The sequence below is a fragment of the Arvicola amphibius genome, chromosome 13, assembly GCF_903992535.2.
Source record: "Arvicola amphibius chromosome 13, mArvAmp1.2, whole genome shotgun sequence".
Lineage (NCBI taxonomy): Eukaryota > Metazoa > Chordata > Mammalia > Rodentia > Cricetidae > Arvicola > Arvicola amphibius.
The window spans coordinates 36,756,383-36,828,471 of NC_052059.1; the positions used below are offsets into that span (position 1 = coordinate 36,756,383).

At 44.7% G+C, this 72,089-nt stretch overlaps 1 protein-coding gene across 1 annotated transcript; it reads left to right on the forward strand.

Moving 5' to 3' along the window:
* The first annotated feature begins 16,819 nt into the window (after window positions 1-16,819).
* On the forward strand, window positions 16,820-47,790 carry Tnfsf11 (TNF superfamily member 11). Its single transcript, XM_038310675.1, has 5 exons — window positions 16,820-17,041; window positions 24,263-24,430; window positions 41,855-41,900; window positions 41,980-42,078; window positions 47,369-47,790. Exons 1-5 carry the CDS (start codon window positions 16,820-16,822, stop codon window positions 47,788-47,790), a joined length of 957 nt encoding a protein of 318 aa, XP_038166603.1.
* The last annotated feature ends 24,299 nt before the right edge of the window (window positions 47,791-72,089 follow it).

Below are 72,089 nucleotides of genomic sequence, written 5' to 3' on the forward strand. Positions count from 1 at the left end.
TCATGTTTATTTGTTCAAACTCTTCTTGGTGTTACGGAAACACTTCCCTCCCCAGGATATTAAACACAGAAATGTGGATGTTCTTGCACTATACTCATCTTACCATCGCTGTGGCTACAGGTCTATGGTGGGGACACACAGCCAGACAAACAGGAAGGCAGAGGGAGACGTGTATGGCTCAGCTAGGTCCCACAGAGAGTGACGTTTCTGACACAGCTATGGGGTAAGTTGGTCCCCAGAACCGACCGGCATCTCTTTTATGATCAGTCCCAGATGTTTTCCGGGTTAAACTGATGGATCGGGGAGAAAGAGATGGATGCTAAAGAGGCAGATAAACCTTCAGCTCTGTCCTAAGTGTCTTTTGTTCCTGACCCAGACTGTGGTGAACTAGAGCAGGGACCAGCTTGTTTGTTTAAGATGTTGACTAACCTCTGAGTTCATGTGCTGAGCCAGTTCACAAAGTTCTTAAACTTGTGTTATCCTAGTGTTTCTGGCCCAGTGGAAATGGACTAAGAAGCCCCGAGTGTTTTTTAAAGGAAGTGTACGGGATTACTTCTCAACTTTGTTGAGAATTCTACACTCTCCTCTTTACCTCCACAGTCACTGGGTCATGCTGAGCCTTGGCCATTTTAAATATAGTGTTTTGCATGCCAAATGTTAGTGAACAGTGATAAACCTGACATTTTTAAAGACTTATTTTTATTTGAAATTTTGCGTGTGTGTGTCTCTGTGTGCATATGTACATTGTGAGTAACTGTGTAGGTACCTGTGGGGTCCAGAAGAGGGCATCAGATCCCTTGGACCTGGAGCTCGAGGAGGTTGTGAACTGCCTGACGTGGGTGTTGGGAATCAAAGTTACATCCTCAGCAAATGAAAGAACTGAAGAAAGCGAGATTAGGTCTACGTGCTCCATGTGGTCAGCGAAAGTTCAGCTGCTAATAAGAGCCTGATGAAATTCAGTACTTTGGTTCTAAGAGGGAAGGTACAATGTTCCTTAATCACAATGTTCCTAAATAACTCTGTCTAATGACTATCACGTTGATTGGGACAGGTTCGTCGCATCTTGTGGCTGTAGAATGTGCCATTGGAAATATAAACAACCAAGCATGGACATTTTTAGAACATTTTCCACTTCAGACAGGAGCTGTGGAGATACCTTGCTTGGTAAAGTGCCTGTCGTGTAGCATGAGGACCTGGGGCCAGGTCCCAAAGACTCAATGTCCTGGGTGCAGTAGTTGCATTTCTAGGACCCCTGGGCTGAAGGGTGTGGCAGACAGGTGGGTTCTGGAGCTCCTTGGCTAATCAGCCTCGCTGGGCTGATGAGCTCCAGGTTCAGTGATAGACCTTGCCCCCCCACCCAATAAGGTGGAGAGATGTTGAGAAAAACACCCAACATTCATTTCAGGTTTCTACATGCATTTATATAAGTGCACATATGCATATGCACCTCTACCTGAATGCACATGTGGACTTACACATGTAAACACTAACATGCAACACACACACACACACACACACACACACACACACACACACACACACACATCTTTTAAAAATAGTTTTTGGTCTAACACCAAAATGTCAACAAGGTTGCTAGTTTATATAGCAAGACTGGACACAAGATCTTAGATTTCACAAACGAACTACCCATCTGAGGTTTAATTTATTCTATAATGTAATCTCCCTAGCGTCTGTGGGTGGTGAGTTCCACAAGTCTAACAAGGAAAATTACCTTCTGTGCAGGGGTTTTTATCAAGCAACTTCCTGTGGTCCAAAATGGCTGGCATAATTCAGTATGTGGACCTTAGAAATGCTAATTTTACTTTCAAAACATGAAAAAAATTCTATATTCATACAAATGCCTTTATAGATGAGTCACACAGTTTCCATCAAAATGGTGACTAGGAAGAATAAATGGCAAATGTGAATGCAAATGTCAGGAGGTGAGGTTAGCCTACGGTCTGCCCGCTGGTCCCACAGTTTCCTTGTGTGTGCTAGCGGTAATGAAAACGTTTGGATCTGGTCACACAGCCAGCCAGACAGCTTCTTGCTAATGAGTCTTACAGATTTCTCAATGACTTTTTTTCTCTCTCTCAAAAATACTTTAAAATTGAAGGACCCAACAAGATGGTTGCAAGGATAAGGGCACTTGCCACCAACCTGATGACCTATTTTGATCTCTGAAACCCACACGATAGAAGAAAACCAAAGCTCACATTGTCTTTGACCTCTTGACTTCCACAGTCAAGCGGTGGTGCTTACACTTCCCTCTCTCCTCCACCTTCTCTCCTCCCTTTCCCCCTTCCCCTCCCTGTCTTTTTCCCCTCCCCTTCCCCCTCTTCTCCCCTTCTCCCACCCTTTATCTTTCTCTGGGTGTCTCATTCTCTCTCTCTCTCTCTCTCTCTCTCTCTCTCTCTCTCTCTCTCTCACACACACACACACACACACAGTCTCATTATTTTTAAGTTGTACAATAGAAAAGTGAATGGATTTTCCAGATAAGAACTTAAAGACGCCTTTAGTAATTTCTGCAGCTGATGAGAGAAATATTCCCACAGAACGTCTGCTTGAGTAAGGCCTGTCACGGTCCTCCCCGTGGACTGGTCTGAACATGGTAGTGTTACGCTGTGCTGGCTTGTCAGCTCAGATGGCCTCCATTTGCTCCGTGTTTCCTTCTTGACTGGCCACGTTTTGCCCACCTTGGCCAGCCCTGTCATTTCTAGCTGTGGTTGGCAGACCCTTGTCATAGAAGAGCGTTATTCACAGACTTAACTCTCCGCTCTTTTTGTGCACACTGAGTTTATTTTTGAAGACAAGAATTCAAATAAGTGATCATTGTACTAAGATTTGAAATACTTTCACTAAATAAAGTACCCTGACTTTCACTTGTACTTTAAAAGATTTTGTTGAGAAGAGGGGGGTCTCACTGTGTAGGCCAGGCTGGCCTGAAACTTTCCAACTTGGGATACTCCTGCTTCAGCCTTCCCAAGGAAGGGTTTTCAGCTCTTCTGTTACAGGTTAGCAGAGCACTTAGATTTGGTGACACTCTTTTCTGGTCTGTTCCTCACTTCCGGTGCTGATGGGAGTGGAAGCTGCACATGGTGCCCAAAACCTGAGCATGGTTACAAGCCCCTGTGGCCCCACCACTCAGGAGGCAGAGACAGGAGGATTCCTTGAGTTCAGTAATTCCAGGGCATGCTAAGAAGCAGGAAGAGATTCAGTTTCAGGAATGATTTCTGAGAGGTAGGCTAACAATGCTGGGAAGTAGTTGTAGTAACAATAATGACAACGTGAAGAAAGGCTGGAGCAGTAGCACACATATGTTAAGCTCTGTTAACTTGGATTTCATATATGTAGACTCGTATTGACCTCAGAACAGTTCATGAGTATTAAACTAGACCTCTCACTGTTGAGGTATGGCTGCAGAGTGACCCTGCAGCCACCTTAGAGTGTATTTTCTTAGCCTTTTAAATGACGAAACTCAGACCCAGGAATAGAGGTCACCTCACCTGTGAGTGGCACAGCTGGATTTAATGACAGGATGTGAGGCCCCAGAGTCCCCATTTTCGGGCTGGGTTCTAACAGTGTCACTCTGCCACAGGGCATGAATATATTCATGGTTACACCAGTCCCTTCCTTTCCTAAAACCTGCGTCTTGTTTGATGGCTGAGAGTTGTAACTATGGGAAGAATTGAAGGTCTATATCCAGAAAGCCTCAATGAGACTTTTGTTTAGACGTTTGATATACTCTATCTTGAGCTGAGTCCTATTAGAATAACCTAGTTCTCTGTCTTCCCCAGGCGGGTAGAGTCTTGTCTGCGATGGGGTAGTGATTTGAGTTTGCTGCTGGGATGAAGACATGACAGCAGTTGCCACACCTGTTACTTCTGAGACATGCTTGCTCAGAAGCACCTCATCATGGACATTTCCCTGTGTGTCACTGTTTTAAAATCCAGGTGGACTCACTCTTCCAAAGCCCCCATCTGTTGGGTGTCAGGAATTTGGCTCCTTGATGGTGGGAACACACATAGTAAGCAACACCGAAGCCATATCGTCATGGCTTCAAGCTCTTGGCTACTGTGAAGATGACACCCACATGACTAGAGTCCCTGTGATGAGGACAGTGACAAGCTGGGGGGAGGGGACAGAAGTGCAAGAGCTGCTGAGTTCAATCTAAGTGTGCGGGAAGAGGGGGAAGGGGTTGTGGGCTAGGCTGGGATCTGAAGGCTGGACAGGGGTCACTCCAGCAATGGAAACCAGAAAGATGTGACAGGCTCCTCCAATCTGCAGGTGGGGACCTGACCACCTCCTCCTGGGTGTTCATCTCAGTGAAGGAAGTGACTTGGGTGACATCTAGATTCTTTTGTCTTCCTCATCTTCCCACCGCCATTCCCGATGATCCTTTGCCTAAATGGCTCCGAGACTCCACGTACTGGTGGAGGAGGGTCATCTGTCTATGTGTTACTTTCATTGGTTAATACAGAAACTGCCTTGGCCCTTTGATAGGACAGAAAATTAGGTAGGCGGAGTAAACGGAACAGAATGCTGGGAAGAAGGGAGTGAGGCAGACGCTTCAGGCAGTTGCCATAGGCAGTCGCCATGCCTCTCCTCTCTGAGTCGGACGCAGGTTAAGATCTCTCCTGGTAAGCCACCCCTCGTGGTGCTACACAGATTACTAAATATGGGTTAAAGCAAGATGTGAGAATTAGCCAATAAGAGGCTGAAACTAATGGGCCAGGCAGTGTTTAAAAGAATACAGTTTCTGTGTAATTATTTTGGGTAAAGCTAGCCGGGTGGCAGGACGCAGCCCCACCGCTCCATCTACAACGTACTTTTCCACCCCTTCTGCCCCCCTCTCTGCTCATTGCCTGGATTTGGCAGCGGCCATCCATCTGGCTTCTGCTCCAGGCTTATTCTGCCCATCACTTGTGATATCCCTCCCCACGCCTATCCTCCACACTGCAGCCTGAATGCCTTCTGAACCGTGCAATGAAACATGAAAAGGGAACATTTGCTGACTCTCCATTGCCTCAGAAGGAAATTCAATGTTTTATCGGCAAAGACAAAGGCTCATTTTTCCAGTGGTCCTCTTCCCTCAACCCATCCTCATGCTCAGCTCCAGCAACACTAAACCTTTCAATTCCTTGAATGCATCCTGTTTTGTTTCTTGGCCCCCTCTATTTTTCCACTTTGCTTAAATAACTATTACTCATCCCACAAGTCTTGTTTAAATATGGCTTCCTCCAACAAGTCTTTCAGGGCCAAGGTTAGAAACTTCTCTTATGTGCTCCCAAGACAGTTCACTAATTATACTATATGGTGAGTGGTTGCTTTGCTTGTGTGTGTGACAGTATGTTAAAGAAGGAGAGATAGAGAGAGAGGAGAGAGAGAGAGAGAAAGAAAGAGAGAGAGAGAGAGAGAAAGAGAGAGAGAGAGAGAGAGAGAATTTCAAAGAATTCTATTAGCTAAAAAGGGCTGCAGGTAAGCAAAGCGAGCCCGCTATAAGCAGGGAACAGCTTGAGAGGTGTTTCCAGAGAACTGGTGAGGGAGTGTGAGATCTGCTGTGGTGACTGACAGGGTGACAGGCTGGAATGCTGTGGCAGTGGCCGTCTATCCAGCGGCAGAGTGCAGACAAAGTGGCACCCTGTGAAAACATCATTTGTTTTCACTGACAACAGGACCCAGTGGATCCTGAGGACAAGATGTGGGTGACCAGAGAGGAGACAGTCTGAGGACAAACGTCAAAAGGACTTGGTCCAAGAAGGCGCCTCATCGGGCAGGCTGGCCGGAAGAAAGAAAATGGGAGGGGCCAGGAGTGGCAGAAACTGATGGCTGGGGAGAGCATTTCTGCTCCCGGCTTATTCTGCCCATCACTTGTGACCTCCCTCCCCACGCCTATCCTCCACACTGCGCTCGGCTGGGGAAAACATTGGAAGTTTCTAGACAGGAGCCATCAAAATACCCCACGAAGGCATTAGCGCTGAACATTCTTACTAACCCGGGAGAGCATCCACTCAGATCTTAACTTCAGCAGTAGAATGCCCCTCCTGTCGTTCAATACTCCTTATTTAACTCATTCCTCTATTACGTTCTTTCATCGCTAGCCCTCATCACATACCATTTCTAGACTGGATAAGGAAGAAAAAATTAAATTAAAAAATATTTAAATGAAGTCTATATTTGTATTTTATTTGCTTGTTTATTTTTGAAATGGGGGCATATACTATATATGTAGGTTAACCTTGAACTCATGATTTTCCCTCAGCTTCCCCAGTCCTGAGCCCATGGGGTGTGCCACTATACTCTAATTATTATTATTATTATTATTATTATTATTATTATATGTGATTTCTTCTTTTAAGTATTGAACTGTATGTATTCTCGGTACTAAAGTGACCTTATCACCTAAATTGTCAGCAAAGAAATTAGAAAAGAGACCTGCCTGAAACTTCGAGCAACGTAGAGAAAAAAAAAGCTGGATAGTCACCCAGTGGTTTCAAGATCTTTCTTTTTGTACTTTGGCAACTGAATTATGGTGTGTATAAAGGTAGAATCTGTTGGAAATTTTCTGACCTTTGACTCTCTAAGTCGAAGTCTTTATTTGGTTTGGACATTTCCCTTGGTGATTTCAGATGGTTCTTCTCAAGCCCCCCTCTTTCTGGAGCTCCAATTATACATGCATTAGACCATTTGGTTGTGTTACACACATTCCTCATGTCCTATTTTTATTTCATCTGTTCCAGTCCTATTGTCAAATTTCCCGTATGTATATTTCCCGTATGTTTCCCACTCCTGACGTTTTCTATTGAACTGGCTTTAGGGTAACAGTACCAGAACTTGTAGTTGGTGCTCAGTAAAAGCCTGTTGAATGAACAAAGGTCGGAAGAACAAAGACACGGAGGCTTGACAAAAATAGCATCGAGTATGAGGACTTCATAAATTATTCTTTATGTTCTCAAACCTGAATTTTAAGTGCAAGGTATGCGGTGATAGAAGATGAGACTAAAGATACACATCAGCTAATGAAAGGGCAAGGAGCTCAGGTTTAAATATTAGGAAGGCAACGCAGCCAGTTGCACACGATCAAGAGACAAACCCGGAAGATGGGTTCAGTGGGGAAAACCGACAGAAACAGATCAACAAGGAAATTAGTTTTCCACTACAGAGAGGAAAGCGCAAGCGGATTTAGGAAGAGAGAGGGAAATCAGAGTTCTGGGAAAGCGTCAGCGCAGGTCATTTCTTTTCCTATCTTCTCACTTCGCTCTTAAGTAACACAGAAAATATGTGGTTATGGGAAGGTTACCTACAGCGTCAGCATCTGATAAGACAGCGTGGAAGAGTGCAGACTAACTCCTAGACAAAATAGCCTGCCACCATGAGGGGTCCTATCTATTATTAGACCATGTAGGACCAGGAAGATGGCTTGGACGGTAAAGGCACGTGCCACCCAGCCTGACAAGGTGACTGATGTCCAAAACTCATGCAGTGAAGATAGAGAACTGATTCCTGCACACCAGTTCTCTATGTCATGTGTGTGCCTACATACAATGCACATATAAGGTTAAAAATAGACTGTATGAAGTCTGAGAAGAGAAGCAATCCCCTATTTTACCAAGAGTTGGACCCATGTATCTTGACAGATGTAAGGAATCCACTGGAATCTCTCAGCACGGACAGAACCTCATCGGCTTACCCTTAGTTACTCTCCTGTTGAAGAAGCACTTTTCTGACCTTGTTCTTAAGTGCCCACCATTGCCCAAGAGGCTTCTAGTCTCCTGACATCATCAGAGCCATGGGCATTCACACTAGTGAACACTGGTAGAGAACTAAAAGGTCAGTGCCCTTTAGCTGCTCCCAGGAGGTGAACACCCCCCCACGCCGTACGCTTTTACCACTGTGGTTCTGAAAGCACAGATTCGCACAAACATTCCTTTTCAGTTGTTTTTCTCAGAAAATTGGTTCTGAGACATAGAGGCATGGCTGTGACTAACCTGGACCATGTAGTTCAGAGTCTTCAAAACTGATATTTGAGAGAATTTGGGACAATTTGGAGATTGTGATTGTGAGGCTTTGAATAAAAACGAAGATGCTGTTGTGCGTTGGACTGATAGATATTCGTGTTATTTTGTGACAAAGATCTTGTCTCTCTTGTGTCTGTTCTCTGAGACCCCATGGTAGAATAAGTTTCAAGAGGCTGGACTAGCTACTTAAAAATTCCAAGGCAGCCCAAGATGGAGCGCTGGGGTATTGTTGGCTTCTTTTCACCATGCTTACAGTGAAAACTGGGAACAAAGAGTCCAAACCCACTGTCAAGATTGGTAGGGAAAGAAGCATGTGAAAGTTGTAGACAAGGATAGTGTTAGCCATTAAGGAGATAAACTCGATTAAAAAGAAATGAAATACAATTCACTGGGGCAACAGGAAAGAAACCTCAGAAATGTCAAAGACCCTACCCATCCAGATGGTAAAATAGTAAACTCATTTGGAAGTTTTTCTTCCTTGAGAAGCGGGGGGCTTGGAGGGGGGCTTGGAGAAACCAGTGTTCTATAGGTCCAACTAGCAAGTTGTTTTCAGGGATTTGTTTCACCTGGCTCAGCTACTGCCCCTGTAGAACCAGGGACCCGTGGCACCTCTGACGGCAGCAGACCTTTGCGTCATCATGGGGCAGGCATGAGGGATGTAATAAGTTACAGGGTCACAGAGACATAAAGAACTGGGGTTAGGCTCTATGTAACGGGACCTAATTCCTTGTAAGAAGACCCAGGGGGCAATGCATAAAGCTGTAAGAGTGAAGTCAAAGAGGCAGTGTAGGTGTGGATATCAGAGGTACTCGAAATGGGAAATGGGCCAAGTGAAGCCACAGGAGGTGCATACAGCAAGACTCAGGAGAGAGGCCATGTGGGTTAAGTCCAGAGGGCAGTGGATTCAGAGTTAAATGGGTCCTTTGAAGCTTATAGCATACCACCATGAGCCCTAGATGCCAGACGTGACCTGCAGGGGGTTATGTTTGCCCTTCTGGGGTTTGGTCTTGCTGTGTTCCATGCCTTTTTTTCTATGTCCTCATCCTCCCCACCCCTGAGAATGATAGTGTGTGCCACATCTCACTACGGTATGCTGGAAGTATGTGTTTCATTTTTGCTTTTATAAAGGCTCATAGCCAAGAGTTTTGCCTGAGTCTCAGAGGACCTTTGAACTTGAAATTTTGAGAAACACCAGAACTATTGACCCTTGGGGGATTCTTAGATAGGGGCTAAATACAATTTACCTTGTGGATAAACATGAACCTAGAGAGCTGTACTGGGCTTCTCTAGAGGAGCAGAACTGACAGAACGAGTGTGTAGCAAATGGGGATTTATGAGGATGATGTGCATGGTAAACTTTGGGTAATCCCACAATGGCTGTATTTACACCGGAGAAGCCCAGAGCCCTGTAGCTCTTAGAGGCACACAGCTGGATGCCCTAGGAATCTGAAGGAAGCTCTGAAGGCCTGGAGGGTTCCTAGAGAGCCCCTAGCCTCCAGTCTACTGAAGAAACTGGGTTCTGCTCTCAGTGAAGAAATGAAGCAGCAACATGATCAATGAACCCTGCAGTGGAAGGTGACGGCAATGTGGATGGATCTTCCCACACCAAATAACCTGATCAAACCTCCCCCCTTACTTCAGCCTATTTCTGTTTCTTTCAATCCGGTCAAGCTGACAGTTAGGATCAGCTGTCACTGGAGCCAAAGGCTTCAATGTCTGGCTGACTCTGATGTGCCCTCCCAAATGTCCTGTGTGCAAGCCTCAACTGTCAGCTGATAGGACCTTGAGAAATCAACTGGATCATGAAAGCTCTGACTCCATTGCTGGATCTAGCCACTGACAGAATTATAATTTGAGAGCACTGTGGGGTTGAGACTTAGGGTGTTGTGCCGAACAGGAGGAGGTGGGTCACCTGGGAGGTACATTTGAAGGTCACAAGCTGGTTTTCCTTAAGCAAAACTGAGCTGCACATAGGTTCAGAAACAACCAGGGAATAAATACAATGAGATACTTCAATATCATTTGATTATTTTCAGAAACAACAATAATCTTCCTGATTTCAATAGTTCTCAAAAGTTTGTTTCAAAGGCCCAATACTTAAGATAGTATTTTTCTTTCCACATAAAATAGAATTCATAGTAATTTAAAAAGTTTCATACAAGACTACTTGCCGGAGACCTAGTGGTAATATTACTCCCAAGATTTTCATTACTGCGTATGGAAGAGACACAGAACTACAGACAGGCAGGTTTCTTTCTTGCACACCTAAGAAACACCTGCCTCTTCTAGTTCCTCTTCTGTTTTCTCTGGTATGATGATTAATCACAATTATCTAACTGGTGAAATTTAGACTCAGTAGAAGATGAACCTCTGTGTATGTGAGGGCGTTTCCAGAGAGCTCTAGCAGAGTTGAAAAGACATACGTGGGCTGTGGGGGGCGTTGCTCCAGAAACTCAGGTCCGAGTTGAATAAAAATAGGGAAAGTAAGTAAACGCGCCAGCTTTCATCTCTCTCTGCTTCTTGGCTGCAGGTGCAGTGTGGCCAGTCACCTCACATTTCCATGGCCACCACTTCCTGTCAGGATGAATGGGACTCTCAAACTGTGAGCCAATAAACCCCTTTTGTGTCAGGGATCTCATCACAGTGTGAGCAAAATAACCAGTGCACCCTGTATCTGATCATTGGCCATTACAAGCACATTCTTTCGTGGTGAAGGAAATATGTTTTAAAACCGTCAACCTAAAAAACATTGATTTACCATTGACATAAGTTAGCGTTAACATGTCGTATCGTTAGTTGGTTGAAGGAAATGTGATAAGAACACGTTGTTTGGAAGGAGCAATGGGAATGCTGGATAGACTGTTTGGGAGAGATTTCGGGATGGAGAGATGGCTCAGAGGTTAAGAGAGTCAACTGCTCTTCTGGACGGCCTGTGTTCAATTCTCAGCAACCACATGGTGGCTCACAATCATCTGTAATGAGATCTGGTCCCCTCTTCTAACTTCCAGACCGACATGCAGACAGAACACTATACATAATAAACAAATAAATAAAAATAAATGGAAGATTTCATGGTGGTCTTCAGTGAGCACAACCAGCTTGGGTCTGAGAATAGAAGGGGCAGAAATTCTCAGAGAAGAAATAAAGTGGCCAGAGTGTGAAGAGCAAAGGAAAGCAAGGATTTAAGTTTGTGTGGGCTGACCCGGCCTCTAGGGTAAGATATTTATTACTTACTTAGCATAATGTTTTAAAAAGTTATTATTAGCAATATATATGTATATATATATATATATATATATACTAGTATGTGTGTTAGAATACTCAAGCTCATAAACCAGATGTAATTTTTGTTTCTAATTTAGCAAGTACAGTCAGTGCTTACTCCGTAAACTTGCTCGGGACCCTTATATTGGATGGAACAATGGAATGTACGTTCCATGTGCACCTTCCTGTAGCCTTTAATCACCTCTAGAATACATATGGTGGCACTTACATTACAATGCTCACGCATGCATCTCTTCCATAACTTTGCATACATCATCAGAGTACTTAGTGTGGCAAATTCAAGCTTTTCTGTTGGAACTTTCTAGGTTCTTTTTTTTTTTCTTGCACACTTTCCATTCACGATTGGTTGAAGGTCATGGTGTGACACCCATGGACACAGAAGGCCAACTACATATCACACTAAGCCCTAGCAAGGAAAGGGTGGTGAACCTGAGAGCCATAACTGAAGAAACTGTGAAGGGCTTTGGCCAGGGTTAAGAAAAGCAAAAAGAAATAATGATGAACCCAGGAACAAACAAAAATGAATATTTCTTAAACTTCAGGGACAAATTAATGCTTTCCATGAAATGGCCATTCCTTAAATCCTAAATTAACTAGTGAAGACCCTACTCTATAAAGCAAAGAGGAATAATATTCTAAGAAATATATATATATATATATATACTTCCACATATACATTTATTTATATATATATATATATATATATATATATATATATATATATATATATGTACACACAGACACACGCACACACACACACACACATATACTTGAGATCAGGGTATGAAGCCATATTGTCTGAGTGCGTGCAGTGTTAGCAAAGAGCTCTCTATAAGAGGGAGACTGGTGAGTGGAAGCCAGAGAGACTATGTCAGGACAAAAACAGAGGTCAGAGACTGGATTGATGAACTTCAAAGATGAAGAAGGGACCATGTGCTGAGAATGTAGGTGGAGGTTAGAAGCTGGAAAAAGCAAGAGAAAGGGCTCTCTTCTTAAAACTTTAGGAAAACAAAAACAAGCAACCACCCCCAAACCCCTGCAGAGACATTTCAGTCTTTTGGCCCCCAAAGATTCATGATAATACATTTCTCCATTATTTTAAGTCACTAAATTGGTTGTATCTGAAATAAGAGATGAATAATTGTTCCCTGGCCCAAAAGGTTACAGAGAGACAGAGATATTGCCAGAGTCCAGAAAGAACCAGAGCAGTGCAGGAGGAAAGGCTGGATGTGAGCCAGTCAGCCATGACTTGAATCTCAGGAAGCTCGGGAATTAGGGTGAGAGAGAATCCAGGCCTTACTTTCCTCCTCTCTTTTCTTCTAGACCACTGCCTCCCACTGGGAGATGTGGGCCAGCAGAGGCACATGTGGTATCACAGACAATGGGGGTAGCACAGACAATGGGGGTAGCACAGACAATGGGGGTAGCACAGGCAATGGGGGTAGCACAGGCAATGGGGGTAGCAGAGGCAATGGTGGTAGCACAGGCAATGGGGACGCAGAGGCAATGGGGGTAGCACAGGCAATGGGGGTAGCAGAGGCAATGGGGACAGCACAGGCAATGGGGACAGCACAGGCAATGGGGACAGCACAGGCAGGTAGCATAGACAATGGGGATCAGCCTCCTTGGTACAGAGAAGAGGAGAGAGGGAAGAGAAAACACCTGCTGAAGAGAGAAGCTCTGAACAAATGAAAGACAAAGGAAAGAACAATAGTATTGAATTATTATTATAACTGTCCATCGTAGACACAATTTTATACAGAAAAGGGCTGTGTTATAATAAATCTTAACCCCTTTAACTAGAGTTTAGGGAATTCCCATTTTCTTAAATTTTTCTTTTTCAGTTGGAATTTACCATTTTGTCATGAAAAAATAAACAGATAAATACATACATAGGCCATTATGAAATAAGTTTTATAGTGTGATCTCATTATTATTTGTAGAGTAACAAACATACCACACAGTCTGTCTGTCATCTGGAGCCATCCAGCGTGTTCTTAGATGTCAACAGAATTCTAAGTCTCATTCTTCCTAATAATGATGTAAGTAACCTGCAAATTCGATGCACTGGCTGTAATTTCTTACTGACTTTGTCAAATGTGAAGATGTAACATCATCTTTGAAAGCATCTAATAAAAGCCTTCTCTGGAGAAACCTGCCTCACAGGGATGTTCACTATTAGTGACGCTCACATTCAGAGTTTGGAAAAGGAGTCAAGAGAATATCGGTATTGCAGTGAGGATCAGATGAAAAATTCCAGCCCCCCCGCCTTATGTATTTGGTGTTGCTGAAATTAGTATACATATTTGAATACGTACAGACCTTGCTCACAGAAACTTTTCTTTAGACAAAAACCGAATCGGGAGTGCAGGATATAAAAGGTGGACCCTGGCTGTCTCGGACTGCAGCGGGTCTGTGAAAAATCGCAGTATTCTGACGGTTCAAGAAGAGGCGCTGATGAAGTCTGTCGTGTAGATTTGAAAGCAGTGTAGAAAATGCTTACGAAAGCCGGGTCCCTCTACCAGTTAACTAGGAGCACAGTCGCCAGGGCCTAAGGGGAATGACAACCCCAGTTGGTCAAGAATGTGGAGGTGGGCTAGAGAGGGATTCCCAACAGCGGCCCGTGGCTTAGTGTTTCTCAACTCTAACCTCCCCACTTGCTGTGACTCACTTCCCTTTCCTGGATGACAGGTCTGTCTCCCTTGCTTTATAACCCTCAAGTTTTACTACCTTCAAAACCTTCTTTTAACTAAGTGTTTGCCATGTCTACTAAAACCAGCTGCCCTGTGCACGGCTTTCCCAAAAGAAGTTTTCTTCAAAGAGAGCAATGTTTCTCTAAGGGTAGTCCTCACACTTTGACAGGATCACACCTATCTGTATGGTTATGCCACGACCACGGTTTTTAATGATTTAAATATTTGTTCAGTTTTTCCTGTGTAGACATTAACACCGATGGACAAAATGATCCAGTGCTGCCGGGCAGTGGTGGCACATGCCTATAATCCCAGCACTCGGGAGGCAGAGGCAGGCAGATCTCTGTGAGTTAGAGACCAGCCTGGTCTACAAGAGCTAGTTTCAGGATAGGCTCCAAAGCTATAGAGAAACCCTGTCTCAAAAAACCAAAAAAAAAAAAAAAAAAAAAAAAAAAAAAAAAAAAAAAAAAAAGATCCAGTGCTATCTCAAAGCTAGGAAAGCCAGCACAAACCTGTAAAGAAAAACAGAAACCATTTTTACTTAACAATGTCCTTGACAGAGGCTGCAGGGATGGCTCACTAGATTTGAACACGTTGCTCTTGCAGAGGACCTGGGTTCGGTTCCCAGGTCCCATGTAGAGGTTCACAAGCATTGGCTACTCCATTTCCAGGAGATCTGATGCCCTCTTCTGACCCAAAAGGCACCAGGCATGCACATGGTGCACATACATACATGCAGGTGAAAACCCATACACACAAAATAAAATGAATAAATCTAAACTCAGAAGAATGTCTTTGGTAAGTCAGTAAAAACTGTGGTTGTTATAGCCTGACACTTCGGACGTAGAGTTTTAAAAACTGTATCCTGTAGGCAAAATGGGAAGTATGCACTGGAGCCCTTCTGCTATAGCATGAGATGGTTGTGGTGCAGAAGCGCCGATGCCTGGTTTGTAGGCTGATCACAGTATAAGCCGGCTTGGCTGTTCTGGAAAACGAACAAGATGTGCTTGTCCATTTGAGAACAACTGGCGGCATTTGTTAATGATACAACTCAAGCTCTCAAGGACGGAGAAAAGAGCTTCAAGAAACTTCGGCCGCAATGATCTATGTTCCCAACCACTAAAGAGTTTCAGGATTCAATAAAAAATGTGCTATAAACGATTTAGGCATTTGGTATTGTGACATGTAATGTGTTGACACTGGAAGCTTTGGGGAGCCTAGAGAATCAATACTTTCCATGTGACTGATGCCCTGTGTTCAAAATTGTCCGTTAAAAGAATAAGAGGAACAATAGCCAAGAGGAAAAGCATCACTAACTCAGAGACAGGTCACCAGTGATACATGCCCTGTGGAAATGTCCCTCAGAGAACTAGGTAGAGAGAAATGCACAGCAAAAGTGAGACTTAAAAGGGGGGCACATCTCCTACAAGGGGCAGCACCTCACCTTCGAACACGTATCAAACGCTTTGAACTTGTTTCAGAATTTGTAAGAGAAGCTAATATTTTCTCCCAAGGGGAATAATTCTGAATCAAGACATAAAAATAAACTTGCAAAAAGATTTTTAAGAACACACATTTATTCTAGCTGTGTAAGTGGTCCAAGCCTTTAAACCCAGCGCTTGGGAGGCAGAAGCAGAGGTGGAGGTGGAGGCAGGATGAGCTCTATGAGTTTGAGGTCAGTTTAGTCCACATAGCAAGCTCCAGGTCAGCCAAATCTACATAGAGAGAACTTGTCTCAAAGAAATAAACAAACAAAAACAACACGACAATAACAGATTTCTTTCTCTCTCTCTCTCTCTGTCTCTCTCTGTCTCTCTCTCTCTCTCTCTCTCTCTCGTGTGTGTGTGTGTGTGTGTGTGTGTGTGTGTGTGTGTGTGAGTGTGTATATAGGTCAGAGTACATCTTTCAGAAGTAGGTTCTCTCCCTTCACAATGAGGATTCTACTGGTCAAATTCAGATCATCAAGATTTGCCCAAACGCCTTCATCTGCTGAGCCATCTCATTAACGTTAGGTTTTCTGAACCATCGAAGCTTAACTTGGCCACTTGCTCTTTCCTGGGCAGCCTGCTTGCATCTTTGCTCCCCTTTATTTACCCTTCCCTTTTGGTCTAGTTCTTCTGCTCTCCCCTGCTCTCCCTTCCCCTCCCTTTTCCCACTTCCCTCTCTTATAAGAGCCTATAGGCTCATTGCTGCATCGTTCAAAACCTGCCTGGTGTAAAGTCACTTTTAAGAGAGAAGGAGGGACTTCAGAGGGAATTCTAGAATTTCCCCAAGTCTTCCCAATATCCGGGGAGTCTATATTTGGAAGCATAGCAGAGGCCAAACCTCAGGATCCTTGAGGATGGCCTCCTCTGAAATTTTGAGAGTGGTGGACAGGAAAGCGCTTCGGAGTTCACCGAAGCTAACTAACAACTCTCCAAATCTTACAGAGGAAACTGAGGCCCAGTGATGCAAATTGAGAATGGGCAAGCTGAGGGAGCCAGGAACCACTGGACCCACCCACAGCTTCCACCTCAGAGGGCCTTTCTGGGGAGGGAGGAGGCCGGTTGGTAAGAGTGAGGAAGAGGGGGAGGGTGAAGGAAAGGAAGGCGGGCTGAAGTGGGAGTGGAAGAGGCAGCCTCCTTGGGGCTGATTGGCTCTCGAGGCCAGCCCTCTACACGAGGTTTATAAGAGTTGGGGCTGCCCTGGGTACCCTACCCTCTCTCCCGCGCCCAGGGGAATCATTGCCAGGACCTCGGTGAACCGGTGCTTAGCAGCGGGAGACCGAGGAAGGAACAGAGCGATCGCGAAGCAGGGCGCCCGAACAACGGGCGCCGCGCCATGCGCCGGGCCAGCCGAGACTACGGCAAGTACCTGCGCGGCTCGGAGGAGATGGGCGGCGGCCCCGGCGCCCCTCACGAGGGGCCGCTGCACTCCATGCCTTCAGCACCAGCCGCGCCGCCGCCCCCTGCAGCTTCCCGCTCCATGTTCCTGGCCTTGCTGGGGCTGGGGCTGGGCCAGGTGGTCTGCAGTGTCGCTCTGTTCCTGTACTTCCGAGCGCAGGTGAGTGACTGCCTTCCTCGTCCCGTTCTCTGCCAGGGAAACTGAGTCTAACCCCCGGGCTGGACTCCTGGGACCTTGCCTATTCCTCACAGGAAAGCTACCCTCTAAGGAAGGGAACTTAGGGACCTCCAGCCAGTCTCACCAGCGCCTTCTTCCCGGCAGCGCAGAGCGCAAAGTCTGGTTCTGGTAGAGGATGGGTTTGAATTTCCCCCCCAGAAGCAGCATTGGCCGCTCGCCTCTTGAGCAAGTGATCTCACGCTTTCTCCCCACCTGGAGTTAAGAAATAACTTTAACCCATTCAGGGGAAAAAAGGAGTGCTTTTCCAGCGCCGCTAACTAACCGGTGGCTGCCTGGCTTTTCTGGCACCCTGGGACCACAGTGAGAGAGAGGGTGTCAATAGTCCTTGGAGCACCTGGGGTGACACTCATGTCTCTTGATTTCCCAGAGAGACAGCACTACCAAATGTGCCTGGTGGGTCCCAGGACTGGGGCTCTGCTTCTTCTCAGGAGCGCAGGCTCTGAGGGGTGGAAGGAAGAGCCCCACTGTGCCTCTGTGCCTGCCTGTGAGGTGTGCAGAGGAAGGAAGGTGCCTGTGTGTGTGTGTGTGTGTGTGTGTGTGTGTGTGTGTTAGTACAGACTGACTACAATCTAGCCAGTAACCAACCTTTGAAGAGAGGAAGAAGCCTCAAGCTAAAGACTCAGAACTGCCGGAGATGGAAGAGAGAGGGAGGGGTAAATTTGTAATATTATGCTTTCTGGTGGTTTGTGTTCTTGTGTTTTCTTGGAAATTGCAGAGCAGTTGGTTGGATTCATTCAAATACTCTTGTCTGGTGCTATGAACTCTTTCTCAGAGGAAGTGGGGGGCTGACTGTGCATATTTTTATGGGAAAAGAAAGTTGGGTTTGGACTTCGTTTGTTTCCAGAATCAAAGGTGATTACTAAACCAAGCTGGAGGCATTAAACTGTGCCATTGCTTGGACTGCATAGGCTTTTGACATGTGCCAAAATCTTGAGCTGTGCTTTGGATCCTTGGCTTTGTTAAGTAGTCAGATCTACTGGCTTGCAGTTTCTACCACTGGTGTGGTTACCCACTAATGCAAAAATAGAAACATTGTAAACCAGTACGTCGGCAAACCCGTCTTAATAATCACACTTGTTACCTGTTGAGATTTTCTGCCTCAGACAAGGTTTGGGTGGTTTGCTTGTGACATGAATCACACAAATCTGTATGAAACTGGGTAGACACCCCCACCCTTCATTGGGACATGGGGCGTCAATGAAGAATGACATCTCTGCTGTTTTCTGCCATCTGGCGTTTTAATGCATGTATGTGGAGAGTGCACAGTATGTGGCTCCATGTTATTGCATTGACTTGAGGGCACTCACTGTATGTGCAGTCCCTATGTGTATGGTGCCAGGAGATAGAGTATGCTTCCAATAGAAGGCTTTTATAATAATTCTTTGCAGAGAGGTTTTAGGTTTTAAGGTCTGAAGATGGTAGGTCCCAGTGTCTTTTTTTTTTTTTTTAACTTGTTAGGGTCATAACATCTTTCCTCAGCTGTAATGGTGAAGTGAGCATTGAGCTCAGAAAGAAATGTAGAGTGAGCACATTCTAGGGACCCTTTGCTTGCCGAGAACCCCAGGATTTGGCACACCTGTGGAGTAAGGCCTCACCAGCTAGGCTCTTGTTCAGCTTTCCTGAAGGAATTCTATGGCAGTGGAGTGGCGTAAGATGTCTGTCACACTAATGGTATGGTCACCTTTCATCATATAATAGTGTTGATGGCCCAAGATTAATAAGGAAACAATCTTTCCCAAAGTAAGCTCATGAGATAGCAAACAAAACCAGATGATTTTCCTTTGGAGAATTTAATACCATCAGGTTTCTGTGTACACTTTTTCCCTCTTTTTTTAACCCCCTCTTTCCCCCCTTTCTCCTTCCTCCCTCCCTCCCTCCCTCTCTCTCTCCTTCTCTTCCTCCCTCTCTCCTTCCTTTCCTCCCTCCCTCCCTTCCTTCTTAGCTAGGGTCTCATGTAGCCCAGGCTGACCTTAAAATTGTCATGTAGCCAAGGATATTACACCTCCCAAGAGTTAGGGCTGCAGGCATGCCCCGCTACACTCCATTTATGTGGTGTGGTGTCCGGGTTTAAATGCACAGAGCTTTGGGTATATTAGGCAAACCCTCCACTAAGTGCACCGTGCCTCTAGTCCCCAGTCGCCACAAATCTCCTGTCTCTCTAAGATGAATTAAAATATTTCAATCCTTATTCTTAACCCAGGTCTGTAACTACATGTTAAAAAGGTTGGCTCCATCCCTAGAGTAGTTGGATTTGGAAAAACATTTTTATTTGAGCATCCTGATTGCATCTCACTGAGTGTGGTATTCACGCTTGATACTGAAGGGAATCCTAATCGATTAAGAGATGCATCCAAAAACCCTTACACATGAAATGCTGTGGTGTCTGGAAAATGTTCCAAAATAATTGATAGAAATGTGTGCAGGTGTAGGGAGCTCACAGTTTATATATGAGGCATGGTTTCTAGCCATTCGTGAATAATTTTGGAAGGTGGGTTTTGGGTACACAAGGGCTCGATCTACAATTATTTCTGCTTTTATATATTTGGAAAACCTTCTTTTATACTTTTAAGTATTAGTGTCAAATAATGAATGTTTTATTTTTTTAAGTTGTATTAAGTTTTTAAGTTCTGGATGAATTATTTGGGATTTCTGAACACATTTGAATAAAAATGAAATTATCTAGTCTCAGAAAGCACATTTACCATTTAAGATAAAATAGTCAGATTTATTATAGATTAAAGATAGTGAACAGAAATAAGAAGGATTGAAAGATCAAGACCAGACTAGATTCAAAACAAAAAAACAAAAACTACACCAAATCCTACTCAGGTTTAAATAATTAGCAGGGAAAGGTCACCCTGTGTGTTTCTGGTTGCCCATGCCTGTGCCTATATTTAAAAAAACCCTAGATCCATTGTAGATAGTCTTTCTCCCACTGGGCCTGCCAAAGGGAAAATGGCAGCTGGCTTGTCCTATGTATTTACTACATCCTTTGGTTTACAAAGAAAAAAAAAGCCTGTCTAAAATGTTGCTTGTAAAGTTGTGTGTATCTATGTGGTATGTGTGTGGTCTCTGTGTGTGGTATGTATGTGTTTGTATACATGTAAGGTATACAATTGTGGTATGTATGTGTCGTGTGTGTGGTATAATGTGTGTATTTGGTGTGGTGTGTGTGTAGTGTGTGTGTATGTGTGGTGTGTGTGTGTAGTGTATGTGGTATATGTGTATATGTGTGTATGCTTGCTGTGATGTGTTTGTGGTATATATGTGTGTGTGGTATGTGTGTGTTTGATGTGTGTGTATGTGGTATGTGTGTGTGGTATGTGTATGTGTGTTTGGTGTGGGGGTGTGTGTTGTGTGTGTGTTGTGTCTGTTGTGTGTGGTGTGTGTGTAGCCATACTCATGCTTAGAGTTCAGCTGAACAGTAAGCCTTTAGAAAGCTGGGTCTGCTTTTGCTCTTCAACTCCCCTCTCCTGGGCACATGGCAGCCTCACCCAGGACAGCAGCCACTGCTCCAGATCTGATGTTGAGGTGGGTAGGCAGCTTGTTTGAAAAACTGATAAGGAAGCAGCCCAAATGTCAAGCATCCTGCCTCATTTAACCCTATGAAAGAATGATCAGTTTCGAGGAAGTTCACACACACACACACACACACACACACACACACACACACACACACGCCAGTAAGAAAATGTTCATTTCCTAGCCACAGCCTTGTCTGATCATCAGATAGGTGCATTTTCAAAGTCCCGTGTGTGTATGTGTGTGTACGTGTGTGTGCTACTGGTGATAGAGCCCAAGGCCTCCAGAATATGCTTGCTTTCCCAGCCCTAACCATCCATTTCAAATCAGACACTCCCATAGTGTCTGCAGGCACGCATGCAGGTGTGCCTCATTGTAACTCAGTTTGCTGTGCTCTCTTGTGGCATATCAGCCGCATGATGCGCCTTCCCCAAAGACACGGGTGCCTGTTTGTTCAGTGCGCCCCCCCACCCCCCACCCCTCAGCATCTAACACAGCTCCTCACATACTTAACTGTCTGGAAGGGTCTTTCAAATGATTTGACACCCTACACGTCTTTCCATTTCTAATTTACTAGCATGCAATATCTCATAGCTGAAATAGTATTTTCAACCGCGCAAATCCTCTATCCAGACTGCCGTGTACCTTAGAATACACTATTGGGCGGGAGCTACATACGTTTGGTCAGTCTGAGTTGTCTTGCAGTTACTCCACCGGCCTTGCTCCGGACCTGCTTTCCTTGGTCCCCTCTCAAGCTCCTTCCCTTCCTTTGCCTGGGAACCTGAAGGGGAAGGCACGTCTGGTTACAGATGCAAAGTGGATTTCTGACTTGTCATCCTCAAGGAAGCCAGTAAACAGTTCAAAGTTAATTTTGGCACACACTCTTCATTTCTTTAGTCTCAGTAATTGATGAGCTTTGGAGATGTGAGCAGTGGTTCTCAAGTGCGTGCTTGAAGTATTTGAAGAAAGATTCAACAATCAAATTTAACTTAATTAAGGCTGTGATAAAATTGTCTGAGAGGTCCAAGTGCGGTCCAGTCACCAGCATTTTTTTTAAAGAGAGAAAGAACAGTCTTTGAATGCCACTTTTTAAATTTGTACCAAGCCATGAACTATTGTTAACTGGTATAATATTGTGCTAAGTACTGAATCTTGGCCAGAGGGCATTTTAATAACAGAATAACTACATAAATTTGTATATTTGACACTTTAAGGCATCACTTGTTGGAGTTTTATACGGAGAGGACAACTTTGGATTCAGTTAAAATACAACCCTCCTCCCCGTGAGTTCATGCTGTGATTGACTGTACCCCAAGTATGGACAGTGCTGGGGCCTGCTGCTGCAGTTAGAAGGCCTTTAGTTTGTAGGATGCAAGCTTAATGAGCTTTGATTAGTGTTTCCAGTTTTTCCTAATTCCACATGGTCCCTTCAGCTCAGCTCTGGCCTGGTAGTAAGCCCTGCAGAATCCTGCTTTCCTGAGGTCAAGTATTCAGACATATCTGCCTTTATAGGATACTTATTGACTTATGAGCATTTTTCCAAAGTATGTTTGAGCTGGGTACAGTGGCACACGTCTTTAATCATAGGACTAGAGAGGCAGAGCAAGCCGGTCTCTGTGAGTCCCAGGCCAGTCTGGTTGACATAGGGAGTTCCAGGCTTTCCTGGGCTGTACAGTGAGGCTCTTGTGTAAAAATTAAAAAAAAAAGACTGACATCTGCCCTTTAGTGAAAACAAATGATTTGTTTCAAGGTTGGATCTCACCCATATTTAAAGATTATCCTGATATATTTTAGAACTTTAATATTTCTTTTTTATTTGCGCAAGTGTGTGTGTGTGTGTGTGTGTGTGTGTGTGTGTGTGTCTGTGTGAGTATGCCAATGTGTGTGGGCACCTTCAGAGTCAAGAACAGGTGAGCAGATCTCTTGGAGCTGGAGTCACAGGCAGCAGTGAGCTGCCTGACTTCAGTGCTGGGAACCAAACTCTCGTCCTCTGGAAGAGCAACAAGCACGCTTAGCTGCTGAACCGTCTCTCCAGCCCCAGACCAGCCTTATATCTGCATGACTAGAATGGTAAAGCGTGAATCCATGTGTGTATGTTTGGTAAAAGACTGTTTGTGAGAGGTTCCGGTAAAGAGGGGGTACTTTTTAGTTTGTTCCTGAGAATTGGTTAACAAGGGCACACCTCTTTCCGATTACTTTCATCTAATTAAATTGGGGAAAGAGAGACAGTGTTATGTCTGGCTGTGCTTTGGTTGGTATTAAACTGACTTATTTCCCCTTTGTGTTTAGTTTAACCTATTTTTTAACTACTGATCATGAAGGACTTTGAGTTTTGGAAGAGAGAGGGCAAGTTAAGCCCTCATGAAAACGATCAACTTCAGTTGGGTGGTGGCGACACGTAGCTTTAATCCCAGGACTAGGCAGGCGGATCTCTTTGAGTTCAAGGCCAACCTGGCCTACAGAGTGAATTCCACGACATCCAGGACTACACAGAGAGACCCTGTCTCAAAAAACCAAAGGAAAACAATAGCAAATCAAACCTCTTCTATGGTGGTTGAAGCCACTGCAAAGCCTTATGGGAGCTTGGGAAGTAGAAGGCAGGCTCCTTGAAGAGCACCCAGAGAGATGATTGACAGGAACCTTTTATAAGCTTGTGTTTGTTAGTCACTCCACAGGGATGTTTTGTTTTGGGTGAGACAGTCCTTATATTTTAGCATTTCCGAGCGCGAATGTGAAGACAGACACTGCCCTTACGTGTTTGTAAGACCCAGGCTGAGAAGTACTGGGTAAATAGATATTCATCTGAAGGAGAAGTCAAACTCCTGGCTTCCAGCTTTGCCTCCTTTGGATCTCTGATTGGGCTTCTTCTCCATGCGGCTTCATCTAAATGCAGCATGTGTCTTATTTTTCTTATTTATGAGGCAGGGCCTTACAATGTAGCCAAGGCTGGCCTGGAAATCACTATCTAGCCCAGGCTTTCCCTAGACACTGATCCTTCTTCGTCAGCTTCTCAAATCCTTAGATTATAATTGTGAACTACCTGTCTAACTTGACGAGTCTTACCTGCTTGCATCACATATGAGATCCTCGATGCCTCTTCTGACCACGAAGTTCATTCCCCATGAATCACACACACACACACACACACACACACACACACACACACACACTTCTGTTAAGTATCTATGACATTGTGTATTATGGATGATTGCCATCTACAGGGCAAGGGAGATGGATCAGTCAATAGAGTACTTGCCATCCAAGTCCCAGTAATGGGGAATGGATACAGGAGGGTGCTAAGGTTCTGGGTAGGCAGTCTAGCTAAAGGGTGAGCTTCAGGTTCATCAACAGACCCCATCTCAAACACTTAAAGTGGAGTGTGACGGAGTAAGATGTTCAGTATCAACTCCTGGCCTCCACGTGTGCATATACAGGTGCTCACACTCACACATGCGTGTGCATACGCTTACACATAACAACAGCAAAAGTGTTCTCATCAACTAGAGGGTAATTTTATTTGCTATCTATCACCGGGGGATATAAAACTCTTAAGCGCCGCCCTTTTATTAGCAAGTCACATTTCATTAACTGTAATGACTTTAATATCCTCCACGCCCCCAGATGGATCCTCACAGAATATCGGAAGACAGCACTCGCTGCGTTTATAGGATTCTCAGACTCCATGAGAACACAGGCTTACAGGACTCGACCGTGGAGAGCGACGAGACGGAAGCTCTGCCCGAGTCCTGCAGGAGGATGAAACAGGCCTTCCATGGGGCCGTGCAAAAGGTCAGTTCCCACGGTAGTCGCTGAGTCGAGAGTTCTCGCTGACGACACTGTAGTAGCTGGGTAGTGGGGCCTGAGACACACTGTTGGTGCTGTTCTTTCGTTTTAGTAAATGGTAAAAGAGCCGATGAGGCTGTCTTCAAGAGATTTCTTTTGAAATTGGCGGGGGTCAGTTTCTTTCCTTTCTTTCTCGTGTTTTGCTTTTTTTTTTTTTTTTTTTTCCCCAGACAGGGTTTCACTGTGTAGCCCTGGCTGTCCTGGAACTCACTCTGTAGACCAGGCGGGCCTTGAACCCACAGAGATCTGCCCGCCTCTGCCTCTGGAGTGTGCCACCATGGGCACACTCTTCTCTGTCTTTTCTTTTCAAGAGGAGGGATTTGAATGCACACCTGGAAGGAGAATCAAAGCGACTACTGTTGGTTGGTGATCTCTTGGTTAGTTTGAATCCTTGATCTAAAAACCATGTTCTAGGTTTTGGGGACTCTCTGGTGGCCCTTTCCTCATTTGTTCCTGCAGGGTTGTGGCCTGGGCTGCCATGAGGAACCATGTAACACCCTCGGCTGCCAGGTGCGGTGAGAGGCAGGCATGCAGAGCAGGAGGTGTGATGGGGGAGGTGGAAACCGGGTGGCTCCTTTCTTATTGTCTGGGAGAGCTGGGCGATAAGAGAGACGGGAATGCTGAAGACTGGAGACAGCTGTGCTCTCAGCCTCAGCTGGGGGACCTACACCTGTCAGGTTTCCCTGAGTAGAGCCACCTGGGAATTCTGCGGCCTCGGAATTAATGCACTTACTGACTCCCCCCCAAAACTGGGCGGGAATTCAGCGCTAAATGCTGTGTGTCTGCCCACCCGCGAGCCCTCCCAGCTTCCAGTTCGCTCCTTCCCGTGTCGTCTCATTATCTCGGGACAACCCTGGCATTCTCAAGGCTGTTGGGCCTTGGGTTTGTTAAGATTTACTAATTAACTGGTCCAGTTCTAGCTTAGTTCTCCGGAGGGAGAGCGTAGCCCTAAAAGTGTGTCGGCTAAAAGTGCAGGTGGAAGGAGAAAGCTGTAAACCTAATTAAGGTAAATATAACACTTCCGAGGTGAGACTTTTGCTGTATTTTATGAAATTGAAGATGGCGCTAACTTTCAGCTTGCTTCATTACGTCACCTCATCAAGAGAGTAGCTGGCTAATGTGGCTGCCACCAATTCTACCTGCACCTTCATTTCAGAGATGATTCGCTAAAACCGAGTGTCCTACAAGCAGCAAAATCGATGTCACTGGAGGAAGCATGAGAAGGCATGCTGCTTATAGCCGCTATTATCTGTCTTTGGGAATATACGTATATTAATGCAGTATGAAATTACTTTAAATGAGTGAACAGAGTTTGGTTGAGGGGAAAAAAGGATTTTATCCCTGTTGAAAAGTTAACGGTCTTTCTTGGCGTGTGTGTGTGTGTGTGTGTGTGTGTGTGTGTGTGTGTGTGAGCTTAGTGGTGGTATGGAGCATGCTTAGTATGGCAGAGGCTCTGGGTTCAAGTTCAGAATGTGGATAACTAGGACAAAGACCAGACGAAAAGAATCAGCTGCTTGCATTAAAGGTGCATGGTTGCCAGGTACAGCAGCTCATGTCATCCCAAATGGAGGCAGGGGGATTGTGAGCTAAAGGTTGGTGTGAGCCACATCGTGAGACATTCCCTTCAAGAGGAAGAGAGGAAGGGAAGGAGGGAGGGAGAGGGAGAGCCTAATCTTTTGTATTAACGGGGAATCATGGTTCTCAAGAGGAGTGGGACTTTATTTCACCAATGTTGTGCTTTATGCGCTATACCATAGGATTTTACATTTTAGAAAACGTGGACAATTTGTTAAAAGCCTTTGAAAAGCTCAAGGAACTGTTACAGTGAGCCAGTGCACGTTAGTATAATATACCCATTATGGGAGTCACCAGTGTGTGCTGGAGGTGGGGGAAGCCTTGCTCTTCCTAGGCCCGATCTGTAGGAAGGAGATGAGTGTTTCCCAAACCTTATCATTACCGTTAACCAACATCCATACGGTGCAGCTGTGGACCCAGGCATCTCGCCATGCCTCTTTTCCTTAGACCCGAGAATGTACTCTTTTATCCTAGTCAAATGGACGGTTTACCAAGTTTATTATCCTTTGATGAAAAGCATTGGTTATTGTGACGTCAGCAATATTTGCCGAGTAATCAGATTTCTAATTTTGTCTTGGCAACACCAAAAATCGGCTGGGTATAGCAGGCATTCTGGAAGTAGGTTTGCATCTTAACTTTGCTAACAGATATTGAGTGAAGCCATAAAATAAATCGTGTATAGTTGCAATCAGCACTGAGAGATCAGCCCAGGCAGTGGTAACACATACCAGACATGAGTACAATATCACATTATAGGCGTGCAGAAAGTGGTGTTTACCCAGCTCATTGTGGTCAGACAAGTAATCTTGTTTTTCCCTCCTTTTTTGTTTGTGGCTAGGTTTTCTTGGCCCCTTTCCCCCGTTAGCACAGAACTCTGAAAACCTCCTACTGGTCCAACTCTACCAACCGCAATTTATAAAGTCTATCATAACAGTCTGTGACAATAAGAAAAACACTGGTACAGTGTGGTGTCTGATGTGTAAAGCGATGCCTGTTTTCAGTTTTGGCAGCCTTCCCGGGCTCTGCCCAGCTAACCAGGCTTGGGCAGAGTGGTGAGTTCAGGGCTTACCCGGGACTGCTGTGGATGGCAGGGAGGATGCTCACCCCCGACCTTCTGTCTGGGCTCCATGGATAGACATCTGTTTATGGATCGAGTAAATCTTCTGAGCCCCCAGGGCTGTGACTCCAACTACCTTCAGTGTGCCAGGTTGTTGATTTCACACTGGGACATTTTTTTTAAAAAGAATATAAAAATTGTTCCAAATTTGCCGGTTTAAAGTATTTAGATGAATGATATCAAAGGAAGAAATCAATAGATGTCACCTTGCTGTCTGTCAAGGAGTACCCTGTGCTCGTTGAAGGGGGTAGGAAGAAGCAAGACGGCTTATGGTTGCTTTATTTGTTTATTTATTTGCTTGTTTATTTATTTATTTAATCCATATGAGTGTTTTGCCTTCATGCATGTCTGTGCATCACATGTGTGCCTGGTGCTTTTGGAAGCCAGAGGAAGGAGCCAGATCCCTTGGAAATGGAGTTATGAGCAGCTGTGTGGGTTTGGGGATTGAACTTGGGTCCTCTGGAAGGGCAGTCAGTGTTCTTAACTGCTGAGCCATCTCTCCAGTCCCTGTGTGTGTGTGTGTGTGTGTGTGTTTAAGGGCACTAACCCCTGCTTGTGCATATAGAGACTAGAGGCTGACAGCAAGTATGTTTCTCTATTGTGCTCCACTTACTTTTTGAGATGGAGTATCTCATAGAATGTGGAGCTTTCTCGTTGGATGAGACTGGCTGGTCCATGCACCCCCAGGATCTCTCTGGCTCTTCTCCCAAGCACCGGGGTTATAGATGGGCATTGCCATGCCTGGCTTTCATGTGGGTCTAGTGGTCCTAACTCAGGCCTTTGTGCTTGCTCATCAACCAGTTCTTCCACTGAGCCATCTCTGCAAACCTGAAATACAAATATTTTTAATGTACGCAATTTACAAGACTGCTTTTATTTAATAGTTATGTAAACAAATGTCTTATTTTGAGAACATTAATTTTTTCCCTAATAGGGCCTGAGAGATGGTTGTGTTAGTAAAGTGCTCAGAAGACCTGAGTCTAATTTCTAGAACAAGCATTTAGAAAAGCCGGGGATGGAGGGAGGCTGGAGAGATGGCTCAGCGCTAAGAGCACTTGCTGCTCTTCCAGAGGAGCCAGGTTCGATTCCCTGACATCTGTAATTTCAGTTTCAGGTGATCCGACAGCTTCTTCTGGCCTCCCTGACCACCGGGCATACATGTGGTGTACACACATAATGCGGGCAAAACACCTCTCCATGTAAGATAATAAAAATCCAGGAATAGGTTCTTGTAATTCCCACACAGTGGAAAAAGAGACAAGCAGATCCCAGGGCCCTGCTGGAGAGTCAGCCTGGGATATGTGGAAAATACTAGGGTGGTGAGAGACCTATCTTAAAAATAAAATTAAGAAAAAAAAAAGTGGAATGACCAAAAAGAGGTAGTCATGTGGTCATGTGGTATACCCCCACCACATGCACACACGCACGCTCGCACGCACGAGCTCAGCGTCTCAGTGTCCCCTAGCGTAAGATCTCCTGCATGGAAGGCTCCAGTAGCTTCCAGAGCTGCTATTTGCCTATAAAGCTTGAGGAAGGGGCTGCCTAGAACCACCAGGGAAAAAGAGATCGTTGTGAGCATACCGTGAACAGTCTCCTACATTAGCTCAAACAAGCAAGCAAACAAAAACAACAGAAAAAGCCCTCAAAAGTCTGAACAGGAAATGTCAGTAGACGGTGGAACAAAGCTGTAAGCTTCCCCAGCCTAAGGACTCTAGTCGGCTCTTGAATGTATCACACCTAACTTATTCTTATTACTGTCTGGGGAAAGAACAAAGAACCAGTGAATAGAAAGAATGGGTCACCTATCAAACTCTGTAAACTAAGAGTCTCGAGTGAAATGGGACAGCAACCAATTTCTAAAGCCATTCAGGAATTTGATAAGGATGGTCCTTTCTCATCTGGCTTATCAGACACGTGTTTGGTTGTCATGAGTGGCAGCTGTGGACAATATCACCTCAGTGCCATCACAGATGGCATCACCAAAACTGGCACAACTCTGTGAGGTGGTGTCTCTAGCTAGACTTCTCACTTCACTCCCGTGTCCCGTGGGTGTGTTTGCTTTTCTACAGTCTGATCACCCTAGAGATGGAGACCTAGAATGTATCCTGGAGACTTGACTGTGGTTTCCTATCCAAGTGCCCTTGTGCTAAACCCTCTAATTCCATCCCCAAATATGAAAATCCAGTGATGGGAACTGGAGCGATTGCTCCGTGGTTATGAACACTTGCTGCTCTTGCAGAGGACCTGGGTTCAGTTCCCAGGACTCATATTTTGGGTCCCAACCATCTGTAACACCTGATTTTCTCATCTGACTTTTGTGGACACTGCACGCATGTGGTGCACATGCATTCATGCAGGCAAAATGCTCACACAATGCAATAAATAAATCTAGACATAAGCAAACACCAACCAAACCAAGAATAGCAATGACAAACAGTAAGTTATCTTCTTTACAGACATCTGATCCTCAAATGCAGTGGTTCTCAATCCTGACTCCTTGAGGGGGGGTGTCACATATCAGATATCCTGCATATCAGATGTTTATATTACAATTCAGTAGTAAAATTACAGTTATGAAGTAGCAATAAAATAATTTTATGGTTGGGGGTTATCACAGCATGAGGAACTGTATTAAAGGGTTGCAGCATTAGGAAGGTTGAGAATCACTGCCCTGATGCCTTACTGGAGAAGTCGGATAAGGAAATCTTCACTGTCGCATCTTGGTTATCCTGAGATAGTCAGTATACATTTGGTCTCATTCCCTTTATGATTTACAGTGTACGTGTACACTGTACCCTTATAGTAAGACTAGTGAGTCCAACATCTCTGATGCTTTGTCCCGCAATGAAATCATTATTGTTACTTGACATCTTCTCAATTAGAAGAATCTCATCAACGGAAATGGCTGGTTATGTTTTTTTTTTCTCTCTCTCCCTATCATACTCCTAAGATGAATCCTCCAGTGCTGGATTCTCTTTCTTCGACGTGTCTATATCTTCCCTGTGTCCAGAGTAGCCTCTTGGACTGTCATGTTCAGATATGGAGAGTGTAACAGAAAAAACGATGGTCCTACAGGGGAGTGATAACTTCTGTATTAATAGCAGCCTGCTGGCTAGACATTTGCATGCAATACTTGAAAAAGAGACTGCCTAGAACCACCAAGGAGGAGAGAGAGGTACCGTTGGCAGTCTCTGACACACGTTAGGTCTAGATGAGTAGGAAAGTGGGCTCATTATACTCAGCACCCTAATACCTTTCCATATACACCCACATAGATATTCACATATATGGAACAAGAATTAACACAAACCCAAAAAGTTTTGGTGGTCAGGATTTTATTTTTCTGAAGTTTATATTTAGGTACCTAGAGAGAGCATGGGAGAGAGGCTGAAAAGGAGATTTAACAGCATTCACCCATTTAAGGAGGTGTTGCAGGTCCAGCTAGACATACACGTCTACAATTGTGATTGCTATTTTCCGTTTTTGGCTAGATTTTATGGATTCAGGAGCAATTACTCAAAACCAGAATGTTTGTCATGTTGAGTGGTTGCTTTCTTTTTTTCCTCATGGAACTCTGATTTCTTGAATTTCAGTGTGGATAATTAAAAAAAAGTCTAGCCAGGGTTGTGCACATGCCTTTAGTCCGAGCACTTAGGAGGCCGAGGCAGGTGGATCTCAGTGAGTTTGAGGGCAGCCTGGTCTATAACCTAGTGAATTCCAGGACAGGCAGAGAAAAAAAAAAGCCTCTCTCCAAATTTCAACTGAAGTAAATTAATGAAATTTTAAAGAAGTTGTGTCTGCTGGAGCCTTTGGAGTTGTTATATAGACATTATTTCTCTTAGACTTTCGAGTTCCCAGAGAAAGATCAAGGGGAGAATTCAGATCCCATTCACCATCTTTTTGCCTTTGTGCCTTTGTGTGCCGGAGTATGTATCCTAAGAGAGTTTCTCATAAACACAGAAGGGAACTTGAGTGTGGGTCACTGGTGTTTCAAGTCGCGATGTTAGTCATGTGGTGGTTTTCCAGCAGGATTCCATCTCCCTTGGCCATAGTAGTTTTGGGAATTGCAATCAACCTCAATCATATTTAGCGTGTATAAAAGCGATCTTTATGGGAACTCCAGAGTAAAATCCACAGAGATGTCCTACAGAGCCAAGGTCATCTGTGCTGGTGACTTTTTCTGTTGCTGTGATGAAATATCATGACCAAGTCAACTTACAGAACGAAGGGTCTGTTTGGGCTTAAGGTTCCAGGGAGATGAGAGCCCCCTCATGTCAGAGAAGCATTAGCAGCACACAAAAGGCGTGGTAGCGGGGACTGGATTCTGGAGCTCAAACTGTGAATAAAAGCACAAAACAGAGAGGAGGAGTGGAGAGGGAGAGAGAGGGAGGGAGAGCGCACACTGGGAATGGCAGGAGGCTTTGAGACCTTAAAGTCCATTCCCAGTGGAAAACGTCCTCTAGGAAGGCTGGACCTTCTAGACCTCCACAAACTGCCATCAAGTGTTCAAATACTCAACCCTGTGGAAGATATTCTCATTTAAACCACAACACCATCTATTGCCATTTGCTCAACCGAAGACTGAAGGCAGGCTACTTAATCTCAGGAAAGCCCCTGCACAGTAGGTGGGAGCCAAGAGGATGGCAGTGGGAAACTAACCAGCAAGTGATGGCAGAGGTGAGCGGCTTTCACCCATGCTATGAATACCCAGGATGGAAGGGAAGATATTTCGAATGGGGTCTTGAAAGAGACAGAGGTAGAAGGATATACCTGAGATGGGGCAGTCATGATGGACTTCAGACATTTAGTGAGCTTGTGTGGTTAAGGGGCGAGTTGCCTTGTGCGTGCAGAGAGAGTAGCAACCTGTGGAGTGGAGGAAAGGACATGTCCCAGGGCAGTGGTTTCCAATCTAGCTACATCTTCAATGAACTTGGGGTCCTTGGTTGTGGGTTTTTTTTTTTTTTTGAGTTCCCAGATCCTTGACTAGAGGTTCTGATGTGATAGCCACAAAGGTGCCCCCTGTGATGTCTCCAGGCCAACCAAGTGCTAAGAGCCACTGTTAGACAGAACAGCCGTTTTTGACAGTTATTTTTAAATGAACTGACTCTGAGAGCGGGAATGATGGCTGTTGTCTGGAGAAAGTAGTCTAGAAGCTGGTGAGAGCTGTCAGTATCAGAGATGATCTGATGTCCAGTGACCGTTGAACCTGAAGGTCAAGGTCAGAGGAGATCCATTCTAGGAAATTTCCTGGTCACTAAGATGCTGATCCAGTCCTTGATCTTGGCCTTATGAGAATACCAGGTGGTGATCACAGAGGTAGCTGGGATAAAATTACTAATTTAAAATGCTAAGAGTCAAACTTGCAAAACAGGGAACACTCCTTATGCCCATTATAGCCACTCCTCGGGTCTGGAATGCTCCTTCTGCCCATTGCAGCTACTCCTCAGGTCTGGAATGCTCCTTCTGCCCATTGCAGCTACTCCTCAGGTCTACTGATTCTGTCATCTCCAGCACACAGAGCTGGAAACTTGAGGATGATTAAGCTTTTACTCCAGCTCATCTGGTGACCTTCATGCTGTGACTTCTATCTCCTCACAAAGCATTCAAGCAGGATTCTCCTTGATAGATGAATGAATTAGGTTCTTGCATGTACGCTTTGAACATTTCAGACCCATTTTGGTCTAGTTGTTTTCTAGTTGTTTCTCAGAATGCCGTGCAGGCATTTCCCAAAAGAGGCTCCCACTTACACTCGCCCATCTGCCTGTGGAGTTAGGAGGCCCTCTTGAGTACACATGAGGCTTATCCTCTGAGCACCAGCTGCATGCACCCAGGTCAGATCTGGCTTACCTTAGGGGAGCTTTTCAGGGTCCTGTGACTTTCATTTCTGTCTGCAGTGACAGACATACTAAAGCACACGTTTAATGAATGAATGGCCCGTACCCATGCCTGCATTATGTGTCATGTGTGGGTTGCTATTGCTGTGATGAAACACCATGACCAAAAGCAAACTGGGGAGGAAAAGGTTTATTTGGCTGACACTCCCATATCATTGTTCATCATCAAAGGAAGTCAGGGTCGGAACCCAAACAGGGCAACAACCTGAAGGCAGGAACTGATGCAGAGGCCATGGAGGAGTGCCGATTACTAGCTTGCTTCTCATGTCTTGCTTAGCCAGCCTTCTTATAGAACTGAGAACCAACCGGCTAGGGATGGCACCACCGACAATAGGTTCGGCCCTCCCCCATCAATCACTAATTAAGAAACACCTTACAGGCTTGCCTACAGCATGATCTTATGGAGACATTTTCTTAATCGAGGCTCCCATCTTTCCAATGACTGTAGCCTATGCTGAGTCAGTAGTCAGTACATGTGGCTAGTCACTCTTGTCAGAAGCAAGCCATGCTGTAGACCCACAAGATTTGTTAGAGTTCCAGGTTTTGAGGGCCATGAGCCCCTTAGGGGCCCTCCTTTGGTGGCTTGCATCCTTCTCTTCCCATCCTTGCCTGTCTACAGTGGCTGTCCTGACACCTCTTAGTCCCAGGGCACCAGGAGCACTTCTGAGAGACTGTGAAAGCCATCTTCTTCTGAAGTGGTGGGTCTTCGGGACGTGGAAAGCTCTGCCGGTGGAAGGCTGGCGTTCTTGCCGCAGTGGGCAGAGTAGAGCAGAGTCACACCGCGCTCCTCTGCTGAGCCCCTGCATACTCATTTTTAATGAGTAGCATAGTAGACGGCGTTTTAAAGTTGGGCTTTTCATGAAGACTAATGCTGCTGTCATAAGGCTTCTTTATCAAAGCCCAAGGGGACCTTTAGCTATAGCAGAAGCTTCCTCTTTTAAACCATGAAGGTTAAACAATAAAAACTAATTTTCTATTCCCAGAATACCTATTGCCCTTCCAGGGAAAGCATCGCTCCGCTTCATGAAAACAAGGACACGTAGCTCCTCAGCCCCTTGATGAGGAGAGTGCATTAGCGGTTGTCGACGCATCTCTTCCACTCTTGGAAAGAAATGGTACCCAAGTGGTCATCATGGCTAAGTTCTTCATGAGGAACTTTCAAAGACTTCTGTGACAATTGCTCAGTGAGCAGGTGGATGTCTGGCCCTTGGGATCCGTGGGGGTTAGATACCCTTCTGCCTTTGCTCTCCCCTCTTATTGTGCCCCTCCTCCCCTGCTGGACCCCTTTTGGACTTGCATCCTCCATGGGGATGGGGAGGAGTTCCCTCCATTGTGAGTGCTTTCCCAGTGCTTTGATGGAGGCAGGCGGGGGAAGTCTGTGTTGGGGGCTCTGCCTAAGGAAGCTGCAGCGAGGGGCATCTCCCTTTGTGTGCCTGCTCAGACAGAAATCTGCACAAAAGTTCTTGGCTTTGGGGTATGTTTGAACTGCCACCACTGAGTCCACCTAAGGAGCCTGGGCTGTCATCAGGACATCTAGTAATGCTTTTCTCTCTCTGGGTATGAGCTTTAGGGGTTGGGTGGGGGAAGCTGAGATAAGATTTTTTTTTTTAAACTGGAATAATACCTTTCTTAAAGGCAAGTGTAGATCAAATTAAAATTACATGGGAAACACTTAATACATCTGTGATAGATAGAACGGCACAGGAGTTAACATTTGAGGCTAATGCAGCGCCACTGTTCTGCTGGCTTTTCCTGTGAGCATCCTCTCTGATCACTGTACTAACAAAGTCATTGTCTAAGAAACAGAAGCCAGTGAGGGGAGATGAAGGTGGTTGCAGAAACTCCCTTTGCCCCATTGAAGTCTGAATTGGACTGATGAAAAGCAGGAACGCTTCTCATTCTAGGAGACTTCCTGTCTTCCCTTTCAACCTACTGAGATAAGATTTTTAAGTCCTGCCTCGGTAGGGGTGGTACAGTGCAGTGGTAGTTACTCTTTCTGTGCCTGGGAAGATTGCCTGAAGGTGACAGCTCCGTGGCTAAAGATGAGCCACTTCAGGGGTCACTAGAACAAGCAAAGGTGCCCACGAATATGAACCAGGTTCTGGCACATAGCACCCATCAGAAGAAGCTCCACATCACCCAACCCCCAGCACTGCCAGCATCCTTGGGGAAGGAGGTGGCACACAGACTCAGCGCAGGAGGAGGAGCTGTGAAGCCAGCAGGCAGCTCAGTGACTAGCTACTGTTTTCTCTAAGCCTGAAAGACTTCAGATAGCAAGTGGTCCAGTTCCCCTCACCTGAAGCAGTTTCTAAGTCTTAAGATGTGGAAGGACAACTGGATGCCTTACAAAACTCCAATCTCCTAATCGTGTACTTGGTTGCTCTGGCAACCAGCTCCCATCCTCAGAGTTATCTTGTTGATATAAATAGACCCTGTTGAGAAAGGTTTAGGAATTACAGAAGATGCTTCCATCAGTAAAGAAAACCCAGGGATTTTGGGAGTAGTGGTCCATGAACTTTGGATACGGACCTAATTATTTATTTCTTTAAATCTTGCAATGTCACAGAGGCCCGGTCATGTAGAGCCTCGTAAACCATAGGATTGCACTTGTTCCTGAAGGCACCAAGTGACTCCCCTTACATTTAAGATGCTCCTTCCAGGAGCCAGCATCAGTTCGAGGCACAAAGACAGGGAGAAGAGGTAGGAAAGCAATTGCTGTCTTCCCAAGGAGGAGGGATGGGAGCTTGAAGGCGGTAGTGCCGGCTTGGAGAGGAGGAGATGGGCTTTCTGAGGCATTTACCATGTGTGACTCCCCAGGACTTCCCTGCAGGACTGGGAAATGGGCTATTCATTTTCAGCAACAATCTGAGTGTGGCATTCATGTACTAACTGGCTGATAAATGCCCTATTCTTGTAACTAGGTCGGAGAAGAATTGCATGAAGGGTGTCATTAAGATGTTAAAATGAGTGCATTACATATGTTAACCAGTGTATGAACCCTGTATTATATCTGGCAAGCGGGGTGTTAAATCCTTGCTCAACCAGCCAGATGTCCCTGCAGCTGCTGTGGTACTGCAGAGGGAGGCAGCCACCTGAGGCCTTTGCTACTCACGGGTGCCAGGAGTGTCTGGAGCATCTGGCTGTGCAAATTGCTTCTTCTGTGATTTGATTGACAGGTCCCGCATGGATCACATGATTCATATCACAGTATGGGTGAGAGTTCAGACTGATAAGTGCAGACTCCAGCAACTTGACCTTTACATGGAACCTATACAGCTGGGAATTCTCTTAGTCAGGACACACACACACACACACACACACACACACACACACACACACACACATTATACAGAAGGATGAAAACAAAATTGAAGTCAAACAAACATAAGACCAATTTAATCACATATACTCAGGGTCTTGTTTTTCTGGCAGCTATGCAGCACAGTTTACAAAGGTGCACTTAGCCTGCATTGCTGGTGGGAGTGCAAGCCGGTACAGCCCCTTTGGATATCAGTGTGGCAATTTCTCAGAAAATTAGGAAACAACTTTCCTCAAGACCCAATAATACCACTTTTGGGTATATACCCAAAAGATGCTCAATCATATCAAAAGGGCATGTGCTCAACTATGCTCATAGCAGCATTGTTTGTCATAGCCAGAACCTACAAACAGCCTAAATGCCCCTCGACTGAAGAATGGATAAGGAAAATGTGGTACGTTTACACAATGGAGTGCTACACAACAGAAAAAAAAAATGACATCTTGAAATTGGCAGGCGAATGGATGGAGCTAGAAAACATCATATTGAGTGAGGTAACCCAGACCCAGAAAGACAATTATCATAAATATTCACTCATAAGTGGTTTTTAAACATAAAACAAGGAAAATCAGCCTACAGATTAGAATCCCAGAGAACCTAGACAACAATGAGGATCCTAAGAGAGACATACATGGATCTAATCTACATGGGAAGCAGAGATGGACAAGATCTCCTGGGTAAATTAGTAGCATGGGGACCATGGGAGAGGATTGAAGGGGAGGGGAGAGGAAGGTAGCAGAGAAAAACATAGACCTCAATATAATCAATTTAAAAAAAGAAGAAGAAATTGGGTAAATTGTGTGGAGCAAAACTCCTATATCCAGTTAAGGACTTTAAAATATAACTCAGAGTCTGTATTTATTCTTACTCAGTGTGGCCTCCCCCAAGTGGCTCTAACTTCTCAAGAAAAGCAGCTTTTCCCTGAGTTTGCAAAAAAAAAAAAAAAAAAATTCCTAAATCATTTAAAAAGCCACGTGGGGGTCTGAAGGGATCTGAGTCCTAGTTCGGGTTGTTTCCCTATTACACTCCTGGGAACTTCACTTCTTGGACGTCCCGTTTAAGAGGAGTTGAATGGAGGCCATAGTGAAGACCACAGTTACACAATCAATTGATCTTTTGTGTGCTTTGCTCCCTGGAGGAGAGATTGTGAAATCTAAACATTTTTTTCCTATGACTTAAGCTCAGCTGTAATTAAGAAAGAAAAAAAAACCTAATTGGTTGTTTTCCTGTCTCTTCATATGTACTCTGACAGAAAATATGAAAAATTAATGCAATCTATTTCGAGAGATAGCACTCATATGAAACTTGGTCATTTCCAACTTGAAAACCTGAAAGCCTGCCTGTGGTGGTCCAGGAGACGTCAATTTGAGGCATTGTCCACTAGGTGGCACTGTGTCTGAAGGTTTCTTTAGCCTTGGCTGCAATTTCTTTGGCTGCCTGCTTGATTCAGTTTTCTCTTTTCTTTCTGTTTTGTTCCTGTTTCTTGTTCTGTTAAAGGAAGTTATTATAATTTAGGCCTAAAGTATGCTTACCTAAAAATGAATACTTTTTTTTGAAAAGACTACTTGTCACAGTTTGACCATAAATAAGCTCATTCATTCGTGAAGTTTCTTATTAACTCTCATAGGTAAGATTCTTATCGTCCTGGGTAGTTTATGGGAACCAAGAGCCGTGTGTGTATGGGTGTGTGTGTGTGTGTGTGTGTGTGTCAGTCGGTCTGTCTGTGTCTGTGTGTGTCTGCGTGTCTGTGTATGAGTATGTATGTCTATGCATGTGTGTGTCTGTGTATGAGTGTGTGTGTGTGTGTCAGTCTGTCTGTGTATCTATGTATGAGTTTGTATATCTATGCATGCGTGTGTCCGTGTATGAGTATGTGTGTGTGTCTATGTATGTATGTGTGTCTGAGCATGTGTGTGTTTCTCTCTGTGTGTTGCAGGTAGCTGTATTCTGGGAAGCCAAGCTGCTGATCTTCTAAGTTAGGGAGTCAGGCAATTAGGTTCTCTTGCAGATGACTAGAGAGTGGCTCCTGGTCAAGGGAGGGCTTTGCTGGACTCCACACTCTAGAAACTGTCCAGGCTTCTGCTCTAGGGTGTGTATTATATGATTCTTGGATAATTCAAAAATGATAATGGGGAAACTTGGCTGACCGGAAGTGCAAGAAGTTATCTCTGCTTTATGATGTGGGATAGGCATGTACTTTGTGAGAGGATACCTCTGAATGAACGTGGGCTTTTCTCTACCACGATTCATGGGGACGCTGATCTAGCAATCACCTTCCTCAACCTGCTGGATAGCAGAATCCCCTTTGGAGCATCTTTTGAAAAATATCAGGTTGATATGAGATCACTGGCTGCAAATAAGGCCAGGATAACCCCAAATCGCAACTGCACCCTCTACCTATAAGAAATTTGTATGAGTGTCCATACTCGCACGCATCCACACACGCACATGCATGTGTAATGGTGCACTTGTGTGGGGGGTACGTGTGTACATGTGTGTAGGAGCCAGAGGCCATTGGGAGGTTTTGTTCTTCAGAAGTAATCCACCTTGGTTTATGAGTACAGGGCCTCTCATTGGCCTAGAGAAAGATGGTTAGGCTAGATTGGCTGCCCAGAGGGTTTCAAGGACCTGCTTGTGAGCGCTGGTATTACCTACTGAGTGCTGGATAACAAGGGTGCACCCATGTCTAGTATTCCTGGTTCTTTTTTCAAACAAACAGATAAACAAACTAAACATGGGTTCTAGGAATCTAATGCAGATCTTTATGGTTGCATGGCAGGTATCCTTCAGCTAAGAATGTATGTATGTATGTATGTATGTATGCATGTATGTATGTATCTTTTTTACAGTCTTAATGCTCAAAGACAGCTTAAAATTATAGACTTGGACTGGTATGTTTACAATTGACCATAAATAGCAATTACTTTCTGGCTCAGAAGATTGGGGCAGAGACATACATGCTACAGTGTTTTTTGCGTGTGACCTAAGGTCACAGATTCATCACAAGATCCCTTTTTTGATATTGAAACGTCCTTACTGAGTTTTTGAGAGGAACTGCAATTCTTGGATACTCTAGCGGAATAATACAAAAGCATTGCCTCCTGGGTCTCTAACGAGAGGTCTAATTCATCCTGGGACACGAACCCTTTTCTCCCCTGACAGCAGGCATTGAAAGTGCTTCTGAGAGGTGCTATTTATTGAATTTTCTTGTAACTAAATGGATCTGTGGCAGCCCTGACCTAGAAGCCGCTGGTGAAACGGGCAGGGAAGTGCATTCCCAGCGGAGAGGGAGAAAGACGGCCCTGCCCATTTCATCAGGGGCCTCGGTCTGCTGCTTTGGGCTGGGTCTCAGTCTTTGAGCTAATTCCTCATTTGCCCATGCAGAAATCCTTGCAAAGGGGATTTGTCAATCTCAGTAGCCGAGGCTTTAGCTGCTGCTCGTCTGTTAGAAATTCAAATTCGAGAATCCAGCATAGATCCCCTGCATCTCAGACTCAGAAGGCGTTGATCCTGCAGTTGGTACATGCTCGCCCTCCTGGAGGTCGGCTCACACCATTCTCAGCTCTGAGACATTTTCCTTGATTTTCCTCCACGATGAGTCTGAGTGTGTAGAAAGTCAGGGAAGAGATCTGTAGGGATGTGGTGCACATCCGCTCTCCTGCCAGTGGTGCAGGTCAGAGCTGGGGGGGACAATGAGGGCGTGGCTGTAAGCCTCAGAATACCACTCTGTCTCTAAGATGCCTATTCTAATCAGGTAAAGATGCAGTATGTATGTGTGATATCTATGTGTAGATATACACAATGGATATAGAGACACTGTATATATAAATGTGTAAAGTTACAATGTATAATGAGGTACTGTGTGTGTATATATAAATGCATAAGAATATATTTAGTTAATAAAGTATACTATATATGATTAAATATATAGCTATATACGTAAACACATACATAATTTTGTATACATGTAACTATATATACATAATCACACACATACACACATACACACACATATATATATATATATATATATGATATACACATATATATATATGCATAATCTGCAGTGTGAATGTCAAGTGAGCCAAACCAGGAGATTCTAGAAATTGGGATACCATTGAGAATCCTGAAAAGAGACCTGTGAGACTGGAGGTCAGCAGAAGTGGGGAGGGACAGAAAGATGACCGAGAGCCATCACATTGTTCAATGCAAGGGACCACCATCTGCTTACAGTTCCATACAGTGGGCTTCAGGCTGTACAAGCATAGGCCAGGGCAGAGGCTGACCTTATATAACCTCCGTGGAGTCTCCAAGAGTTATGAAAAGCAGACTAGATCCTCACCTCCTTTGAGGGTTCTGAAGGTGGAGAGAGGAATAAGGAAGAAGCAGTGTTATCTCCAGGTGGCTTCTCATTGCTAAGGGTTGAGCTTGTCTTATTCTGTCTGCCCACTTGATGTCCTTATGGTATAGCCAAAAGCCTCTCTGGATAAGGAGAGCTCTCATTCCATGGCCTGTCCTTTAGACATTGTAAAGGGGTGGGTGGTCAGCAGGAATGTTGTTCTGGCAAGGGAACGAGGACACCATCCTGCGCTGATAGCATCTGGGTATGTGAATTTACTGGGCACGCGGCTGGATACTCACCTGCCTTAATCTCATCTGACCTTCCCAGCAGGCTGCTCTTTAAGCGTCAAGGTTTGAACCAAGGCTAGAGCTTCGACCTGCTCTCCCTATGGGACATTTCACGTTGAATCAGGGGAGCCTGTGGTCACTTGCTAGAGACTTCATTCTGGGAGCTCAAGTTAAATATGCGATTTAAATATGCAGTTTCTGATACCTATCTACCTGTATTCATTCTTTTCCTGGCCTATGCATCTAGACTTATTTGTAACAGAATTTTAAGTTAATTATTGACATACTAAAAGCTCTTAGACCTTCATATAGTACTTTAAATATACTGTGACTTTAAACACCACCACCACCAAATCACTTTTTGAGTGAACCAAGCATCATTCTCTTTCTTGTGGGCTAAGCCTCTGCATTACAGTAGGAATTCACTAGTGACTTACACAAAAGGAGGCCCCCTGCAGACCAAAGAAAGTCATGCATTTTGTATATTTGTTACTTTTCTTGCTTATTTCATTTCCATTTGTATACCTGTTACAGATTTTTTTAAATTATGCTCAGTTATTTGGTTTTACAAGTTAATTTGTCTCTTGCTTTCTTTTATTACCCCAAAGGTTTGTTTGACTAGGTTGTGTGTGTGTGTGTGTGTGTGTTTGTGTGTGTGTGTGTGTGTGTTGGACTTTTAAAGCATTTTGGGGGTTCAGAATCTAGGAATACGAGCTGCAGGGACTTTGCTGCCTCATTGTAAAACACGCTGGCTGATTGTACATCTGGTATTCCTACGTATCTTTACTACTTTACAAAAAGAATGAGTTGATGGATAAAATTCTCTTTTATTTCAGGAATTGCAACATATCGTTGGGCCACAGCGCTTCACAGGAGTTCCAGGTAATCAAGCATTTGCATGAGTGTTTGAAGTCCCGGACAGTCTGTAATCTGTGAGCTCACCTGGTTCTGTCATCCGCAGCTATGATGGAAGGTTCGTTGTTCGATCTGGCTCAGCGGGGCAAGTCGGAGATGCAGCCCTTCGCTCACCTCACTGTCAATGCTGCCAACATCCCATCGGGTAAGTTATATTTACGCTCTGCCTGAAAACGTACTTCAGGTTTTCAGCCCTCAACCCATCGACATGCTCAAACCTACCCTTAGCCCGTTACTAACACTTTTGAGTCTTGACTTCTCAACCAAAAGGAAGAGGCAAATCCTTCAATTGACCCCTACTTGTGAGTCATGCACAGTCCACATCATCCCCGTATTCATTTTCGGATCACGGAAGTGGGTGTTTCTTTTAAATACCTGCCGGTCGGGAACACAGTGGCCCATGCGCTTTCACTCATGAAGTGGATTAGCTTGGTATCAAAGGCATCTCCATTACTGACCTCCTTGGTGGATGACGTCATTCAGCAAGCCAGAGAGTTTTCCTTCCTGGACGACAGCAGTCTTCAGGAAGCTGAGATATCCTGTCGCTCTTCCTCCCGCTCCCTGGTAAACATCCAGTTTAACAGGCCAGAGACCCAATTATTTTTGAAAATGAGGACCCAGAGCTCAGTGCATCACATAGTTCCACTGGCTACTCACCACGGGCTAGGCAAGGAAGACAAGGATCCCAGTGAACGGTCTCTTCCGAGAGAGTGATAACTGAGCATCACTGTTAGTGCTACTGCGTCCTCCATACTGAGCACCTCCTAGGCTTAGGTCTTCTGCTGTGTGTTCTCATCCTCACTGCAAGCAGTTGCCATTCGGATTATTCAGCCAGTGAGACGGTGCTTTGCATAGTTTGTCACTTACTTAAGGTCACCGTAGCAATGAGATTAGAAGTTGACTTTCCACTCTACTTAGTTTCCAGGTGGGTGCTGGGTATTTTCCTAGCAGCAGGATGCAAGGTACCTGTGGTAGGGTGGCTTTGTCAGAAGGAAGTAACGCAAGGGTCACATATATTTTTGCCAGAAGTGGATTATTTTGGTATCTAATGACCAGGGTTCTAATGTCTGCTTGGGTCTGTGACCTTGTACGCAGTACTGGAATCTGCGCCTCAGCTACAGTAATCATAGAAGTAATATCCACGTTGTGGGGAAGCAATAAATGCTATATTTTTGGGGTAGAAGGAGGCATATTATTACACTCACCAGATGTGATTTACAATTATTATTTGAGCTTGATTAAGCCATTATGCAAATTCCATTTTATTCTACAAATGGCTTAAGGTAGGAAATTTTTTTTCTTTTTTGAGTTTAAACTTTTTAGAGTCTTGTAAGTAATAAAAGTCCATCTTTTAATAAATAATTTTGAGCCGTTATCCTAGCATAGGCCATAGAGAGAGTTTTGTTGTTGTTGTTGTTGTTCTGATTGAAGATACAAAAGGTGAGGAACCAACTCTTGAGCTGCTAGGAGATTCTCTAGGCTGCGTGTTCTGATCCGCATAGTTCTCTGTCTGTCTGTGCCTGGTGGGGGAACGACGCTAATTTCCCCTGAATGGCAAAACTAGTTTGCATGCTCACAGAGACAATCAAATTAATACCAGTGCATGGGCTGTGTGTGCCGTGAATGTACCCTACATTTATCTTTTCAGTTCACTTTAAATGGCATAGGATAAATATTGCCTGCGACGGTGTGCCAAAGTCGGCTTGGCAACGGTGAGCGTGTTTTAGTTATAAAGCCTCCTCTGCAGGCACCTAGAATTTAACCGGTGCCAAAACTCCAGGCAGAGCTCCTGGTTATGTTCCGACAGCTATTTGGTTTAGGGTGCAGGGAAATGAACCGCTCTGTGATTCCATTTAAGAAAATGGAGTCAGCGGCTCTGGTTGGGCCAACAGCCCCTCTAGCCCATTGTTCTCCCAATGCCGGCTGGTACTGAATGATTCCGAGGAAGTTGGCTTTCTCTTGCTGTTTTAATTTTGGAGCGCTGCTATATATTTATTGGTACACAGTCCGTCAGAATCTGTCCTTTGTGGACTGTGCTGCAGTTTCAGAAGTTTCTCGGGGCAACTGTATTACGGCGTAGTTGGGGGCGGGGTCAGGACATGGGCTTTTCCTTAGGAAGCTGGGCAGGCTGAATGTTTGCTGAGGTCCGGCCGGGTCCAACATCTAGCAGCTCTGAGCCCAGCAGAGAGTTGGAGAGGTTAGCCGGGCCCTCAGCACGCCTCATTAGCAATAGAAATCCTGGCTGCCAAGGCCTTCACCTTGCTATTTTCCCATCTATCGCCCACTGCTCTCTTCTGCTGAGTCCTTTGTTCGCGCTGTCTGACTTTCTAGCGGCTCACCTGTGGGCCTCCTGAACTCCCCACTGGGTTTTTTCTCGCCAACAATATGCTCCCCTCCTCAACCCATTTTTGACTCCTAGTCTTGCGGCTCTTCTGTCTGGCCAAGCTCAGCTTGGCTGACATCACAGATCTCTGCAGCTTCTTTTGGGCAGTCCCTTGTCGCTGATCTCAACCATTGCTCTTTCTAGCAGTCAGCAATGGCAATGGAATAAAAATATCACATTTTATATGCTCACTTCTTATTTACCCCGCCATCGGTGGTAAGCATCCCAAGGGCCACCTACTTGGTAAAAAAAAATCTTCATTTTGGACCGAGTGAGTCATTCTTCATTTCAGGCAGGAATAGAAAGCACCATGTTGGGTGTCCTCTTGTCTGATCACCAGGAGGAATCAGTACTTGAGAACAGGACTGGAGAAAAGCAGAGAGTACATTATAGTATAGAGGCTGCTTCGGTCGCACTGAGCTATGGGGATGGTAGTCTGTCAAGGTTCCGATCGATTCTCACCATATTTTGTAGTACATTCTTGCCCTCCCTGGCCATTATCTTACTCCAACATGAGTGGGCCCGTTCCATAGGAAGAAGAGACCTCACTTTAGTAATTTAACCTGCACTAGGCGATCGAGTGAAAGGAAATGTAGTATAGGAATTGGGTAAGAAGCTGGACAAAATGGAGTAACTTGAGATGGGAATATTTTTAATTTCCTAAGCTCTGCCTGTGGATTAGGTGGCCCTGGAGCAGCCTGGAGGAGTCAACATGTCAGCCTTTCTGACGATGTACTGAGCAGACTTTGACAGTCTCATGTCGACTCCCTTGGGATCCTAGGGTGGTATTTGCACTTGGAGCAGCGGACTCCAGAGCTGATCTAAGGCCTCCAGGGGGAACAAAGGAAGATTGCTGTTCAGGGCCCGCAGGCTGGTGACTGGCTGGGCTGTAGCCCCCTGCTGTGGTGTTTGTCTTCTTTGGAAACTGGAACCTTGTTTTCTTGATCATTTAATGATGGGTTGTCCCACTGGAGATTGGCTGCTGCCTTATCGCCGCCGCCACCACCACTTTCTCCACCTCCTGTTTGATTTCTGCAGTAGCTTGATTTGGAGGTCCTCAGATCACATCGAAGAGACTACAGATCATTCTCTGGTTCATCATCTGACTCTCTAGGGAAGGATACAGTGTTCAGGTCCCCCCAGGACTCAGGGTACTGTGGGAAGGTAGATAATATAGGTGGTTTTATTATTATTGTTATTACTATAATAATAATAATAATTATTATTGTTATTAATACATAGATCTTCTTGGACCCACCAAGCCAGAGAGTTGTCAACTTTCATGACTTGGAATCTAGCTCATGAGGTGGTGACTTCAGTGTTAGTCTCTGTGCTTACTTATTTTATTCTTTTTTATTTATTTTTATAATCATTGGTGTTTTTTGTCATGGATGTTGGGTCCCCTGAAATTGGAATTGCAGACAGTTTTGAGCTGCCATGTTGGTGCTGGGAATTGAACCAGGGTCCTCTGGAAGAGCAGTCAGTGTTCTTAACCACTGAGCCATCTCTCCAGCCCCTATTTCTTTTATTCTTAAAAAATTATTTAAATATACTATCGCAAACCATAACGTTGAAACCATAATAACATTTTTGTTCAAGTATATCTTGTATTTTGACCTCATTCACTTTCTGTCACACTTAATCCCAAATAGCACCCTTTCTATTTGTATGGTTGTATGTGCGCATGCGTCTTGTAGTTTCTGCACTTGAGCAAGAACTTGTAACATTTATCTTTTCTGGGGCTCCCTAACTGATTTCTGACATTCACCATCACAATACTAACAAGCTGTAGGCAGCATGACACCCAACGAAGTTTTTATGCTGCAGAAACAAATTATTCCCTGTCGCCCTAGCCTGAGGCCAGCTGACTGTGGCTGTCCTGTTGACTCCAGGGAGATGGTACTGTGAGTTTGGTGCAACTCTCTATAAAATCCTTGGAGGGAAGATGTGGTTTTGGACCTTCCCATGCTTCTGTAAACCCTTACCCTCTCAGTTACCACTTTCTCTGGTAGAATAATTAATGTCCACATAAGTACACCTATTGTATAATTTGATTTATTATTGGTATCCCCAATTTTTAAAGAGCCGGTAATGTACATCAAAGTCTTGGACTATGAAAAACACTGGGTACATGGCCGATTTACAATGTTCCCTAGAATGTGGACTTCTCCAGCAACAACAGCATGGACGTCCCTCATCACCTCATTTCTGGACAAGAAGGGGTTGTAGGAAAACATGGAACTAGGGAGTGATTTTATAATATTAGATGTGGGATTGCATGAAGTTGAGATGCTAGGACATTTTGTGTCTGGACTTCTCTGGGGATAGACTCTCGGCTGTGTGACTCTGGCTAAGGTGAAGGTAGTAGATAGATAGATGATGACTCAGATGGAATTGGCCTACCCATAGCTTTTTTGACCCGATTCTCGCATCCTTCTACAGACTCCTGTCCGTGAACGGAGGTTAAGTTATGTGACAGATGGAAATTCTCTTTCTGTACAAGTTGATTTCTTTCCTATCCGAATTGACTCTGGCTAATTCTTCTCTTCACCCTGGAAGGAACCGCTCCTCTCCACAGGGCTCAGTCTTCTCCCTTTTATGTTTCCAGGCATTGTAGCATCTTCATGGAGTCAGTTTTGACCCCTCTATGTGGAAATAACTCCTCCCTCCCTCCCTCCATCCCTCCCTCCCTCCCTCCCTCCCTCCCTCCCTCCCTCCCCCCTCTCATTCTCATAGCAATTCTATGTACCTCCTCCAAGCTTTGCTTCTTTTCTGAACCATGTTGCACTTATTGCTCATGTCCTGTAGCTTCCTCAAGGGCAAGAATAGAGGACTTTTGATTTGCGCCTCCAGTGTACAGGACAGAAAGCATTAAGTTCAGTTGAATGCACCCATCCCCATATAGAAAATGAGTGTCAAGGTAAGTTACCATGTTAGAATAAGGACTGTGGTGTTAGCGTATAACGCTATCCCACCATCTTATAGAAAAAAAAATGAGGAAAGTTTTAAATCCAAGAAGTGGATTCTAAATCTGTGCCTCTGTCCTCTGTAGGTTCCCATAAAGTCAGTCTGTCCTCTTGGTACCACGATCGGGGCTGGGCCAAGATCTCCAACATGACTTTAAGCAACGGAAAGCTAAGGGTTAACCAAGATGGCTTCTATTACCTGTACGCTAACATTTGCTTCAGGCATCACGAGACGTCGGGAGACCTAGATACCGAGTATCTTCAGCTGATGGTGTATGTCATTAAAACCAGCATCAAAATCCCAAATTATCAAAACCTGATGAAGGGAGGAAGCACCAAATACTGGTCAGGGAATTCTGAGTTCCACTTTTACTCCATAAACGTTGGAGGGTTTTTCAAGCTCCGAGCTGGGGAAGAAATCAGCGTTCAGGTGTCCAACCCCTCTCTGCTGGATCCGGATCAAGATGCGACCTACTTTGGAGCTTTCAAAGTTCAAGACATAGAGTGAAAACCGTTCTGCGGAGTATTCGCATGTATATCCTAGATGCTTGGAAGCGTTTCCAAAAGTGGAAGATGTATATAGGTGTGTAAGACTACTAAGAGGCACGGCCCACATTGAACAAAACTCGGGGTCTTCTCTCTTGACCCTGCCCAGGCCATGCCTGTGTAAAATTAATAGGAGATGCTAGACTCCTGGTGGTTATGCCATGGTTGTATAATTTCCTAATTAAATCAGACTGGAAGATGTATAGTGATGCTTATGAAGTGGAAGAGGTCATAGTCTCTGGGTCTAACTCCTGGCCATGTGCCACTGAGAACCTCAACGTTAAGAGGGTATCATTTCATTGCAGACAAATGATAGTTTGAAGGGTCAAGTTCTCTTGAATTGTTACATCATGCTGGAACCTGCAAATAAGTACTTTTTTTTTCTAACGAGGAGAGAAAAAATATATGTATTTTTATATAATATCTAAAGTTATATTTCAGGTGTAATGTTTTCTGTGGAAAATATTGTAAATTATATTTGTGCTATAGTATTTGTTTCAAAAATATTTAAAAAATGCCTCACTGTTGACATATTTAATGTTTAAATGTACAGGGCGTGTTTAACTGCTGCACTTTGTAACTCCCCTGAGGGAACTTGTCGCTAAGGGGAAGGATACTGTTTCGGGCAACCACATGTAGTTGATTTCTTCATTCTTCTTAATTTAATAGAGTTTTTAGACTTGTCAAGCCTATGCAAACAAAAAAATTAAAAAGGATACCTTGAATAGCAAGCAGGATGTTGGTCACCAGGTGCCTTTCAAATTTAGAAGCTAGTTGACTGTAGGAGCTGACAGAGCCAAGAAAGGATACATAACAGGCTACTGAAATCTGTCAGGAGTATTTGTGTAATTATTGAACAGGTGTCTTTCTCTACAAGAGCTACAAATTGTAAATGTTGTTTCTTTTTTTAAATAGAAAAGGTATTGCAGTTTATCAGCAAAAAAAAAATCCACTTTTAATTTAGTGAAAGTTATTTTATTATACTGTACAATAAAAACATTGTCTCTGAATGTTAATTTTTTTGGTACAAAAATAAATTTATATGAACCCTGCCTACTCATTTTTGTCCTTCGCTTTCATGTGTGTTTTACTCTGCGAGTCTGTCCTTTCCAATATGATGATGCGGCTGCTATCTTTCTCCAAAGGTTACTGGGAGAAACGCAGATTTAATTAAAACCCAGGAACAGATTCAATTAAATTAATGAAGCTTGGAATTTGAAAAACAATTTTCAGGGGATTTGTATTCAAGGATGTAGCCAGAGAGAAAGCAGGCTCCTCACTTAAAAAAGAGAAGTTTGCCCTGCTTGCATCATGAGAAAAATATGGTGTTTTGGCTTGGGGATCATCTAGGGCATGCTCTCCCGCACCGCAGTAAAAGGAGACTCACTTTGGCCTGCACACATTTCCTCATGGAAATCTATGTGCAGGAGCTGTCGAAACCATACTGGTTACTCAGGAAGGGCAGAGAAAAGAAAACAGTCAACTTGGGAAGGCATGGGAAGCCATTATTTGAGGCACTCGTCATTTGCAGATAAATGTTTTTTAATGATGGAGACAACATCGAATAAGGGAAAGAATAGCAGAGGTTACCACGAAGAAATCATAAATTTTAAATAGCAGAACTATCAGGGTGGGACTTGATGGTGTTGGCCAGAATACACCTACTCTTTTATATCTGAGTTTGAATAAACATAACATAACTTGGGTGTTATGTATCCTGATGGTTGCTGCTTGTCTTAGGGAAGAATTTCCACGAGCAGCTGAGTTTCTGGAGCTTCCACAGAGCCAGAAGCTTGTCACAGCCTCATTAGCTACCCAGCTTATAGTTTGTTCATTTCATATTTGTTGAGCGCCAGTGATATGCTAAGTACAGTGTCAGGCACTGACCATGGCTAACGGTGGGTCTCCCAGCCCTGGGCTTCTATCCCAAATCTTGGGAATCACAGAAAGTCTAAAATGAAATATCAGATAGGAAGGGGCACAAAAGCCTCCAATGTGGACGCAGAATGCATTAGTAATTTTTACTCCGGGGTAGCATGTTAGTTGCTTACTAACTATTGTGATAAATATGGGAGGAGAACACCGTAGACCAGTGGTTCTCAGCCTTCCCAATGCTGCGGCTCTTTAATACAGTTCCTCTTTCCTTCTGCTCTGCCTTCTTAGGCTTCTTCCTCTATTTCTACTCTCTGTGCTTTAACCCCCCTCTGGCCCTCCCCAGACTTACCCAGAGGACAATCTGGTGGGGGTCATTTCTCAGTCGAGGTTCCCTCTTCCCAGATATGTCTAGGTTTGTGTCGAGTTGACATAAACTAACCAGAACACTCGGGGTCCTTAGGGAATAAGGAGGCTGTTGAGTCTGATCGAGACGAGACTGGATCACGACCCCTGAGTAAATGGGAGGCATGAGAAAACGATGTCAGGAAACCTGTGCATATTGGCTGGAGTAGATCTGAGCTGCTGGCTCATTTTACCTGCTGCATTTCAGGCCTCTTAACCTGCCAAATCTGGGGAAGGGAAGCATGCCAAGTCTCCAGTTATCTGTCTTCCTGAATCAATTTTTACAACCACACCAGGCCCATGCATCCAAGCCTCTTTCTAAAACATGACACAAAGTGATTCTTACTTAGTGTGCTTGCTTTCCCAGCTTCTCATGCTCTCTGTTCTCATTCATTTACAAATTGAAATTTTCTTTTGGTTTGTTTTACATGCACCGGTGTTTTGTCTGCATCATTGTCTGTGTACCGTGTGTGTCTGGTGCCTTCAGAGGCCAGACGAGATGCCACGGAACTGGAGTGGCAGACGGTTATGAACCACCATTAGAGCGGTGAGACTCGAACTCAGGTCCCCTGGAAGAGCAGTCAGTGTTCTTCATTGCCAAGCCATCTCTCTAGTCCCTCTCTCATTCATTTCTATTCGGCTGCCTTGGAAAGTTCCCAGGGGAGACAACCTGCTTCCTCGGTAGCTTGGGTGGGAAGCTGGGAACTCTGGACCCCACCTTTCTTTCTGCGTGTTCTCGTTGGATTGGCTTGACATCGCAACACCACTATGCTCTATGCTTTGGGGACCAGAACTTTCACTCACATGGCCATCTTACCTTCTAGGGTCACAAGGGGGCACACCATGTGTACATTCCCTTCGCTTTATCTTTGTTAATGGATTCCTCGACTTCTTTACTGTGAAACCGAAACATGTTCTCAGTAACTGCAGTTATAAATGCTAATTAGCTATTGGCTCACATTATTATGATTGAGCCTCCTGTCACTTCTTAGAATAAAAATGTGTTCACATGTTCTATTTCGGCTATAAAACAAGTACCCTTTTGATTAATAACATGCTTATGATAATTCTCCTTTTTTAACTTGAAAGATGTGTGTGTGTGTGTGTGTGTGTATGTGTGTGTGTGTGTGTGTAACATTTGTGTAAGGGCCAAAAGAGACCTACAGATCCCCTGGAACTAGGCCATTATGAGCATCTTAACAAGGGTGCTTGTAACCAAATCCGGATCCTCTGCAAGAACAGTGTACACTCTTAACTGCTAAGCCACCTCTCCAGCCCCTCTCTTAATTTGATAACTTGAAAACATATCTACCTATCTGTCTATCTATCTATCTATCTATCTATCTATCTATCTATCTATCTATCTATCTATCTATCTATCATCTATCTGTCCTATCTATCTATCTATCTATCTATCTATCTATCTATCTATCTATCTATCTATCTATCTATCTCTTCGTCTTTTCCATTGGCAAATTTACTTTAGTGGCTCTGTACTGCGGCATCTTAACCAGAACTCCAGCTATTGTGCTTTAATTAGACATGGCCCGAACCAGGAAAACTGGCATCTGGGGACAGATGGATGACCCAGATCAAGCAAAGAGCACAAATGGCTCCTTGCCATCTTTTGGCTTTACTCAGGCATTCAGAGTTCCAGATGGTGCCCACCCACACTGGGGAAGCCATCGGTGACTCAGCTAATCAACTCCAGAAATACCCCCACAGACACACCCAGAAATAGTGCTTTACTGTCTGTCTGGGCATCCTATAGTAGCCCGGTGGATTTGCCTCATAAAATTAACCATCATGCTACATTGAGGACACAGAGCCACCTATAAAATAGCTTAGAGGAGGTATCTATTTTGAGAAGTCCAAATGCACTTGGACGATGACAGTATCACTTCCCAACCTGATGGGATTACCATGGAAACAAATCTGTGATCACGCCTGGGAGAGAGACTCTAGATTAGCTTGGCTGAAGTAAGAAGAGTAGCCTTGAATGTGGGCAGTACCACTCCCGGGGCTGGCGTCCCCAAATGAGTAAAAAAAAAAAAAAAAAAAAAAAAAAAAAAAAGGGAAAGTAAGCCAAGAACATTCATCCTCTTTGTTTCCTGACTGGACGTGACAGCCAGCTTCCTCCTGCAATTTCCCTGTGACTTTCCCGACACGGTGGAGTGTGCTGACACTCTGAGCCCAACCCCTTCCTTCCTGAAGTTGCTTTGGTCAGGTATTTCATTCAGCAGTAAAGAAAGTAATGAACACAGCGTGTCATCCCTTCCCTAAGCATCTCTCTTTCTTCCTTAATTCCTGTGCTTACACTTCTATTAAAACTGTTTTTTTTTTTTAAAATAAACTCTGGTATTGCTTGCAAGAAGGTGAATTTAGCCTAAAAAGTATCCCAATCCAAATGGGTGAAAAGACAAAGTTACCAGACAACAAATAATAAACACATTTTATTGATGAAATCTAAATGAGAAATTAAGTCATGAAACAGAATAGGATTTTGTTGAGTTTATCTAAGCTGCCACGGTTCATGAGACATTCTGTATATAATACAGGGTAAGAGAGCTCCCCTCCCCGCCCAGCACAGGACACCTACCAAAGCCAGCCTAAGGCTGCCATTGTCTCTCTCTATTTCACCAATTTACAAACACAGTGACTGCTACCCAAAGACAACCCCTGAGTTGATGCCCAGGTCGGAAGTTACAGAAGATACTGGGAGCGTCTGTCCCGTGGGGATGAGATAGGACTTGGGGATGTGTCTTCATGTTAAAGCAGGCTTGGTGGTCATCAGCACCTGCAAGGCCGCTCAGGAAGACTGGCAAGACTGCCAGAAATCATCCAGACCTGAGTGGCTGCCCAGACACCAGGGGTCGCCACGTGGAAGGAAACTCAAGGTGCCTGTGAGCCCTGGACTGAGGTACAAACAAGCTCCTTTGTGGGGCGGATTTCCAAGGCTTCCATGAAATTCCATCCTTGAAACTGTGCGAAGCTAGTGACCTCTGAATTGGCTTGATATGGCCACCACGGCAACTTACAACGAACTTGGTGGCTCCCAACGGCAGGAATACAGGCTCTTTGCCTCTGGAGCTGGAGGCCGAAACAAAGGCGGTGGCAGGGCAGCAGCCTTCTGGAGACCCTGGGCGAATCCTTTGCCTCTTCTAGTTCCCAGGGGCTCAGGGAGTTCTGCTCTGGCCCCTCCTCACACGTCCCGTACCTTTACTGCTCTGTTCTCTTCCTCCATTCACACTCTTCATTTAGTCTCTTAGTGGAGGTCACCTTTCCACCTCCTAGACTCTCCAAGTATCTTATCTAAAATCCCAGGTACTCGGTTGCCAGCTGCTCTGCACTCCTCCCTTTGTGGGCTTGGTTTCCAGGGAGGGGCAGGGCACGGAGAGACGACAATTTCAAAAACAGCAAGCAAAACACAGAGTGATATACATTCCTCGATCTGCAAGTTTCTAAAACTGTGAAGACAAGTCCCAGTGGAGCTACGTAAATGCCAGCATGTTACTGTTGAGGAGGTGGTTATGGGTATTTTCTTCTTTTCAAAATTTCCCTACTGTTGTTACACTGCGATTGAAGTCAATAACAAAGAACATTAAAACAGATCTCTTCAATAGAGAAAAGAGACTGTAGCTTTCGGAACAATCTAGGTTCTGAGCTGTGGGCCTGTGTGCTTTTGAAAGGGAATACCCCAGGGGCTTGGGTAGAGAGCCCTGGAGAGCTGGAGTGTGCAGGAGCCAGCTTTTACCATAGGAGGAAGTGACTTCTCCCAGCTGTAAACAGGCTGACACTATTCACAGCCTTTGACTTGGATTACATTTCAAATTAGGGCTAAAGAGACCTGTGGGAGCCAGGCTCAGTCTCCATCACTCCCTCCATCTTCCCTGATTCTAATGAAGAGACAGGGAAGCAGGATGCTGCCAAAGAGGGAGAACCTGGTCCCGAATGCCTCCAGCATCTGTTTAAGGGGCTCAGAGTTAATTTTTCAGAGATTGGTTGACAACTTGTTTTCTGCCATCAACAAGGGAGTAAGCAAGACAGAGACAGAGATAAATTAATTGAAATGTTTCCTTAGCATGTAACTGCTCAGATAAAGATGGTATCCCGGTGGCATGGCTCTTTAATCAGGTATGAGTCTTTGTAATGGATTGCTACCAGAAGCTCAAGTTAAATTGTACTTTTTGGATGGTTAAATAGAGCGCAAGGAGAAAGGTTTCTTTTTATAATAGAAGTTGTTTTATTTTCATACCTAAATTCCTATATATGCCCAGGATATTGGTCAAAAGAAGTCTAACCGTAGAGACTACAGTGTCTGCAGAACATATACAGCTCTTGGCATAGGGCTGAGCTTATGGTCCATCAACATGTAAGAATTCAGGTGCCCTATCAGTAAAATCTGATGAAAGGAAGTGTGTTAATTAGAATTCTTCAAAGAAACAGGTGGAGACATGCTGATCAATTGGTAGGCAGATGTCGGTGGGGGATTGTTTAAGGGAATTGCCTTATGTCAGTAATGGGAGGTTCAGAAGTTCTAGATCAGTGTTTTAAGCCTAGGGACTCAGGGATGCTGATAATACCTTTCAGTACAAATCATGCAGCCTCAGGAGCGGGGATAGGTGGAACAGAAGGACCAGAATTCTGATGTCAGAGGGCAGGGGAGAAAGATCCTAACCCAGCTGCGAAGTAGAGTGACCAGTTCCCCTTTGCTCTGTGTTTGTTCTGTCCAACCCACAGCTGACTGAATGGTTCATGCTCACCTCATCCCACTCCCGCCCATACTAACAGTGGATACTCCTTCAAGCCCCTTAGAAAAATGCCTTCCTAGACACACCCCAAAATAACTCCTCATCTGTTGTCCAGATGTGCATTTCACTCCAGCTGACATCTGGGAACAAAGCACCTCAGGGAGGGGGAACGAGGCAACGTGTTTAGGAAGCCTTCCCTGTTAGGGTTTGCAATGAAATCCTAGGAATTCATTGCGTCTTGTGAATATTTATAGCCATTGTCTTTTATTGTCGTTATTATTATTTTAGACAGGGTCTCACTATGTAGTCTGGCTGGCCTAGAACTCTCTATGTAGACCAGGCTGACTTCAACTTCTAGAAACTCATCTGCCTCTGCCTCCCCAGTGCTGGGATTAAAGGCACATACTTAACCTCGTCACATCTTTTAGGTTATAACAATGAGCCATCTCGTGACATGTCTCGTTTCTATAGGGGACTTGGAGAGAGTTTTGCGGTCATTGGAATCCCTGCAAGATTGCCTCTCTCATCCAGCCTCCTGGCTCCACTGAATACAGATCCTGAGTTATCTGGGGCCGACTGCTTTATTTTACAGCCATATTTTAAAGTATCCATTTAGTATTTTTTGAGGGGAGAGGAGAGTGGTGTGTATGAAAGGACAGAGATGGGGCGGGGCCTGTTGGTGGTGGCAATCTTTAAGCCTCTGTTTGACACGAACAGTTCAGATTTGGCTCAGACTTGTGTTCACTGGGAGCCACCCAGGGAGATTTAACAGCTGCTTTCTGTTGTGTGGAGGGGATACTGCAGAGGACCGCTGTGTGCTCCCTCAGACATGAAGGATTGTTGCCGGGAAAGCGGTTAAGGAGAAGCACACACTCACTGAACTGATTTGCTACAAGCAGGACATAGATGTGCTTAAAGAGACAAAAGCTGCCCCAGCCTTATTCCACGGAGAATGAAGGCTGATTAGAGAACAGGACTTTAGCCCCTCACTGGCCAGGAGACGCTGAGAGGCATCTTCATCAACTAGCTTTAGCCTTTATCTTCCACGCACTTTCCTCCCCTCAAGTTGCTGACAGACCCAAAGTCTCTTCTCTCTGTCTTACTGGTCCTCTGAAAATGTGCTATTTGTTACTGAAGATGCCATGTAAACTGGAATTCACCTCATCGGAAGCTACTTATTCAGGATCTCTTCCACATGTACATGAAACACATGCCAGCAAACTTCCAGTTTTCTTTTTGTGAGCCTGTTTATTGTAGCAGAGGTCCATTCTGTCCAGACCTGTGAGGGTTGCTGTTTCTCTCAGAGTTCCTCTTGGGTGGCTGACCCTATGGATGTAAGCATGAGTTCCCAGTGTATAAGAGGACATATATTCTCTCTGTTTCCATCTTCTTATAGTTCAGTGCCCCACTCACCCACCTCTGCAGCCCATTCATACTTAGCTTTGCTAAGGGATCTCTCTTGTCACTAGTCTCTCAAAGGAAAACTTCTCATCACTGACAAGGTCCTTGGTCACATCCAGTTGTCAAAATTACCAATAATCCAGTAAGTGACATTGTCTCCTACCTAGAAGACTCCTGCCACCTTATGTCAGTGGTTAAACATTGGGGGCTGAGCCAGGCGCTGGTGGTGGACACCTTTAACCCCAGCACTAAGGAGCCAGAGCAGAACTCACAGAGTGGGTTCGAGTCCAGCTTGGTCTACGGAGCAAGTTCCAGGATAACCAAGGAACTAGACAGAGGAGTCCTGTCTTGGAAAACCAAAACTAAACCAGACCAAAACAAAATTTTAAAACGTGGATGGGGACGTTTCAGATGGCTGGAAGCGTTGAGTCTCTTTTGTGTACTGAGCGTTTGTCTCTTCAGAGCTGGCCCCACACAGAGTCTCTTTCAACTCCATCACACTTCTGCAAGCTGATGTTCATAATTCCTCTTTGCAGACTTAGAAACTCAAATGGGCTCTGCAGTGTGTGTACTGGATGTAAATGCCAGCTTACTCCTGCATGCCTGCTGCTGCAGACAGAAAACTGGTGTGGGTCCTTCTGTCTTAAATGTCCTCCTACTTTCCCCCCGGCAGGCCTCCCCATCCTTCAGTTCCCTGTGTTAGTGTCTCCTCCTCCTGTTTTTTTTTTTTTATTATTAATCACTGGTCTTTTCCTATGTGAGCGTCTACTGCTGTTTATGTTTTAATCAGAGTCTAGCGTGCCCTTGATTATGTGTTCCCTATTGCCTTCTGAGTGTTTCCTGGGTCTCACCTTTTGATGAGGATCACAAGCTCCTTTGGTAGAGGAAGTCCCAGCCTTCGTGTTTCTCTTACGTTCCCACAGGCACCGAGTGTACAACGGGGCAGAGAAGAATCCACGAGAGGACACTTGAATGTATGCTGGGTGAGTTTGCTTGTGTCCTCTCTCTGTCTCTGCATCCACAGCACTTAAGAGTCCTTGGAATTCTCACCTCAGTCTGTTGTTGGGACGGCATAGCATGGAGTGAGCAAAACGTGGGAAGGTTTACACGGAGAGCTTCCTCGGGTTCAAGGCCGCTGTGTGTGCCCCCGTGGCAGGGAAGTGGGGTGCAGGAGGGAATGGTGAATATGGACGCTGTGAGATCAGGGATCTGGACCCAGGTTTCAATGGCCATTTCCTAGTTGGAGATTAAAAACTTAACTTTTCTCTAGCTCCAACTCTTTTTTTTTTTGTTTTTTAAAATATTTATTTATTTATTAGGTATACACTATTCTGTCTGCGTGTATGCCTGAAGGCCAGAAGAGGGCACCAGACCTCATTGCAGATGGTTGTGAGCCACCATGTGGTTGCTGGGAATTGAACTCAGGACCTTTGGAAGAGCAGGCAATGATCTTAACAGCTGAGCCATCTCTCCAGCCCCCTTAGCTCCAACTCTTTATTAATAAAATTGACATAACAGCCATGTAACCTACCTTAATAATAACCCAGCAACTTATCTTCTGCGTTTTTGAGAGTTCATGTAAATGATACATGTGCAAATTATCTAAAATAAAATGTAAGAGGGGCTAAACAGGGCACTGGCTTGTGAAGTTGGTTAGAGCTCAGAGATCTCCTGAGCCCTTTCTCTATGCCTACTCATTCTGACCTGGGTGTGGTGTCACCTCCTGCACCTCTGAGCATTTCTAGGGGAGACCCAAGGGGTCGGTGTGGTCAGTTCTTTTGCAAGTTTCTGAAGTGAACGTTGTGCTCAGATTACAGCACTGATGGAAAGATATAAAGCAAGAAGGAGGAGCAAGCTAGGGCTCTATTGCCACATAATGATGATAGTTAGCACAGGAGATTTGTGTTCTTGGAAAATACTAAGATGTTGTGTGTTCTCGCTGCAAAAAAAAAAAAAATAACTATACAAGATAACGCACTTATTGCTTAGCTAGATTTAACTTTCCCACAATGTATGTGTGCTTCTGAGCCTCATGAGGTATAGGACAAATGCATGTAATTTTGTCAATTTAAAAACTATGAAGTAAAAACATAATTCTGTTTAGATTGGCACTTCAAATAGCTTTTCCCTTGTAGAGCTCTGGTTTCGCCTTCCCGAGGATGAGTTTATTTCTTTCAAACGCCCCCTTTCTAAAGTGGAAGAGAAAAGGGAGAGTGGGGAGGAGGTTCGCAGGGATCTCAGTTGCAATGGGTCACTTTCTCCTCTCCAGTGGTAATGTCCATAGTGTCCTCTAAGCAGCTGAGAAACAGAGGCTCAGGACGACTCCCTCTTCCCTCCCTCTGCTGCATGTAGCCTCCACTTGGGGGAGCTGAGCCGCACCTCAGGGGAGGGGGGAGCTAATGGTGAAAATAAGGAAGTGCAAGAAGATAGCAGTCTAATGAATTATTCCTCATTAAAATAAATAAAGATTTGAGGACCACCCACACCTGTTGATCTTCCTGTCTTCTAAGTTCCCAGCCTCGAATGCCCAACAATGGGTAAAGACTGAAGAGATACTGAACGAAATCTAAGTAACTTCTCCTGCTCCTCTTCCTGCTCCTCTTCTTGGCTTGCTTTGTTTCCCTTCTCCAGAAGCACATGCATCACGTATTATGTAGAAATAAAATTCCCCAATGAAGGAACTTATCTGAGGGTTAGTGTTTCAGATGGCAAGACCCAGTAAGAGAAGGTCTATTTGGGGCATTTGTTCTTGTGTTTCTGTATACTGGGGTGGCACAAATTAGGATGGTTTTTATCTGGAATAACAGACACCCCCAAATCAAGGTGGCTTCAGTAACGAGAAATTTAAAAGTTTGTTTTCTAAGAGAATTGGAAACCCAGAAGTAGGTCAGGCTACTGGTGTGCCATGCCCAGACTTCAGACCCTCTGCTCCATGTGTTGGCTTCACCCTCAAGACGACAGCAAGCTGGTCATAGCAGAGCCAGCTCTCAAGCCCAGATTGAATGACATTCACAGGAAGAAAGAATCACTATTTCACATTGCTTAATAAGGAGAAGAAAGAATTCCCCTCAGCATCCCATGTGATATCCTCTAGGGGTTCCCCAAGTAGTGGCAGCTGTCAAAGCTCAGATGCTCAAAACGCCCCACCTTAATTCTTCTCCCCCTCCTCTTCCTTCTTTATCATTATCATTTTTTTTTATAGTATGATGACCCTGGGACCTGGAACATGCTGGGCAAGTGCTCTATCTGAGTTGTCTCCCCAGTTTCTCCTCATTTTATTTTGAGGCAGGTTCTAGTAAACATATCAAGGCATAGCTTGGATTACAGGCATGGTCTACCAGTCTGGAACAGTATATTCCAAGTGTGGAGATCCTTGAACTCTGTTACCAAGTTACGTGAAAGATAAGAACTTTGAGTAGCACTGAACTTTATATGTTCCTTAATTGACTCGGGCTACCTGTCCATCACTAGTGGGTGCTTCTCTGTTATGTTCTAGATATGAAAGACCATGCACGGGAGGCTTGGTTTCCTCAGCATCCAAGTTCAGAGTGTGAATTTCAGGAAGCGATTGGACCCTGAGAACTCTTTTCATCACGAAAACACTTTTAGCAAAGGAGGCCTAAGGGGAATAAGGCCACTAGGGAAGTAACCTGCACAGGTGGTCATACCCCTAACTCTTCCTCCCCCAAGTTCTCTATCTCAGTTTCCTGACTGCCAGTAGGTGAACAGCTTGGCTCCACTACATCCTCCTCCCAAGGTCTTCTTGAGTCAGTGGATCATTACTGAAATGCAAAACTGTGAGCCAAAATGTGTGCTTCTTTAAAACAGTTTCTCTCTGGAATTTGCCATAGTGTGGAAAGGTCTATCTAGCGAGTTATTTCTGGGGTCATTGCTGGTGTGAGGGGTGTGTGTGTGTGTGTGTGTGTGTGTGTAACCCCCTTTAGACTGATTAGTTAACCATATTAGATACTGCAGTCAAGATCCCACCAATGGGATGAGATGAAGTAATCACCTAAGTCAGGTAAAAGGCAGGAGCCATGTTGGCCCTGGTGCTCTTGCTACTTCAGTAGTTGGGTTCTGGCATATCAATGCCCTCTTTCCCGAGAAGAAACACCTTGCTGAGTTCCTTTCCTTTTGGTTGTTCCTTTGGTTGAAACTGAGATCATCCATTGTTTGTTTCTAACACGAGTTCCTATACTAAGGACTGTATGTCCCTGTCATGAGGCCATGTGACAACTTCTCACTGGTACAATAGTAGCAGAAATGAAAAGTCACCCAACAACTCTGTAAGAAGTAGTCTCTCCATTTTAAGCTGGCTGGAAGCAGAATATTCTGATGCCTAAAACACCCAGACCAACAGGATGCAAGAAGTCAGGACCTGTGACCTCATGGAGCCAAGTCACCTGCTGTGTGAGTGAGAGACAGACTTCTGTCGCATTAATCCACAGGTAATTTGGGATTTATTTGTTATTGAAGCTAGTACTGCTCTGTTAATACATGATGTTTCGAAGCAAAAACACAGAGATATTAAGCCCATCTTAGAGGTCTTATGTTGTTGGTTGCTTCACTCTTCTGGCTTTTTGGGGGGCCCACCACCCAGCTCCCAAATAAATCACCAGGGAGTCTTATTATTTCTCATAAGCTCAGATTGTTTCTAGCCAGCTTTCCTTAACTTAAGTTGACCCGTCTACCTTCTGCCTCTGGGATTTTTCTTTTCTTACTTCTGTATATCTTACTTTCACTCTTACGCCATGGGTGTCTGGGTGTCTGGGTGGCTGGGTATCTGGGTGGCTGGGTGGCTGACCCCTAGCCTCTTCTTAGTCTCCTTGTTCTCTTGCTTCTTCCCCCCTTTCCAGATTTCTCCTGTTTGTACTCTCTGCCTGCCAGCCCCACCTATCCTTTCTCCTGCCCTCTATTGGCTGGTCAGCTCTTTATTAGACCATCAGGTGTTTTGGGCAGGCAAAGAGTCACAGCTTCACAGAGTTAAACAAATGCAGCATAAACAAAAGCAACCCATCTTTACATCATTAAACCAAATGTTCCAGAGCATAAACAAATGTAGCACACCTTAAAATAATCTACTGTTGTAGATTACTTGTTACATGAAGATCACAAACTCTGAATGTCACTTCTCTGTCCTTCTGTGCACGTCAGCATGAGGGATCCTAATTCTGGACTGTATGTGTGATGCACTTCCCTATCAGGAAATTCAGCATCACGCTCACAAGGGCAGTGACTCCTCTGCTCTGACAGCTGGCCAGCACAGGCCTGAGTCCCTGAGACGGCACATCTTTCCATAAGTCTGAGGCTACTGGTGGAGACAGGAATATGGATAGGAACTGTTTGGTCTTCTGAGACCCACGGAGGGGTCAAATAACTCCAAGTCTAGTCCCCTGTGAGATCTCTCTGCAGGAGTTGTGGGCAGTCTTTGTATTCGGTTAGCTTTTTGGCGAGTTACTGCTAGCTGGAATACATGTACACATGCATGTGTGCAGGTGTGCGCGCGTGTGCATATGCGCACACACACACACACACACACACACTAAGCAATTGGCTCATAGAGTTAAAGATCATTATCAAGAAGAGAAACACATTGCTAGATGCCTGGATAACTTGAAACACTTTCATTCCATAGATGAGGAAAGATTCTGGTCTTCAAAGCAGTTAATACATATCCTATTTTGCAGAACTGGATTAACTTGTTTTCTTTGCACCCATTTTTATTTTTATTTTATTTTATTCAAATAGGGTCATTTTTGGCAGGCCATGAAGAGTAAACTGGCCTATTGCTGACTTATGACTTAACTAATAAAAGAAACTATGGAAGCTTTGATAGCTAGAGACTGGTTCAGTTTGCGCCGGGATGCCAGTCACTTTGGATTGTGTGCTGTGGGAGTTTGAGTGGGTGGGCCCTCTGGCTGTTTTCAGTCTTCTATCAAGTATGCCTTAAACTGGGACAGGTCAACTCTTGTGATAGCTGGCACTTTTCTCCGACTCCATGCACAAACAGGCTGATGGGAGCCCACAGTAGTCAAAGACTTTTCTTGGCAGTGGCCCCAGACAAGCCAGCTTCCTTCTCTTGTCCTATACTATGACTGGTACCACAACAAGGGTATGGGCGGAATAATAAATATGGATAATGCTTAGAAATCTTCCAAGTCCTATGAAGGAAACTGTCTTGAGTTCAAGAGGAAAACATCACGAAGGGCCTCTGTAGGACATCTGTGGGCACTATTGGGGTCCAGAGACTTGAGGGCAAGAACTAGGATTAATGATAGAGCTCCCAGCTTCCATGACATTGTGAAAGGGATTATAAATGTGTTAGCAATATGCCTCAAGGCTTTGGGAGCGCAGAAGAGGGGCACACTGTCCCACCCAGCAACCCAGAGAGAGCTTGCAGAAGACAATAGCTGGGGCAGGCTTAGAATGCAGGCAGTCAAGCAGGTAAAGGACCAGGGAGGGAAGGGGTAGTGAGTTGATCTTAAGCTACCAAGTTGGCAGACTGCAAAACCATGAGCATCTGAAGAGAGGAAGGGGCTCCAACAGACCTAGAAGGACAACCACAAGTTTCAGGGCCAACAGTAGATCGACAGGACCTCCCTGATTCCCTCATACCAGAGACCACCACTCTATCCTATTTAACAGTCACAAGTGGGGTCCACAGAACGGCTTTCTTTGAGCTTTGGTAACGCAACTTGCCTCGTTGCTTCAATGAGAGCGAACACAATGAGGCCTAGAGAGGCTGGGTCACTACATCCTACCACACTAAAGAGCTGTGAAACCAACCCCTCCTGGCCGGCTTTGTCACCCAAGACACCATGAGATGTTTTAAGGGGTCAGCCTGGCAGATGTTTGCATCGGCTTTAACAGTGTGGTAGCATATGTCCATCTTCATGTATGCTGACTTCTTTTCTCCTTTCCCAGAGCAGGCAGGTTACGCAGCTCCACTGTTCTAACTGGATGGCCACGTGTGGACAGGAACACTGAATTCGTGGCACAGGGGCCTTCATGGTCTCTTTCCTCTGGTAGCACTATCTGTGGCATCCCTATGCCCCCAACACCTTAGGACGTGAAGAAAAGCTAGGGAAGCTTGAACAACCTCCTTGTTTAGCTTGTTGTTAGTTTTATTTGCTTTTCATCAGGAGTGCTGAGAGCCGTGCCACTTGGCAGTATACTCCCATTAGCGTTGCTATCTGTAACACTTCTGACGGGCGGTAACCATGGTGACAGCTGTTAGGTAGTATTTTAGGCACCCTAAGACTGTGGCAGCCTGTCTCCCGCTGGTCGAAACCACTGAACTTCCAGTTAGATTTGCACAGCTGTCTGCCTTCGATTCCATACCCGATCTCTGTACACCGCCAAGTTTTGAACATGGGTCCTACGGAGAGCTAAGGCTTATTTACCTATGCATAGACCACTGGTCACTTACACAGGAGATGTGCTGAAGCTGTTTTGAATTGTTTCCCTTCCCTCTGAAGGGGCTTTGTGGCAGGATGGGAAGTTTCTTTCTGGGAGGACGCTGTGTAGGAACTCCACTGCAATGTACCAGAGCCCCTGCAGAAAGCAATGGAAGGACGGCTTCTTCCCCAGGTTTGGAAGTTTGCTGCCCTTATGTGACTGTTCCACATCAAGTCCAACTGAACTCAGCTCTGCCTGTGCCCCCGAGGTGCTCCCAGAGGTTAGGGATTGTGTTTCAGCCCCCACAAACCACCTCTAGCCAGAAGCCAGAGTAGAGCTATATTCCCAGCATATAGATTCCCCATACTGATGAGGACTTTTATGGCCCTTTTGTGTACAGAACACAAATTGGAAGACTTTTCTGTGGGAAAAGACCCCCAAATACTCAAAGCTGTGTGACCTTCTCCTGAACCCTCCCTTCTGCCATCTGCCGCCACCAGTAATACTTTGGGGCTTCATTTCTAGCACATGGACATTTTTCTAAAATCAAGCATTCTCTCTAAGTGTTCTGCTCTAGTTAGTGCACGGAGGACCTGGGTAGAACACTTTCCTTCCTTTTTAAGCGTTCTTGGGTTTGATTGAGCCTATTCGAGGCTGTTTTTCCCAAACTTGTTTGAGGGCTCACAATGAGATCAATAATCATTTCAGGTTCCTCAGTGATTTAACAACTGCTTTGGGCCAACCGTGCCGCTAGTTCAAATGATCGTAGAGATGGACCATTAAGATGAGGGAGAAATGTATTTCCACAACGACAGTCAGTTTCTTGCCAGCTAGGTGTTGTGGTCAAACCCCGGCACTCTGCCTGACCAGTTCCACCCCTTTGAGGTCTCTGCCTGCCTTGTGTTCAGCAGGATGATTTTCTAGAACAGAGTTGTGGTCCTGTCACTCAGTTTCCAGCAAGCCTCACATCATTTCTGCACGCTGACAGATGACATGCCAAGAACCAGAGTCTTCTCATGGCAGGCAGGGTTGGGGAAGTAGGGCAGAGGGTTTCCTAGCATGTGCTGGGGCCAGCAAGGGTTGTCACCAAGCTCCTGCCCTTTGTCCCTTTGAACAAATAAATCTCCTTGTGCTGAGAACTTGGTCTTGAGGGCCCGGAGCCGACACTGATCCTTCAGATTTAGCTGCACATGTTGTATGATAACTATTTATTCATTCATCTGTCTGTTCCCTCCCTAGTGTCGGGAATTATCCGTGAATGTACCTAGTGCGGTGACTAGTCATTAGGAGTGGTCTGAGGAATCTTTAAAACAGGAGGAAGGGAGGACAAGAAAAGGTAGAAAGGGAGAGGGGGAAGTAGAGGGAGGGAGGAAGGGAGGAAGGGAGAGAGGGAAGGAGGGAGGGAGAGGAGAGTCCATTTCTTTGTATCCTGAGTCTCCTTCGCTGGCTCACAAACAGGCAGTTCCTAGTCCTCACTTAGACACTTGCTTGCTTTCAGTCTATTTATTCTGGATAAATCCAAGAATGTGAAACCCAGGGCTGCAGAGCTGATTGTAGGATAAGAGTGAGCACAGGAGTCAACCAGGTCCCGGCTAAAAACTACCTCCTCAGTGACCTGTGTCAACTTGGTCTTCTCATCTAACCTGTGAACTAGCAATTACTAAACAAAATTTTTCTGAAGCTTGGGTGCTTAAAATACTACTCATTGGCAGTCATACCTTACACGCGTGCAGACAGGCTGTGGCTCTCGGGGCAGCTTTCTTCCTCTCTACAGAGACACTGTGTGTGCAGGGATGGCCCCCCTCTGTATGGAGTCCAGCTTCTCCTCATTGTAGAGTTCTTTATATGCTGATAGAAGAACCAGAGAGGGGAAATGGATCTTGTGTAAGAATGTCACAGTGACGATCCCCCTCATTTTAGTGGTAAACAAGTTAACAGTCAACTTGTAAGATGGAAAAGGAACACATGCATTCACGTGCTCACAGACACACCACACACATACACATACACACAATACACACACAGAGAAAGTGAGGGGGAGAGAGAGAGAGAGAGAGAGAGAGAGAGAGAGAGAGAGAGAGAGAGAGAGAGAGAGAGAGAGAATAAGCAAACAACCTAAGTAATTAAGAAAGTTTAAGGAAGTAAAAGGCTTCCTTTTTGGCAGTACTGACCTTGGAGCTGGATGACATTTTGTTTCAGGGGTTGTTCTGGGCCAGTCAGGTGATGGGTACCATTCCTGAATTCTCCTCCACACCAGAGGTCAGGAGCACCCCTGTAGCTTGACAACTGAAAATCTCTCCATACAATCTTTCTTGAGGATCATAGGCTTGGCCTCTGTGGCACAGTGTGGGAACAATAATGAAATCATCAGTGGTTGTTGTTAAACTGTTATTGACCTTATATTGTATTTCAGATGGCTAGATTCCATCGCTGCTGTTAAGCAGTAACTAGAATCTCATGTCTATTATGTTACAAATATTACTAGGACCATGCAATGTGGTTATTAAAACTTAGATTTTTTTTAAAGGATTTATAACTTTTTGGAAAATATTTAAAGGTATTTTTAATTAAAGAAAGATTTTGAATGCTATATGAGTGGAAAAAATAAGTTTGTAAAATATATCAATGTAAATATACCTATTTTGGAGGAAGACTGGATGGGTAACTGTGAAATGTTAAATGATGATTTTCTACCCTGGTATAATTTGGGGGAATCTGATTTTTTTAATTCACATGAGACAGTATTTATGTTTTATTCTAGTAAAGCAGTTTTACACACTCACACAGTTTAAAATTTATCTAAAGAGCTCAATCCCAACTCTCCTCCCCAACCTTTTCCCTTCAAATATTTTCTTACAAGAAGAGCCCTTTAAAAAATCACTCTATTTACCTTAGTCTTTAGAGAAAGTATTATTGTTGGTGGTCAATAAATATTTGTGGTTGATGATTTCATTTCCTAGAGTAAAGGGTAGCTCCAGAAGGAAGTGTGTGTTAAATAAAGCCAAACTTTAGAGTCTAAGAATGTTAGGATTATTTGGGAAGAAAGTATGTTTATATACTGCAGCCAGAATTATAAATTGTTATGACATTCCTAAAAGACAATTAGGCAATCTTCAAAATGTTCAGGGGACGAGAGCGTCTGCTCATCCATTAAGAGCACTTGCTGCTCTTCTAGATGACCTGAGTTCAGCACCCAACACCCACATGGGTGGCTCACAACCACTTGTAACCCCAATTCCAAGGGAGCTAATGCCTCTGGCCTTGGAAGACACCTGCACTTATGCTTATGAGTACAGACTCGCATGGACACCTACACATTTAATTTAAAAACCAAACTTTAGGGTATTTGTATATATAATATTTTTATATCTAAGAATTTCTCTTAAATGACTGATTCAGAGGCGTGTTTAAAAACTCCTAAAGCGCTAATGAGATGCTTCAGTGGTTAAGAGCATGGATTGGCCTTCCGGAGGAGCCTAGTTAAGTTCCTAGTACCCATATTGGACCAGTGAAAAACACCTGTAGCTGCAGATCTAAGGTACAAGATGACCTCTTATGAGCTTCTGGTTTCCTGAGGCAACTGCACTCACATACCCCTAACCACCATACAGACACACATGTGTATGATATATACAATGAAAAAGAAGAGTAAGTCTCAGAAACGACGGCTAAGGATGTTCAATAAAGCATTTATATTGTAGCTCAAATTAAGAAATGATTTCCATTGAAAGAAGAATGCGACAGAATATTCTACAGATAATGAAGGCTCTGTTTGCAAAATTACAAGATCGTATCAGAAAAGACTCATGACTTGTTTGTGTGGAAGGGCTCTGAGTGTCTCTAGCATCCATCACTACAGTCTCCTTGTGGTTAGCAATCGATGACTGTCCCACACAACACCGTAAAGACACGTGCTGCCTGCAAAGGAGGATGTAACCAATCTGGGATTAACATCCATCCGAAGAAAGGGACCGCTTTGCCTGCCTGCTTTCTGCTGCTTGCCTTGGGACTGGCAATGTTTAGTATTTGTGAATTAATTCAGCTCATTCATTTAGAATGGAACCTTAGCAAGTCTAGTAGAAGTGAGACCAAGGAGACATTGGTCCTGGACAGCCTCGTAAATGGAGATCCTCAGTTTCTACTTAAGGTACAAACCCCCTTCGTTTGGGAGAGAAATGTCTTGTGCAACACTGTAGTTTGAGGCCTTTGATAACAGTATCTTAGCCCGAGTTGTGTCTAAACATGAATCAGTGCCACTTTGAAAGAACGGCAGAGTTGTGGAATTGTCCCTCTCTCACTTTAAGAATTATGGAACAGGGAACAAGGAGAAAGATGTTAGGGGCTGGGGTCTGATCACCTTTCTCAGACAATGGTAGGACCCTGGCAAAAACTGGTCCCAGGATAACTTTGAAAGGTGGCTTTTATCTTACTACACATGGAACTCTGGAGGAAATAGACACAATCAAAATGCTGGTTTCTCTTGGCTGTTCCTTGAGGCTTTTGGTAGGAAAGATGACTTTTTGGCAGGGATTTACCAGTGTGCAAGCAAAAAGGGCAGGAAGTGCGCTGTGGTAAGGACCTCCCTCGCGTTTGAGACGTCAACCTGAACAGACTAGCTATCCAGTAATTTAGTCATCACCGAGCTGTTTCCGCACCGTAAAGAGAAAGAGATAATACATTATCTATGGACCTTTCTCTGGGATCTGTTGTTAATGGAATCAGGGGAGCCAATCAGACGGCAAATGCAGAATTAAACATATTGTTGTCTCATGCAAGCCTGTTATTTCGCGTGGCCTCAAAGTTGCTACTGGAGAGAAAATAATTCAAGTACAGACATGAATAAATATAGGAGTATTCAGAAGCTGATGATTTATGTAGACACGGTCTTGGCTCTCCTTACATCTTCATGGAAATGACTAGAAGCAAGTAACCCAGAAGACTGCTAGGAATTTAGAGAGCAGTGTGTGATCAAAGAAACCACAAACCTGGCCCGCAAAAGCTGTAATTTTCTGATCTATAACGAAGGCCCCAGGAAGGCTGGGCAGCCTCAAGGAGAGCATGCACCCCCACACTCACTGTCCTCGTGGCCACAGAAGTTTATGGCAACTGGAGTCTCCGAGAGGTCAGTGTACAGAGGAATCACTGCCTACAGCCCAAGGCATTTTCTAAATTGGCTGAGCTGGGTTTCAAGTCTTTCCCAGGAAGATTGCAACATTTGTAGACACGTAGTGAATGTTTCTTATTCATTCTGGTCCCAAGTGGGGTTTTGTGGCCGCTCTCCTGTTTGACTCCTCTTCCATACTCTAAGCATTGGGAAGGTGGCAGGAAACACGCCCATTGGTATGGACACTCATGGATCCCAGGTCCACCAGCCTTGTAAACAAGACTTCAGATCATCCAGAATCCTTGGTGCTTCTGTGAAAGCCACGTCTACCAGGCTCTTCGGTCTCTCCCTTGGGAGCAGAGTAAATGCATTCCTTGTAATCATGGGGGTACTCCCGGGGAGTTGGTGCCTTCAAGCAGAGATTGAGTATCTTTTCCAGTACTATTTCCCTTGTGCCTTAGAGACAACCAACTCTTTTATGGCGGACTTTTTCCAGGGATGCTCCTGACTCCGCCTCCCCAGGACTGAGATTACAGACCTGCACCGTCATACCTAGCATTTTATGTAGCCTTTGGGGATGAAGCTTAAGTTCTCAGGCTGGCAGGGCAAGAGTTTTGCTGACTAGCCATACTTTTGGTTACTAGGGCACAACTGTGTGACAAAAGACACAGACTGATTGCCTTCTGTTTGCCCAATTCCTCCTCTCTGATGGGAATAGCATGGGCCATGAGGGATCTGCTTTAAACACGTGAGCTAAAGCAACTCTCGGGGGGAGAGTTTGAGCAACATGTTGGTGCATCTTCCTTGGCATCTGGAGGGCATTGGCTCCCAGATCCCTATGCAAATACCAAAGTCTGCAGCTGTTCAAGCCCTGTATACAAAATGATATGAGAGTTAGAGATTGCCTGTGCACATCCTTGGGTACACTTTAGATCATCTTTAGGTAACTGGAATATCTAAATTGTACCTAATACAAGTTAAATGGCAGTTTTACTGTATTGGTTGGGGAATAATGACAAGAAAAATGTCTTCATTTGTTCAAGGTAGATATTCTCTTTCTTTTCTTTTGAGATAATATCCAGGATTCTACTATATAACTTTGGCTGGCCTCCAACACAGAGATCTGCCTGTCCCTGCCTCCTGAGTGGACTAATGACATGTACTACCTTGCCCAGCCCAGGATAGACATTTTTTTACTGACTTAAATATATTATCTCCAATAGTTTGAATCCACAGATGTGGAATCTGAGGATGATAGGGTGACCAGTGTGATGGTTGGTGTTGCCAACTTGACAGAGTCCAGAGTCAGGGATCTCCAGGCATGGCAGAGGGAGATGACTTGGATTCCACAAGTCAGTGAGGGAAGCCCTGTATCAGGCTTTTTCTTCTGGACTCCCAACCAGCTCCCAAATCATGACATGGAGACTTCTTATTAGTTTTGAATGTTCGGCCTAGCTTAGGCTCGTTTCTCACTAACTCTTTTAACTTAAATTTGCCTTTTCTTTCCTTCTGCATATCTTATGTTCACTGCTTCTTATGTCTGTCTGGTGGCTGCCTGGCTGACTGACCTTGGGTATACCCCTCTCTTTCTCTCATTCTCTTCTCCTCCTTCTTCTCTTGTTCTTCTCAAGCCTAGATTTCTCCTATCTATTCTCTCTGACCGCCAGCCCTGCCTATTCCTCTCTCTGCCTAGCTATTGGCCATTCGGCTTTTTTTTTAGACCAATCAGGTGCCTTAGGCAGGCAAGGTGAAACAAATGCAACACAGGTTTTCATAACTAAACAAATGCAGCACAGATAAATGTCACACACCTTTACATCATTAGCAAAGGCAACAGAAAAAAAATGTAATGTGTGTACAAACCTTCACAAAGGTAAAGTGATATTCCCCAGTATAAACCAATGTAACACATCTTTGCCCAGTTAAAATGATATCCCACAACAAAGGCCCGGCTTAAATTTGTGGGCGAGATCATCCCATGGGGAGTGAATCCTAGACTGCAAAAAGTAGAGAAAGCAAGCTGAGCGCCAGCAAGGACGCACTCACGGCTGCCTTGCCTCGGCACTTGTCATGTGACCAGCTGCTTCCAGCTCCCGGGGCCTTGACTCCCCATCTGTGATGGACTGTGCTTGCTATGAGCTTCAGTAAGCCGCTTTCTCCTCAATCTGCTCTTGTCAGCTGAGGTATCATTGCACTGACCTGGTTCTCTTAGGCTCGGTAGGAGCTAAGCATCCTGAGATCCTGAGATAGCTGTTCACCTTAGTTTCCATATGTGTGAGCAGAAAGAAACCTCTTAGCTTGTTAGGGACAATATACTTTTGTGTCTCTGTAATAGACGTGTACTCTAAAGCTCAACCTGTCCCCAAATAATCCAATTATTTAGGTAAGAAAAAAAAATCCAAGATGAACATCATGTACTCATATGTGTATATGTATGTGTAAAGGAGAAACACGAAAAGCTAATGGGACAGTTTGAATGTATTTGGCCCCATTAGTGCAAAGAGAGTGGTGTTATTAGGAGGTGTGGCTTCGTTGGAGTGGGTGTGGCCTCAGTGGAGGAAATGCGTCACTGTGGGGGTGGGCTTTGAAGTTTCCTATGCTCAGGATACCACCCAGTGAGCCAGTCAACTTCCTGTTGCCTCTGAGTCAGGATGTAGGACTCTTCCCTCCAGCACCATGTCTGTCTGCACACCATCAATGCTCCCCACCACGACAATAATAAACTGAACCTCTGAAACTGTAAGCAAGCCCCATTAATGAAATGTTTTCATTTATAAGAGTTGTATAAATGTTTTCATTTATAAGAGGGGTGGGGGATCATGATTTCTCTTCACAGCAGTAGAAACCTAACTAAGACAGCTAAGTGTCAAACATTTGTTTCTAGGTAGTTTCTACTTCTTTCTCTGAGTTTCCCTATGATTTCTATTTGCTTGTTTTGTATATGTATTGCTTTATAATTAGATTGGTACCAATAAGTGTTAATTTCAAATGATAGGTGACCACCAATCCCTCATTTATCTGTTGGTGCCATAGGGTTGGTCAACATTTGGTTGACTATCAAAGTATTCCAAAGTTCATGAAAAAATGAGAAGAACAATTGCAAACTGATTTCTGTGCCTTTTTCAAAGATTCTCATACACCTGCTGAGGAACCCTGGCCCTCAGAGTGGTCAGTTAGTGGCAGGGAGGAGCAGTGCCCTGGGGAAAACCTGCCTGCCTTTGCTTACTCTTCAGAAACCTCTGGCAGCCCTGCTTCTCATACATTGCCTGCGGTTTCTTGTTCAGTTTGTTACGTTTCAGATTCAGCCAGCCTCATGCTAGTGTGCCCAGA

Coding starts and splice junctions, on each gene's coding strand:
- Tnfsf11 (XM_038310675.1), top strand. CDS start 16,820: ATGCGCCGGGCCAGCCGAGACTACGGCAAGTACCTGCGCGGCTCGGAG. Junction 17,042..24,262: donor TCCTGTACTTCCGAGCGCAG/GTGAGTGACTGC, acceptor CCACGCCCCCAG/ATGGATCCTCACAGAATATC. Junction 24,431..41,854: donor TCCATGGGGCCGTGCAAAAG/GTCAGTTCCCAC, acceptor CTTTTATTTCAG/GAATTGCAACATATCGTTGG.